This window comes from Budorcas taxicolor, chromosome 4, assembly GCF_023091745.1.
Source record: "Budorcas taxicolor isolate Tak-1 chromosome 4, Takin1.1, whole genome shotgun sequence".
Lineage (NCBI taxonomy): Eukaryota > Metazoa > Chordata > Mammalia > Artiodactyla > Bovidae > Budorcas > Budorcas taxicolor.
The window spans coordinates 5967401-6039489 of record NC_068913.1 but is presented as its reverse complement, the minus strand read 5'-3'; positions in this window follow the sequence as shown (position 1 = coordinate 6039489).

Here is a 72089-nt window from a genome sequence, read left to right as displayed (position 1 = left end):
CAAATTTATAAATAACATTTTCTTGAATGTTGTCATCGATTGCTCAGAACAGACCCATATGAGCTATGTTCTGCTCACTGTTGAAGATATATATGAATATTCATGTACTTAGGAATAAAACAGTCATCAGCGCTATTTAACAAAGATAGTCTAATAAATTTCCAACCTACTTTCTACTCTAAATTTTATCTTTTGATTGAATTGGAGAGGGGAAAGCCATAATTTTGGACCATGTAAACACAGCCTCCCACAGAAGAGACTTTCTGAGGTATGCTTGAATGATATGCCTTTAAGTTTCATCTACAATTGCTCAAAATGCTGTCTAGTAAAATTATCTTTGGTGTGGTTCCTAAAAAATATATTATTAATGACAGCATCTTAGAAATTTTCATGTAAATTTACATATGAGACATTCCAACATTAAGTGGCAGAAAATCTTGTGCTTCTGGTAAACTGACATGTAACTTTGTCACTGAAATGGGAACTGTGACAAGCGGCAGGTTTTCCTTTTTCCTTTGGTTGAAAGAAAAGTGAAAGTTCATTTACAGTAAATCCTAGAACTTTTAGAAAAGTAGTATTTTCTTCTTTTTCCTGCCACCAAGCTCTGCATCTTTCCTTTAAGACCTGTGTAACTTTTCTTTTTTTTTTTTTTAATTTTTATTTTTACTTTATTTTACTTTACAATACTGTATTGGTTTTGCCATACATTGACATGAATCCACCACGGGTGTACATGCGATCCCAAACATGAACCCCCTCCCCACAACATCCCTCTGCGTCATCCCCATGCACCAGCCCCAAGCATGTTGTATCCTGCATCGGACATAGACTGGTGATTCGATTCTTACATGATAGTATACATGTTTCTATGCCATTCTCCTAAATCATCCCACCCTCTCCCTCTCCTTCTGAGTCCAAAAGTCCGCTATACACATCTGTGTCTTTTTTGCTGTCTTGCATACAGGGTCATCATCGCCATGTTTCTAAATTCCATATATATGTGTTAGTATACTGTACTGGTGTTTTTCTTTCTGGCTTACTTCACTCTGTATAATCAGCTCCAGTTTCATCCATCTCATCAGAACTGATTCAAATGTATTCTTTTTAACGGCTGAGTAATACTCCATTGTGTATATGTACCGCAGCTTTCTTATCCATTCATCTGCTGATGGACATGTAGGTTGTTTCCATGTCCTGGCTACTGTGTAACTTTTCAAAATAATTCTTAAAATATGTATTTATGAAGATTTTCATCAAAAAGTTAGATGTCCTACTTCTGAAAGTGTTATAGTTTAGTGATATGAATTTCTCATCAGAGATACTTTATTCAACTTCACAACCAATTAAATTATAAGGGTTTTAATGCAGATAAGGTATTTCAACCAGAAATGTAGTGAAAAATGGCTCTCTCTGGAGGCTAGAAGCAAGCACAGAGAAATCCAGAAGGAGGCAGGGACATCTCTGCTTTGGGAACTGACTCTGTCCAGGGATCGAGGATGAGGAAGAATAATATAGTGAGGAATGGAGCTCATCAGGCATAGATTTATAGCTAAGCCTGAAGGGAGGGCAGAGGAAAGTGTAGTGAGGACAGGAGCCTGGGCTTGCCCGGCCCCCTGGAAATGCACAGCCAGCTCGCAGTGCTCAGACAAGTGCATTTCATTTAATTTTTTTTTCATTGGGTTATAGCTGCTTTATAATGTGTTAGATTTTGCTGTACAATGAAGTGAATCAGCCATATGTACCCAGATATCCCCTCCCACTGAGACCTCCCTCGCACCGCTACATCTCCATCCCATCCATCCAGGGAATTTTAAACTGATGCTTAATCCAGGCCTGAAGATGGAAACTAACTACTTGCTAAGTTTTTTGTTTGTTTGTTTGTTTTTGGCTTAAATGACAAATATTTACTTCTCACAGCTCTGGAGGCTGAGGATACAAGATCAAGTCTTGAAGGTACTAGACTCTCTCTCATTTATTTTTGATCTCTTTTTAAATGAAACCTTGCCCAAACATGCCTGCCTGACCACCATAGTAGCATCTCTACTCTCCAACTCCTGATTCTCCCTTTTAATCCTTGTTTGCATGCTGTTGCATAATATGCTACATTATATTCTACTTAATTCCACTTTCAACAATGAAAGTTGCAAGAGGGCAAGGGCTTATTCTTTGCTATTGTCTCTCCAGAGGCAAGGAAAGAGTCTGATATGAAATAATCACCCAATAACTACTTGTGTGGATTAATAAGGAAAGGGACCTAGATTGGTTTACCATCTCAAATGGTATTAATAATGCTCAATTCAGAGAGGCGAGGGATTATAAAAATACAGTAGATGGCTTGGCAGGATGCATTTCCTAAGAGAGCCAAATACTAATCCCATATGTAAATGCAGCAACTTGACATCTCAGCATCTTTCCTTGTCTTGTGGTTAGAGGAATGCCAAAGTGAGGGACAAATGTCTATATTTTGCTTTTTCTACTAGTTAATACTCAAGGACTCTTAAGTGTTGTGTTAAAACAGATCAACAACTTGACTGGAAAACTCTCTCTGGAGATACCTGGAGGTCTTGTGCTCACGGTGAGCCATGACAAGGACTGTAGGATTCATGATGACGTGTTGTCTGAAGTCCAGCCTTTCCTTCAGTTCAGTTCAGTTCTGTCACTCATCATGTCTGACTCTTTGCGACCCCAGGAATCGCAGCATGCCAGGCCTCCCTGTCCATCACCAACTCCCAGAGTTCACTCAGACTCACGTCCATCGAGTCATGGATGCCATCCAGCCGTCTCATCCTCTGTCGTCCCCTTCTCCTCCTGCCCCTAATCCCTCCCAGCATCAGAGTCTTTTCCAATGAGTCAAATCTTCACATGAGGTGGCCAAAATACTGGAGTTTCAGCTTTAGCATCATTCCTTCCAAAGAACACCCAGGACTGATCTAATTTAGAATAAACTTGTTGGATCTTCTTGCAGTCCAAGGGACTCTCAAGAGTCTTCTCCAACATTACTTTTCAAAAGCATCAATTCTTTGGCAGCCTCCAAATCTGATTTGGTTTTCCCTGCATGACTGACAAGCCAGCCTTGCTGGACTGTTTGAACAGAGACACACAAAACCCCACTGAGACTTGTGTCCTGAGCTCCCCAGAAGCCATGATTTCTGACTTAAACCTTGCTGACTTCATCCAGCCAGGGCCAGTGTGTAGCTTAAGGGCCTTGGGGTGTCTATGGCAATCCTGAAGTCTGCTCCTACTCCCTCTCCCTTGAAATGAAGGCTATAATGATGCTGCTATAAGGAGGACAGTGAGCCTTTGTAAGCATCTGAATCTGTGATGCCTTCAGGTCCCTGTGATGCGGATAGCTTTGATTGTAGGTGGGAGGAAGTCTGAGGCCTGCTGTGAAGAATTGGGAAAAACAGTAAGATGAGGCTCAGTGGAGTTTTATGAGTCACACAAATGCTCATATATCTTCATCTAATCATTCTGCTAAAACTCTTTCCCAAAGAAATGGTATAAAGTAAGGAAACAAAAAGAAATAAGCAGGAAGATGCTAACACTAGAATTTTGTCTTTTAGCTATGGCTGAAGCCAGGAGAGCTGAGAACTGGCCTAGTTGGTAAGTTACTCCAGTTTCTCAAAGTGAGGTCCCAGATCTCCTTACTCAGGTCTTGGAAATGTCATGGCAGAAGCTTGACCTTCATTTGAAAAATTGCCTGGAGAACTGTTGGGCATTAACAGAGGATTTTTTGGGAGAAGGACTGTAGGTGCCAGCCTCCCCAACAAGCAGGGGGAGGTGTGACTTGGCAAACACCTACAGGTGTCCAAAAAGAAAAGTCTCCAGGGAGAGAAGAGAAGAAAGAGAGAAGTAGAAGCAGCCTGTGCCAACTGACAAGAGCTGAATATGGGAGGTAATCACCCTCCTACTGGCAGTGTTTTCAGATCCACAGGGAACTAGAGTTACCAGACAAAATATAGCATCTCCAGGTAGGTCTGAATTTCTCACATAATATTTGACATGCATTTAGCTAAAAATGATCTGTTTATCTGAAATGCATATTTAACTGGATGTTTTATGTTTTTAGTAGTAGAGAATTTTTGCTGCAGTCAGTTTAAGGGGGCTTCCTGAAAGATGCCAAGAGGGGTCAGTAGCCCAGAGACTGGAGAACAAAGGACAGCTCAAGCCCTAAGGATGGGACCGTGGACTAACCAACGAAGCAGAAGCACTCCAGGCTAAGAATGCTGAAACCAAAGGGAGCATTAGAGGATCCTAGAAAATGTTGACAATGGCCTGTGTGCTAAAGGGCCTTAAAACATCACCGATGGCAAGAGTACACCCAGGGCAAATGCAAGATTCACCTGCAGAGTCAGGTCCTTTTTCTCCCTCCTTGATTCTATCATGAAAGGTTCAGAACTCTCTGGCTTGGGGGAAAGGAGAGTGAGAGCAAAATGTCGCACGGGAGAGAAAAAGCCAACTGTGTCCCATCTCCTTCCCCAGGTTCCAGGTTGAACTTGAGCCTAGGAGGGCAGGTGGGGAGTGATGGCACCAGGGCAGTTTTGTCCAAGCAAAGGGAGGACCTCCTTATAGATGCTGCAGAACAAACCACATCCTACAATGAACACACATATAAAGCTATTCCCACAACAGGGAACACAAGATGAACAGGGTGCAGTTGGTGGGCAAGATGGTGCAGACTTTTCAGAGAATATCATTAGGCTGTTAGAAGTTCCTGGTTTTTTTTTTTTTTTTACTTGATAAAAAGAACCTATCTCAATAGATGCAGAGAAGGCCTTTGACAAAATTCAACATCCATTTATGATAAAATCTCTCCAGAAAGCAGCAATAGAAGGAACATACCTCAACATAATAAAAGCTATATATGACAAACACACAGCAAACATTATCCTCAATGGTGAAAAATTGAAAGCATTTCCCCTAAAGTCAGGAACAAAACAAGAGTGACCACTTTCACCGCTACTATTCAACATTGTTCTGGAAGTTTTGGCCACAGCAATCAGAGCAGAAATAAAAGGAATATAAAATATAGAATAAAAGAATAAAATAGAATAGCAGAATAAAAGGAATCCAAATTGGAAAAGAAGAAGCAAAACTCTCACTGTTTGCAGATGACATGATCCTCTACATAGGAAACCCTAAAGACTCCAGAAAATTACTAGAGCTAATCAATGAATATAGTAAAGTTGCAGGATATGAAATCAACACACAAAAATCCCTTGCATTCCTATAAACTAATAATGAGAAAGTAAAAAAGAAATTAAGGAAACAATTCCATTCACCATAGCAACGAAAAGAATAAAATACTTAGGAATATATCTACCTAAAGAAACTAAAGACCTATATATAGAAAACTATAAAACACTGATGAAAGAAATCAGAGGACACTAATAGATGGAGAAATATACCATGTTCATGGATTGGAAGAATCAATATAGTGAAAATGAGTATACTACCCAAAGCAATCTACAGATTCAATGCAATCCCTATCAAGCTACCAGCAGTATTTTTCACAGAACTAGAACAAATAATTTCAAGATTTGTATGGAAATACAAAAAACCTCGAATAACCAAAGCAATCTTGAGAAAGAAGAATGGAACTGGAGGAATCAACTTGCTTGACTTCAGACTCTACTACAAAGCCACAGTCATCAAGACAGTATGGTACTGGCACAAAGACAGAAATATAGATCAATGGAACAAAATAGAAAGCCCAGAGATAAATCCAACACCTATGGACACCTTATCTTCGACAAAGGAGGCAAAAATATACAGTGGAGAAAAGACGATCTCTTTAACAAGTGGTGCTGGGAAAATTGGTCAACCACTTGTAAAAGAATGAAGTTAGATCACTTTCTAACACCACACACAAAAATAAACTCAAAATGGATTAAAGATCTAAATGTAAGACCAGAAACTATAAAACTCCTAGAGGAGAACATAGGCAAAACACTCTCCGACATAAATCACAGCAGGATCCTCTGTGATCCACCTTCCAGAATTCTGGAAATAAAAGCAAAAATAAACAAATGGGATCTAATTAAAATTAAAAGCTTCTGTGCAACAAAAGAAACTATAAGCAAGGTGAGAAAAGCCTTCTGAATGGGAGAAAATAATAGCAAATGAAGCAACTGACACACAACTAATCTCAAAAATATTCAAGCAACTTATGCAGCTCAATTCCAGAAAAATAAACGACCCAATCAAAAAATGGGCCAAAGAACTAAATAGACATTTCTCCAAAGAAGACATACGGATGGCTAACAAACACATGAAAAGATGCTCAACATCACTCATTATCAGAGAAATGCAAATCAAGACCACAATGAGGTACCATTTCACACCAGTCAGAATGGCTGCGATCCAAAAGTCTACAAGCAAATGCTGGAGAGGGTGTGGAGAAAAGGGAACCCTCTTGCACTGTTGGTGGGAATGCAAACTAGTACAGCCACTCTGGAGAACAGTGTGGAGATTCGTTTAAAAATTGCAAATAGAACTGCCTTATGACCCAGCAATCCCACTGCTGGGCATACACACCAAGGAAACCAGAATAGAAAGAGACATATGTACCCCAATGTTCATCGCAGCACTGTTTATAATAGCCAGGACATGGAAACAACCTACATGTCCATCAGCAGATGAATGGATAAGAAAGCTGTGGTACATATACACAATGGAATATTACTCAGCCATTAAAAAGAATACATGTGAATCAGTTCTAATGTGATGGATGAAACTGGAGCTGATTATACAGAGTGAAGTAAGCCAGAAAGAAAAACACCAATACAGTATACTAACACATATATATGGAATTTAGAAACATGGTAATGATGACCCTGTATGTGAGACAGCAAAAGAGACACAGATGTGTAGAGCGGACTTTTGGACTCTGAGGGAGAGGGTGGGATGATTTGGGAGAATGGCACTGAAACATGTATACTATCATGTAAAAAACGAATCGCCAGTCTATGTTTGATGCAGGATACAGGATGCTTGGGGCTGGTGCACAGGGATGATCCAGAGAGATGATATGGGGTGGGAGGTAGGAGGTGGGTTCATGTTTGGGAACTCATGTACACCCGTGGTGGATTCATGTCAATGTATGGCAAAACCAATACAGTATTATAAAGTGAAAAAAAAAAAAAACACAAAACCTATAAAGCCCCAGCTCTTAAGAACCCAGGCACCATGCTTGTGCTGAGGATAAAGGCATGAACATAAGCAGAGGTGGTTAAGAATCAAACCCAAATAATAGCCACAAAGCTGATGGAGCAAATTAGAATCCTGTGGGCTACAAGGTTAATGCAATTTTTGGCAGCACTGCACTGATGATCTACTCTGGGGTGATTGCCCAAGAACAAACCACTAGTCTTGAAACACTAGGATGAAAAAGTCCTATGGGGGAAAAAAGTGTATTTTCTTATTCAGTTCAGTTCAGTCGCTCAGTCGTGTCCGACTCTTTGCGACCTCATGAATTGCAGCATGCCAGGCTTCCCTGTCCATCACTAATTCCCAGAGTTCACTCAAACTTACGTTCACCAAGATGGTGACGCTATCCAGCCATCTCATCCTCTGTCATCCCCTTCTCCTCCTGCCTTCAAACCCTCCCAGCATCAGGGTCTTTTCCAGTGAGTCAACTCTTCGCATCAGGTGGCCAAAGTATTGGAGTTTCAGCTTTAGCATCAGTCCTTCCAATGACCACTTAGGACTGATGTTTAGAATGGACTGGTTGGATCTCCTTGCAGTCCAAGGGACTCTCAAGTGTCTTCTCCAACACCACAGTTCACAAGCAGCAATTCTTAGGTGCTCAGCTTCCTTCACAGTCCAATTCTCACATCCATACATGACTATTGGAAAAACCATAGCCTTGACTAGACAGACCTTTATTGGCAAAGTAATATCTCTGCTTTTCAATATGCTTTCTAGGTTGGTCATAACTTTCCTTCCAAGGAGTAAGCGTCTTTTAATTTCATGGCTGCAATCACCATCTGAGTGATTTTGGAGTCCCCAAAAATAAAGTCTGACACTGTTTCCACTGTTTCCCCATCTATTTCCCATGAAGTGATGGGACCGGATGCCATGATCTTTGTTTTCTGAATGTTGAGCTTTAAGCCAACTTTTTCACTCTCCTGTTTCACTTTCATCAAGAGGCTTTTTAGTTCCTCTTCACTCTCTGTCATAAGGGTGGTGTCATCTGCATATTTGAGGTTATTGATATTTCTCTCAGCAATCTTGATTCCAGCTTGTGCTTCTTTCAGCCCATCGTTTCTCATGATGTACTCTGCATAGAAGTTAAATATGCAGGGTGACAATGTACAGCCTTGACATACTCCTTTTCCTATTTGGAACCAGTCGGTTGTTCCATGTCCAGTTCTAACTGTTGCTTCCTAACCTGCATATAGGTTTCTCAAGAGGCAGTTCATGTGGTCTGGTATTCCCATCTCTTTAAGAATTTCCAACAGTTTATTGTGATCCACATGGTCAAAAGCTTTGGCATAGTGAATAAAGCAGAAACAGATGTTTTTCTGAAGCTCTCTTGTTTTTTTCATGATCCAGCAGATGTTATCTCTTTTATTTTCCATTTATTTTATCTATTTTCCCATGATATAATTGGTAAAATACCTGTGAATATGTGTGTACATATGCATATGTGCATGTGTGTGTGGGCAAGTATTAAACATCATCATGCTTCACATTAGGGGGAGAACAAAGTGAAGTTCAGTTAAGAATGCTCATCCATAAGAACTCTGTCTGGGAGCAGAGCTGGAAGGACCAGATGATTTTATGCTTAAGAGTGTCATGCTCAGTTACTAAGTATATGCCTCTTTGTGACCCCATGGACTGAGCTAGCCAGACTCTTCTGTCCATGGGATTTCCCAGGCAAGAAGAGTAGAGTGGGGTTCCACTTTCTTCTCCAGGGAATCTTCCTGACCCAGGAATCGTACCCACATCTTCTGTGTCTCCTGCGTTGGCAGGAATATTCTTTATCACTGAACAACTTGAGAAGCCCTTGTGATTGTCAAACTGTTTAAATCTAGTAACTTGAGATTCTTCTGTGTCCCTTCAAAATAAAATCAATACCTTTCCCCATGATGCAGTTTTCCAGATTCAGGTTTTGTGGTACTGTTCTAGACCAGCTCATACATTAAACATTGAAAGGGTGCAGTAAACATTGAATGGTTCCTTCCTGAGTTTCCACTATTCAATTGTATTTTTTTAATAGATAAATAAGCCTTGGAGGAAATAAAATAAGTATACAAAATGGACCCCTGTGATGCCACAGGAATCAGAGTTTGAAGAACTAGAGTAAAAAATAAGTTTGGGGTGGGGAGAAACCAGGTTATCACCAGCCCTGAGGCCCATCATTGTGGCGCTGTCACTGGATGGGTGGCACAGGAAGTCTTCGACTGGAGGATGCTCGTGCAAGGAGTCCGTTGGCTAGAAATCCGAAGCTCAGACTTATCAGTAGCTCTCAGATGACCTTCTACATTCCTCCACATAGTTTTCTATGATTTATTCTTTTCTCAACCTACTCCATTAATTTCAATGAGTTTTGTAGTTTCAGGTCTTTCTTAGGGGGAGATGAAACATGGGCAAGAAAGCCTTTCTTTTTTTTTTTTTCCTTCATCCTTTTGCTCTCCCTTGCTCCCTCCTTCTTCCCTTCCTTTCTTTGTTTTCTTCCTTCCCCTGTTGAACCCTACACGAATTAATGTTTGAATATGGGATTTTTTTTTCAATTCCAAAAGAGAAAATTGTGTTGACAATATCACTTTCAACTGGAGTGAGTCAACTGAACAAAGTCCTATGTCTTCATATAAACACGGATGGAGGCAGATGAATGATTATCTAAATATCTGTTATTGCTGAAAAAGTCACAGCACAAATACAATACAAACCCAGGTAATATTTATTTGAAATTTATATTTAATGGTAAGTAATGGAAAGGAATACAATAGTTATGTGTCAATATTTTGAAATATAAATTCTGGAAATAAACAAACCATTTCCAAGTGAATTTGGAAACTCAGAAAGTACATGCACTTATGATTGTTTAAGGCAAAGCAAGTACATGTTGTAAACTAACCTGGATATTGACAGAGTTGAAAATGCAAAAGCCCTGGAAACATTATTGATTGAATAATGAAGGAGTTGGTCATAACTGATGAGACATTTATTTTACTTACTGCTAATGGTCATAGTAATAAAGGTTAAAAGTTGCACAGTGATTGATTTTATGCCTCTTTCAAATAACACAGTTGCTTGTGGAGTTATCAATACCACCAAAAATGAAAAGCATGTGATTTTATTACATGCTTAATTACTTAATAAAATATCAAATATTTTACATAACTTAATAAAATAAAGTGATTTTGTTACAAATGTCACAAAGTCAATATGCCTCAATAAATAATAATAAAATAAAATAAAAAATAATAAATACAATAATACTATGAATGTGTTTAATCTTTTGCTTTTTTAAATCAGTAGTCAACAATGTGAAACAGCCTATATAGATGTTTAGCAACACACACATCGTACAACTGGAGAAGAGGATTCTAAACATACTAGCTCATGACAAAAGTAACAGAAGTAATCCAGAAGTGAGCTAACAGGTTACAAAGAGATGGTACCACAGACAGAGTTGTTCAGATGAATTTATTTCTTCTCCATTTTGAAGCTGGTGTAAGCTTGGGGGATTGTTCAGATATAAGCATCCTTCTGCAAATCCATTAATATCGATTCATAAGAAGTACTTAATAATATTCTAACTGTCAATCATGTTGAGGCAGAATATTTCTTTTTGAAAAAATCTTAAACAGTTTTATTCAGATACAATTGACACACGTTACAATTTGTTCATTTAAAGTATATAATACAGTGGATTTTAGTATACTCACATGTATGTGCAACCAATATCTCAATTAGAGAATATTTTTATCATTTCTCAGAAAGAAATGCTCTCCCATCCGTTCTTGTTACCCTCCCCCAACACTAAATATTGACTGAGCTACTTTATGACTCTATTAATTCCCTGTATTGGACATTTTATATGAACAATATTGTATAATATGTGGATTTCTGTGGCCTCTATCACTTATCATAATATCTTCAAGGACCATTCAAGTTGTAGCAAGTATCTTACTTCATTCCTTTTGATAGCTGCTGTAAGTCTTTGTTTTCAATTGAAGTAGAGTTTATTTACAATATTATATTAGTTTCAAGTGTACAGCAAGGTGATTCAGTATGTTTGCAGATTATACACCATTATAGGTGACTGCAAGGTAGGGTGTATAATTCCTGGTGCTATACAGTACATCCTTGCTGCTCATTGGTTTTACATGTAGTAATTTGATCCATTAGTCTCACACCCCCAGTTTATCCCTCCCCTTTTCCCTCTCCCATTTGGTACTGACCACAAGTTTATTTTATATGTTTGTGAGTATGTTTCTGCTTTGCATGCACATTCATTTGCATTATTTTTCAGATTCTACATGAAAGTGATACAGTATTATCTGGCCTGTGTCAAAAGCACAGTATTCTCTAGGTCCATCCAAATTGCTGCAAATGGTAATATTTCATTCTTTTCTATGGCTGTGTAATTTATCTATCATCTATCTATCAATCACATCTTATTAATCCAATCATTTGTTGATTGGCACTCTTTCTGTTTCCCTATCTTGACTATTGTAGTAGTGCTGCTATGAATATTGGGGTGCATTCATCTTTTCAAAGTAGCAGTTTTCTTTTTCCCAGATGTTTACCCAGGATTTAAATTGCTGTGTCATATGGTGAACCCGCCTGCCAATGCAGGAGACCTAAGAGACATAGGTTTGATCGCTGGGTCAGGAAGATCCCCTGGAGGAGGGTACTACAACCCACTCTGGTATTCTTGCCTGGAGAGTCCCCATGGACAGAGAAGCCTAGTGGGCTGCAGTCCACAGGGTTGCAGAGTCAGACACATCTGAAGTGACTTATGCACGTATGCACAGAGTGGTTCTATTTTTAGTTTATTTTAGGAACCTCTACACATTTTTACATAGTTAAAAGCACTAATTTGCATTCCCACCAACAATATACAAAGATTTCCTTTTCTTTACATCCTCACCAACATTTGTTATTTGTAGACGTCTTGATGACAGTCATTTTGACAGGTAAGAAATATTATCTCATTGTGGTAATGATTTGCATTTCTCTGATAACTAGCAATTTTGAGTGCCTGTTAGCCATCTATGTCTTCTTTGGAATAACATCTATTCAGGTCTTCTACCTATTTTTGTTTGTTTGTTTATTTGCTTGCTTGCTTATTATTGTTGAGATGTAGAACTGTTTATTATTTTGGATATTAACCCTTTGTTGGTAACATTCTTTGCAAATGTTTTATCCCATTCCACATGTGTATTTTTATTTTGCCAATAGCTTCCTTTGCTGTGCTAAAGCTTTTAAGTGTAATCAGGTCCTATTTGTTTCTTTCTGCTTTTCTTTTATCTTAGGAAACCGATGTAGAGTATATTACTATGATTTTTGTCAGAGTGGTCCACTTGTGTTCTAGAAGGCGGAACATGTCTTGATGGGTACTGTTTCAGCTTTTCAAAAATGAACACCATGTCTGTAAACAACACCCTTAGGTTGAAGATTTCTGCTTTCTTCACAGAAATATTCTCCCTCAATATAAGTGGCAGTTAAACTTCAAGGTTACCATGGGGTTAGCCTTTGAAAATTGACATTTTCCATCATGTCTTGCTATAATGTTTGCTCATTGGGACAACCTAAATTTCAGCATAAGGCAACACTCGAAGAATAAAATAACTCTGGTAATTGAAAAATCAAAGGTAGGAGGGTAAACAGATTGATTGTGATGAAGTTGAATATCTTTATTGTCAAGTAAATAACTTTCTAAATTAATGTATTTTGAATTTTGTGATGCAGTTGAAGTATTTGACAAAAATATTATAGAAAGCATTATTCCAAGCAAGTGAAGCAAAACTGAATATAGAAAATTTACCTCCCATTATATTGCAGGTAATATGAACCTGGAGCATTGATTTTAGAAAGTTCTTTAGTTGACATACTGAAGTCAAACTATATTCTGTACCATTTTCTCAGTTTTGGTTAGGGTTTTTTCTTTTCTACCAGAAAATGTAATTATATCCTTTATATTTTATAGAAATAAGTACTCAAAATATGAGATTTCCACACTTCTTAATATTAAAGTATCTTACCAAGATTGAAACTTTCTTCTTACATCTAAGTTGTCTTTTCTGTTCATCAATAAGAATCATTTTCTCTTCCAGTTGAGGAACTGATTTCGAGATATGCATTTTTTTAATTCAATTGAATTATTATAACAAGTTTTAGTGGTTTATTATATATTTAGATTTATTTTTTATATTTAAACAATACCATTTTTTAATTGTCACTGCATTTATTCTCAGTTACAATTTTTGGCAAACTGTTTTAATTTTCCCTGTTAGTTCTCCCTAAAGTAGTTGTGGTTTAAAAATTTAACACAATTTTAACAATACAAATACTAATAATTTTTGTGTGGAATTATACAAATAAGCAACAACAACAATAGAAAGCTAAAAACCTTTGGAAAATAAATGCTACAGGAGATGCTAATCTTATAAGGTATTTAAGCTTAGTAAAATATTCTTTAATTAAAACAGTATAATGTTGGCACACTAATTTACAGATGCATGGGACAGAATAGATAATACAGAAATAGATCAAATTCATATAGAAGTTTAATACATGACAAAACTGGTATCTCAAAAATTTAGAACAAATATGGATTTTTAAATAAATGGTATTGGGACAACTGGAGATCCCCTTGAAAACAGTTAAGATTAGACTCAAAAATATAAGAAAATACTCTAAATTGGTGTTTTTCAATCATGACAAATTTGCCACTGTTCCTGTTTGAGGACTTCTGGCAAAGTCTGGAGACATTTTTGACTGTGATAACTGGGAGATGGTACAAATAAAATTCTATAATGCACAGGAAAGGCCCTACAGCAAAGAAAATTCTCTTATAAAAAATGTTAATAGTGTCAAATTTGAGAACTTTTTTGTGTCATTAAAAATGGCACAATAACATTGCAATAGGAAACTAAAGTCAAAACTAGCCTCTGTAGCCCAACACCAAATTAAAACTTGGAGACAGAGTTTTGGGAGAAGTAGAAAAGAGAAGCTTTATATCTTTTATTAAGGGGGTTACTATGGGTTCATGTGTGTCCTGGGGGGTTGTGAGTTTTAGAGACAAGGGAATATGTGCTTTGTGGTTCAGTCATATCTGACTCTTTGTGACCTCCTGGACTGTAGCCCACCAGGCTCCTCTGTCCAGGGGAATTATCCAGGCAAGAATACTGGAACGGGTTGCCTTGCCCTCCTCCAGAGGATCTTCCCAACCTGGAAATCAAACCCAGGTCTCCTACAATTAAATGTGGATTCTTTTCTAAGTCACCAGGGACAAAGTGGTGGGGTTGCTGATAAGGATCAGGATACACATGGGGCCTACAATCTTTCAATCTAGAGATCACCCAGCTTCAGGTGATGAGGGACCTTCTCTGGAAAGAAGAGTGCCTCATCCCATAGTTCAGTTCAGGTCAGTTCAGTCACTCTGTCATGTGCGACTCTTTGTGAACCAGGAACTTCAGCACACCAGGCCTCCCTGTCCATCACCAACTCCTGGAGATTTCTCAAACCCATGTCCATCGGGTCAGTGATGCCATCCAACCATCTCATCCTCTGTCATCCCCTTCTCCTCCTGCCTTCGCTCTTTCCCAGCATCAGGGTCTTTTCCAATGAGTCAGTTCTTCACTTCAGGTGAACAAAGTATTGGAGTTTCAGCTTCAGCGTCAGGCCTTCCAATGAATATTCAGGATATATTTATTTTCAGATTGATTGGCTTGATCTCCTTGCAGTCCAAGGGACTCTCAAGACTCTTCTCCAACCAACACCACATTTCAAAAGCATAAATTCTTCGTCATTTGGCTTTCTTTATGGTCCAGCTCTCACATCCATACATGACTACTGGAAAAATCATAGCTTTTACTAGAGTTACCTTTGTGGGCAAAGTAATGTCTCTGCTTTTTAATATGCTGTCTAGGTTGGTCATAACTTTTCTTCCAAGGAGCAAGCATCTTTCAATTTCATGATTGCAGTCACCATCTGCAGTGATTTTGGAGCCAAAGAAAATAAAATCTGTAACTGTTTCCATCGTTTCCCCATCTATTTGCCATAAAGAGATAGGACTGGATGCCATGATCTTAGTATTTTGAATGTTGCGCTTTAAGCCAACTTTTTCAGTCTCCTCTTTCACTTTCATCAAGAGGCTCTTGACTTCCTCTTCACTTTATGACATAAGGGTAGAGTCATCTGCATATCTGAGGTTATTGGTATTTCTCCTGCAACCTTGATTCCAGCTTGTGCTTTGTCCAGCACACCATTTCACATGATGTAATCTGCATTACTTTGCCAACAAAGGTCTGTCTAGTTGAGGTTATGGTTTTTCCAATATTTACGTATGGATGTGAGAGTTGGATTATTAAGAAAGCGGAGCGCTGAAGAATTGATGCTTTTGAACTGTTGTGTTGGAGAAGACTCTTGAGTCCCTTGGACCGCAAGGAGATCCAGTTGGTCCATCCTAAAGGAAATCAGTCCTGGGTGTTCATTGGAAGGAATGATGCTAAAGCTGAAACTCCAATACTTTGGCCACCTGATACGAATAGCTGATTCATTTGAAAAGACACTGATGCTGGGAAAGATTGAGGGCAGGAGGACAAGGGGAAAACAGAGGATGAGATGGTTGGATGGCATCACCGACTCAATGGACATGAGTTTAAGTGGACTCTGGGAGTTGGTGATGGACAGCGAGGCCTGGCATGCTGCAGTTCATGGGGTTGCAAAGAGTCCGACATGACTGAGCAGCTAAACTGAACGGAAACAGGGCCTGCCTCAGGGCTGCACCATTGTTTCTTGGCTGCTCCTCCTTTGTCTCTGCATCACCTTTCTTTCCTTATCAGCAAATATTTGAACCTGCCCTTTGGAACTCAGGGAAGGGGACACAAGAAAGCTTTTGTGCCCAGGAGCCCCACTGGGTCTTGCTTGGTTTCAGTAAGTACACTGGCTTTTGTATAATATGAAAGGAAAATAAAAATAAATAAATAAATGCTGATCTTTGCAATTAGAAACTGAGGAAAGATAAACTGGAAACCACTGATACCATTTACGTGTAGGGAAAAGGGTAAAAAAAAGAGTACATGTCTCTGAATATACCTTTTTATAGTTTCAACATTATTAAGCATTTTAATTCTATGGCTTTGTAAATCAAAACAGCAATGAAAGCCATAAAAATAACAACAGAAATAAAGTAATAATAATTTTAAAAATCCAAAAGGAGTATAACAAGTCACCAGTATGAGCCTGGTGGGTTGTAGTCCATGCGGTCGCGAAGAGTCGGACACAACTGAGCTACTTCCCTTTCAATTTTCACTTTCATGCATTGGAGAAAGAAGTGGCAACCCACTCCAGTGTTCTTGTCTGGAGAATCCCAGGGATGGGGGAGCCTGGTGGGCTGCCATCTGTGGGGTAGCACAGAGGCGGATACGACTGAAGCGACTTAGCAGTAGCAGCAGCATACTAAAGCATATTTCATTTGAATAACAATCACATCCACAGGATGAAAGAGAAATTTAACCCTCATAATCTTTGAAACAGGCAGATACCTGCAGGCTAAAGGAGGAAAATGTATCTCCTTTATTTGAACTCCTCTCCATAGTTTGTTTTCTGTGTTTGTTTTTCAAAGTGGTATGAATTAGTAAGCTTTAAACTGCATTTATGTAACTTTTTTGCTTTTTTGCTGTTGTATTTTAGTGGCTATGTCATTCCCTACTCTTTAAGACCCCATAGACAGTAGCCTGCCAGCCTTCTCTGTCCGTGGGATTTCCCAGGCAAAAATTCTGGAATGGGTTGCCATTTCCTTCTCCAGGGTATGTTCCAGACCCAGGGAGCCAACACACCTCTCCAGATTGGCAGCTAGATTCTTTACCACTGAGCTACAAGGAAAGCCCTTTATGTAATATATAATTGAGCAAATGGCTAAATTATTCAGATTTTTGACTGTCAGAAATATACAGGAAGGGAAAAACCAGGGTAAGTGATATGAAATTCAATTAGAAGCTACAAAGAACTCATGGTTTTGGTAGCTGTATGAGCACATAAATATTTAAAAGTGTATTTGTTTATGTATGTAAAGGTGCATATTTTTTCACTTGCTCTGTGTGCTAAAAAGCATTAGAAACAGGCCTAGAAATCAGAACTGCCACAGTGAGCAGGACGGCAGCCTGTGTGTTCTGAGTTCTGGGGTTAGGCATCATTTTTTGAGACACAGTGCTGGACATCAAATAACTTATTTTTGACAGCTTATATAATCTCAATTTGACTGTCATTATGGCCCCTTAAAACACCAAGAATATGTGTTATCTTTTAGGGAGTGTAATGGCAACCCACTCCAGTACTCTTGCCTGGAAAATCCCATGGGCAGAGGAGCCTGGTAGGCTATATCTGTGGGGCCGCAAAGAGTCAGTCACAACTGAGCGACTGCACTTTCTTGGTGATGCTAGGAGAATATTGCTCTTTATGGTTGAGCAGGTATTCCTGCCAATGGGGGAGGTCTGATTAATGCATAAAGCAGATATTCAATGCAGTATGGGGAGAGAGGGGGCCAAAAGGCATAGAAGAATTTTTAATGTTTAAATTTTTCTTGTCTTGCCATAAAATACGAATTTTATTTCACAAGATTCCCTCCCTTGGGTTTTATCTCTGTTGGCTATTACAGCATGATGCCAACAGGCATCCAGGGATGAAAGGATGCTTGTGAGATCTCTCTTATTGCTCAGCAATAGTTATGGAGCTTGTGTGGGTGCATGCACGTGTTTTCAGGCATGTCTGGCTCTTTGTGGCCCCATGGACTGTGGCCTGCCAGGCTTCTCTGTCTGTGAGATTTTCCAGGCAAGAATAGTGGAGAGAGTTATCATTTCCTTCTTCAGGTATGGAGCTTAGAGTTCCAGCTCTGGGTAAAATAAAGTGTGCATGCATCAGAGTTTCTCCTCTACTGAATACAACTAAAAATCCGGGAAGAATATATGAGAAACTTGGAAGCCTACAAAAGTAAATGCCAGCAGGTAGATTGGTGAAGAACATCAGACTTTGAAGTCACCAAACTAGGGCTGAGCACTTTTTTTCTCTCTGTGAACTCCCCAACTGAACTCCACAAAGCTGGAAACTCAAAAATGAGGACTCCAGAAAAACTGAAGCTCTGGCTCATGTGTGGGAAAACAGGATGCTTAGCATTCAAACAGAGAGGAGAAAATCAATAAAATCAAAGTGGTTCTTTGTAACCATCAATTAAATTGATCTTTTAGCAAGGCAAACTGATTAAAATGAAGAAAAGACACAAGTAAGTAATATCTGGAATTAAAGCAGGGAATATTATTATAGGCCCTATGGATACTGAGAGAAAATAGGGAATCCTGTGAACACCTCCATAGATGTAAGTACAACAACTTATAAAATTGGTCAATTCCTCAACAAACACAAAATATCAAAATTCATCCAAGTCACCCCAGATCACTCAGTTAACCTGAATAAACCTATAAATATGAAAGTAGTTTAATTTGTATTTTTTTTTCCTAAGAAAGAAATCACTAGGACTAGATTTTTTCCTGGCAGATTTTATCAAACAATTAAAGAAGAAATGACATTGATGCTACACAATCTCTTCTAGAAAGTGAAAGAACACAGTCATCCTACTTTGTGAGGCCAATATCACCCTGATACCAATTTTAAACAAAGAAATTAGGAAAAAAAGAAAAAGAAAATTCAACCCCATATCCCTTAATCATGCAATAATCCTCAAAAAAATTTTAGCAAACTGCACCCAACATTATGTGTGTGTGTATCAAGTCACTTCAGTTGTGTCCAACTCTGTGTGACCCTGTGGACTGTAGCCCACCAGTCCACATCCCTCTGTCCATGGGATTCTCCAGGCAAGAACACTGGAGTGGATTGCCCTGCCCTCCTCCAGGGGACCTTCCTGATCAGGCTCTCGAACCTGCATCTATTATGTCTCCTGCATTGGCAGGCAGGTTCTTTACCACCAGCACCATTTGGCATCATACATATTTGATAATATACCCTCACCAAATGATGGCTATGCTGGGAATAGCAGTCTGTATCACTATGCAGAAAATAGTCACTGAAATCTACCATTTAAATAATCTAAAAGAGAAAGAGTACATGATGATACCAATTGATAAAAAAAGTATTTGACAAAATACAATGATCATTCACAATGAAAATATTTATCAAAGTAAGAATAGAAGGAGACCTATGAAATTTTATAAAAGGAAATCTATAAAGACTCTATTAACATCATATGTAGTAAGGAGGGGCCATTTGTGTTTCCCTAATATGAGGAGCAAGGCAAGAATATTCACTTTCGTCATTCTTGCTAAAAATATTGGCAGAATCCTCAACCAGAGCAATAAGAAAACAAACAATGCTATAGATTAGAAAACAAACAATGCTATACATTAGACCCAGAGGGATGGTACAGGGAGGGAGGTGGGAGGTGGTTTCAGGATGGGGAACATATGTACACCTGTGGCAGATTCATGTTGATATATGGCAGAACCAATACAATATTGTAAAGTAATTAGCCTCCAATTAAAATAAATAAATTTATATTAAAAAATAAAAATATATGAATTTGTCTTAATTGTAAAGGAGAATATTATTTACATAGAAAATCCAATCAGATCAGGATAGAAAACAAAACAAAATCATGAAGCAACAAACAACAAGAACAATGAACAATGTACTTTTATATATCAGCCATGAGCAAACAGAAAAAATAGTGAAAGAAAGAGCATCACTTTTAAAACTTAAAAAAACAGAATTTTGAGGTATAAAATTAAAAACAGATATATAATGAAATATTAATGTGAACTATTAATGGAGGGACTCAAAGAAAAACAAAGAAAACTGGAATTATTCATCGTGAATTTTGGTTGAAATTCTCAATACAACTTCAGATGTCAGTTCTCTCCAAATTGACCTACAGATTTAATGCAATATCAATGAAAAATCTCAACAGAATACTTTTGTTGTTTTATGTACACAAGTTGATTCTAAAATTTATATAAAAGGAAAGGAATTTAAAAGGGCTAACATACTTTTGAAAAAGAATGATAAATTTGAGACAGTCATGAGCTACTTGATTTTAAGCTTTTTAAAACCATAGAATTCAAAGTAGTATGATATTGAAAAAGGGTATTCATATGGGCCAATGGGAAAAAAATAGAATCTAGGAATTGACCTCTGCATGTCTGACTAACTGGTTTTTAATAAAGTTGCCAAAGCAGTTCAGTGGATAAACTGTAGCATACAATACATTGTTTTGAAATCTCCTTATCTAAAACTATAAATTTTTAGAATAAAACATAGGGTATGAGTTGTTTTTTCATTACTTTGCATTGGAGTATAGTTTCTTTACAAAACTGAGTCAGTTTCCTAACTAATGGGGATACCTTCCCATATAGGTCACTGCGGAGCAATGAATGTAGTTTCCTGTGCTATAAAATAGGTTCTCATTAGTTACCTATCAGTAAGTGTATATATGTAAATCCCAATCTCCAAATTTATCCACCTTCCTCCCCTCCTTGGTATCCGTAAGTTTGCTCTCTATGTCTTTGTCTCTATTTCTGCTTTGCATATAAGATCATCTATACCACTTTTCGGTTCCACATATATGCATTAATGTATATTGGTTTTTGTTTCCAACTTACTTCATTTTGTATGACAGTCTCTAAGTCCATCCATGTCTCTGCAGATGGCACAATTTCATTCCTTTTTCATTCCAATATTTTTCCCATTCTGAGAGAATGGGAATATGGTCTTTTCATCTTGTTTGAACTGTGATGTTGGACAAGACTCTTGAGAGTCCCTTAGACTGCAAGGAGATCCAACCAGTCCATCCTAAAGATCAGTCCTGAATGTTCAATGGAAAGGCTGATGCTGAAGCTGAAACTCCAATATTTTGGCCACCTGATGTGAAGAACCGACTCATTGGAAAAGACTCTGATGCTGGGAAAGATTGAAGCAGAAGGAAGAGGGGATGACAGAGGAAGAGATGGTTGAATGGCATCACCGATATGATGGGCATGAGTTTGAGTAGGCTTCAGGAGTTGGTAATGGACAGGGAGGCCAGGCGTGCTGCAGGCCATGGGGTCGTAAAGAGTCAGACACAACTGAGCGACTGATCTAACTGGCTGACTGAAAGTTTCTCAACTAATCTATGACAAAAGAGGCAAGAATATACAATGGAGAAAAAAACCAGTCCCTTCAATAAGTAGTGCTGGAAAAGCTGGACAACTACATGTAAAAGAATGAAATCAAATGCACACCATGCACAAAAATAAACTCAAAATAGACTAAGGACCTAAATCTAGGGTATGAGTTCTCATGCATTGCAGCAAAACCTGGTCTATGAAAGAACACACATAGTTGGACTCCATCAAAATTTTTAAAATGTTTTCCCCCAAATGTACTGTTAAGAGAATGAAAATGCAAGCTATAAATTAGGTGAAAATATTTGCAAATAACATATCTGGTGAGAGACTTGTATCCAGAATGCATATTTAGAATCCTTTAATGTCCTGAGAAGCTACCCTATGCCCAAGGCCAGGGGCGGTGGCCGGGAGGAGCAATCCCACGTCCAAGTAGTGGTGGCTGCGCAGGTGCAGGAGAGAATAGAGGAGCTATTCCATGTTCAAGGTCAGGAGGGGTGGCAGTGAGGAGATACCCCTCGTCTAAGGAAAGGAGCAGCAGCTGCGCTTTGCTGGAGCAGCCATGAAGAGATACCCCACGGCCAAGGTAAGAGAAACCCAAGTAAGACGGTAGGTGTTGCAAGAGGACATCAGAGGGCAGACACACTGAAACGCTCTATAAAGTCAACAAAAACAAGACCAGGAGCTGACTGTGGCTCAGATCATGAATTCCTTATTGCCAAACTCAGACATAAATTGAAGAAGGTAGGGAAAACTACTAGACCATTCAGGTATTACCTAAATCAAATCCCTTATGATTATACAGTGGAAGTGAGAAATAGATTTAAGGGACTAGATCTGATAGAAAGAGTGCCTGATGAATTATGGATGGAGGTTCATGACATTGTACAGGAGACAGGGATCAAGACCATCCCCATGGAAAGAAATGCAAAAAGGCAAAATGGCTGTCTGAGGAGGCCTTACAAATAGCTGTGAAAAGAAGAGAAGTGAAAAGCAAAGGAGAAAAGGAAAGATATAAGCATCTGAATGCAGAGCTCCAAAGAATAGCAAGAAGAGATAAGAAAGCCTTCCTCAGCGATCAATGCAAAGAAATAGAGGAAAACAACAGAATGGGAAAGACTAGAGATCTCTTCAAGAAAGTAAGAGATACCAAGGGAACACTTCATGTAAAGATGGGTTCGATACAGGACAGAAATGGTATGAACTTAACAGAATCAGAAGATATTAAGAGGAGGTGGCAAGAATACACAGAAGAACTGTACATAAAAGATCTTCATGACCAAGATAATCACAATGGTGTGATCACTCACCTAGAGCCAGACATCCTGGAATGTGAAGTGAATGAACAAACTAGTGGAGATGATGGAATAACAGTTGAGCTGTTTCAAATCCTGAAAGATGATGCTGTGAAAGCACTGCACTCAATTTGTCAGCAAATTTGGAAAATTCAGCTGTGTCCACAGGACTGGAAAAGGTCGATTTTCATTCCAATCCCTAAGAAAGGCAATGCCAAAGAATGCTTAAACTATCACAAAACTGCACTCATCTCACATGCTAGTAAAGTAAGGCTCAAAATCTCCAAGCCAGGCTTCAGCAATACGTGAACCGTGAACTTCCAGATGTTCAAGCTGGTTTTAGAAAATGCAGAGGAACCAGAGATCAAATTGCCAATATTGGCTGGATCATGGAAAAAGCAAGAGAGTTCCATAAAAACATCTATGTCTGCTTTCTTGACTATGCCAAAGGCTTTGACTGTGTGGATCACAATAAACTGTGGAAAATTCTGAAAGAGATGGGAATACCAGACCACCTGAACTGCCTCTTGAGAAATCTGTATGCAGGTCATGAAGCAACAGTTAGAACTGGACATGGAATAACAGGCTGGTTCCAAATAGGAAAAGGAGTATGTCAAGGCTGTATATTGTCACCCTGCTTATTTAACTTCTATGCAGGGTACATCATGAGAAACACTGGGCTGGAAGAAGCACCAGCTGAAATCAAGATTGCCGGGAGAAATATCAGTAACCTCAGATATGCAGATGACACCACCCTTATGCCAGAAAGTGAAGAGGAACTAAAAAGCCTCTTGATGAAAGTGAAAGCGGAGGGTGAAAAAGTTGGCTTAACGCTCAACATTCAATAAAGGAAAATCATGGCATCCGGTTCCATCACTTCATGGGAAATAGATGGAGAAGCAGTGGAAACAGTGTCAGACTTCATTTTTTGGACTCCAAAATCACCGCAGATGGTAATTGCAGCCATGAAATTAAAGACGCTTACTCCTTGGAAGAAAATTTATGACCAAACTAGACAGCATATTTAAAAGCAGACACATTACTTTGCCAACAAAGGTCCGTCTAGTCAGGGTTGTGATTTTTCCATTAGTCATGTATGGATGTGAGAGTTGGACTCTAAAGAAAGCTGAGGGCCGAAGAATTGATTCTTGTGAACTGTGGTGTTAGAGAAGATTCTTGAGAGTCTCTTGGACTGCAACGAGATCCAACCAGTCCATTCTGAAGGAGATCAACCCTCAGTGTTCTTTGGAAGGAATGATGCTAAAGCTGAAACTCCAGGACTTTGGCCACCTCATGCAAAGAGTTGACTCACTGGAAAAGACTCTGATGCTGGGAGGGATTGGGGGCAGGAGGAGAAGGGGTCGACAGAGGATGAGATGGCTGGATGGCATCACCGACTCGATGAAAGTGAGTCTGAGTGAACTCCGGGAGTTGGTGATTGACAGGGAGGCCTGGTGTGTTGCAATTCATGGGGTAGCAAAGAGTTGGACACGACTGTGACTGAACTGAACTGAACTCAATGTCCCTACAGTCCTTCTCTTCTTAATATTTACCTTCTGCAAGCTAGAACTAAATGAGAGTTAAACTGGATAAATTACAGTATACATTGCTATATGATCTGATAACACAAATACAACCAAAAATATTGAGGAGAAGGAGAAGAATATAAAGATTTAAAAACTTAGGTCTTTTCAATAATCATAATAGACAGTGGTACTATTATTATTGTCATTATTCTGAAATTTTTGTAACAATTATCGGATGCTCAAGTCTATGTTTTTAAGAACCAGGATTTCTGCTTTGGAATAAGTGAGATACAATTGCAATAAAAATGTATGTATATTTTTTTGCCCTCTGCTTATGGGCTTCCCAGGTGGTGCTAGTGGTAAAGAACCTGCCTGCCAATGCAGGAGACAAAAGGATCACATTTTCCATCCCTGGGTTGGGAAAATTCCCTGGAGGAGGGCATAGCAACCCACTCTAGTATTCTTGCCTGGATAATCTCCATGGATATAGGAACCTGGTGGGCTACAGTTCATAGGGTTGTAGAGTTGGACATGACTAAGGCGACTTAATACACACCCTCTGCGTATGCCAAGCAGAAAAAGGCAGCATCTGGATGGGGAACCCATGCATGCCTTTTATTCTTTTGGATTCCAGGTCACCATGTGGACTTCACTTTTCCTTTGAAAACCTTCAGGGCTCCAGTTGGGACTGTAAAATGTATCATCTTGAATAAAATGAATCAAAACTAATGAGGACCTGAGACCAAAAGAACTGAGACAGGAGATAGAAGGGCCCCCAGTGGAACATTTTCTCCTCTGTGGATATAAACTTCAAAATAGCAGGAGGGAGAAGTTGGGCCCTGTCCAGAAGAGATAAAGATCATGCCTTCCTCATTCTTGGCATCAAGGAGACTTTCCCAACTACAAAGGAGCTTACAAAGAGAGGAGGGCATCACTCCACAGAGTGATGCAACTGTGGGCCTCGGCCCCATCCGTCTTGGCTAAGAGATGAGCGCACACAGGGGACAGCGCTAAAACAAACCAAACACAGATGCAGCACCAGGAAAGCAAGATGACAGGTCAGAGAAGACGCAGAAGAAATGCCCATAAACTTGATTCAAGCGAGGGCAGAACTCTCCCTGTCTGCCTGTTGGTCTGTGCACATGTACTGTACTCGGTTTCCTCTTGTTTCAATCACCTCTGTCTCTATGTGACAGTTCATTTCTACAGAGCTGATAGTCCAGGGCCTTGTCACTGGCTCCTGTCCAGGGTGGTCTAGTGGCTGGGATCCAGGGCCCTCACCATCACAGCCTGACTTCAGTCTCTGGGCAGGAGCCAAACCCTGCTTCAGTTTGTTGCAGTCTTAGGCCACACAAAATCAGAATCACCTAATGATCAATTCAGAATCAATTTCTCACAGTCTTGAAAGGGGAAATAAGAGAAAACAATGCGTATTCTTCTTAACAATTGATGTGTACCCTCATCACTCTAAAATTCTCTCAATTGTTCATTTTTATGAATCACATTTAAATCTGCAGAAACTTTACTTGAAGTTTTTCTTTTTAATCATGCTAAATATAATGAATAAATAGACCACTAGATGACTAACAGTATTTCTATTTTTAGTATCTAATGACAATTGTTGTGGAAATGGGAAGGAAAGCTTGACTAATAATGATGAAAACTGTGTTTGGCAAAGCAGACTTCTAGGACCCTAGTGGGAAAAAGTCTTCAACTAGATGTGAATGAATAGATGGATGAATATTCAGAATGACAGAGTAGATGTGAGAGGATAAATGAGTCTAGGATACAGCCATGGCAATGCTTAAAATCATCTAAAAATCTGCTTCAAAGAAAAATCAGCTGTGTTTGTGATGACAAGGACATTTCCAGGTTTATGTCAACCTACTGTATTTCAATGTTGATATGCCGTTTATCCAATGAGCTGAAGTAAGGTAAAAGCTACTGTTTTACAGAAGATAAATGATGGGCCAGGGGCGGGGGGTGGGGCACTCATGAGAAAGACATCTGCTTCCTAATCTTAATTCTTCTTGACATCTAAACTTTTACTTGATAGGGTCTTGCTCCATAATATATGCATCACAGGAAAGGTTTTATATTCATTTATACTGATTTGCTATGAAAAGTTCATTTTTTTTTTTTTTTTGTTCTAGTTTAACGTTCAATGTACCCTAGTCGCTCTCAAAAATGCCTTGTTTTGAACAAGACATTATACCTTTACCCAATTATAAACTCCTCCGTTCTAAACTTTGCAGGGATTTTTCTTTCAGGATCCTTCAACACTGTTGTGTCTAGACTTCAGGATTACAATCCACCTTACTTTTTGACAGCATCATTCGTAATTACCAACAGACAGCAACAGCTCCTGAATCAGTGAGTCAATCTTATTGACTCACTGTAATTAAGAGAGTGACCTTTTAAGCAGGGGTGGGAGGTGGGGGTGGGGGTGACAGGGTCGGGGGAGATGTTGTGGCTGAAGACCTATTTTGTCATTCATCAGCTGTATAACCTTGGACAAATTAGTAATATCCATATATCTCATTTTCATGCTCTGTAAAGGGTATAATAACACTACCTGCCTCATGGGCTCGCTCTAAAGAGTAAATGAGTTAATATATGCAAACTACTTTAAAATATGGGTGCTTACTAAACAGAGTAGTAAACGATATTACCTTAAATGATATCCTCTTACCCCATTTTGTCTTATGAAAACAAACTTTCAAAGTCTTTTTTTTTCACACTATCATGGAAAAGTAATTACTAACTAGTTGCAGGCTTTACATTGAAATCTATATATCACCCACTACTCATTTTTCTCTCTCGTATATGTAGCACTTTATTTTCTCTAACTCAGAGTCAAGTTTACCTTTTGTTTGCTTAGTTTTTCTATGCATTACTATTTATATCTAATATATTTCTGGGTTTTTCTAGGCTTTCCAGTACTAATTTAATATCTTCTGGGTGTTTCTCTTAGAGGTCAAAATCATATGTGTCTTAAAAGAACAAGACAAAATGTTACATGCTTGCTTAGTCATTTTAGCCATGCCTGATTCTTTGTGACCCCATGGACTATAGCCCACCAGAGATCTCATATCCCAGAGATAGTCCACAGGATTTCAGGCAAAAATACTGGAGTAAGATGCCATTTTGTGGAAAATAAACACCTTCATATTGCAAAGTTTATTAAAATGTTTGATGCACATCATATAATATTTGAATTTCAGAAAAGTATTCTGTGTTTATAAAGTAACAAAATAACAAATACATGGAATATACATGTACAGATTCAAAGAACATACAAAGAAGACATTTTTAAAAGTTGAAAATACATATACACAATGGAGTATCACTCAGCCATTAAAAAGAATACATTTGAATCAATTCTAATGAGGTGGATGAAACTGGAGCCTATTATACAGACTGAAGTAAGCCAGAAAGACCAAACTAACTCATATATATGGAATTTAGAAAGATGGTAATGATAACCCTGTATGCAAGACAGCAAAAGAGACACAGATGTGTATAACAGTCTTTTGGACTGTGTGGGAGAGGGCGAGGGTGGGATGATTTGGGAGAATGGCATTGAAACATGTATAATATCACATATGAAACAAATAGCCAGTCCAGGTTTGATACAGGATACAGGATGCTTGGGGCTGGTCCACTGGGATGACCGAGAGGGATGGTACAGGGAGGGAGGATGGAGGGGGGGATTCAGGATGGGGAACACGTGTACACCAGTGGCAGATTCATGCTGATGTATCGCAAAACCAATACAATATTGTAAAGTAATTAACTTCCAATTAAAATAAATAAATTTAAAAAATAAAATAGCAGCAAAAAAAGAAAGTACCAGAAATGTACTGATCTTATAAGTAACAAATTTCCCAGCAGGAGAATATTCAAATATATTATGGTCAAGGGTCATATTTTAGGGAAGCCACCAGGGAAGCGTGTCTTGCAGAAGGGACTGACTATCCACACCAGTATTCTGGCCTGGAGAATTTCATGGACTGAGGAGCCTGGTTGGTACAGTCCATGAGGTCTCAAAGAATCAAACATGACTGAGTGATTAACACTTTCACTTTTCTTTCTATGAGGGTTCTAAATCTTTAATGCAAATTAATGCATTTTGGAAATTTTACTTACTAAGGAAAATTGTAGCTAAGCATTTTTCAGAATTTAAAAAAAAAAACATTTTCAACTGGAATACTTATATACTTTTAAAATAAATTCTTAAAATTCGGCTTTTGATTTTTAGTTTCCATAGGTGGAGTTTGAGCTGCATGTGTTCCTTTTAATCCTAGCAGCCAGCTTGCATCCTGTCCTACTGCTCTTGTTCTCGCAAGGAGGAATCTGTAATCAGAGTCACATTGAAGGGCACAGTTCTGCTTTGATTAGTATGTAATCATTGTTTTTTCTATATATACATAACTTGAAAGGAACTGCTAATTATTGATGAGATGACTAAATAGTTATTTTGGATTGGAGTGGTTCAAAGACCAAGGGTAAGGCAGGGGGGATTTATCTTCATCCTTTCTTGAGTCACATGGGGTAACCTGTTTGTCTGAAAGACACTAATGATCAGGGCCACTTGTCTCTGTGTAGGAAGCTCCACCATGACAGTCTGAATTAAGCTTGTCTGCTCCTGGGATAAATTTCCAAGTTGCTTCCTCTCCTCTGTTGGAGTAATTGGGCCCACGGTAAGGGAAAAAGGGAAAGTGAAATTAAAGCCTGGCTCTCCGTAGGAACAGGACTCCTCTGTTGCAGGCATTGTCAAGACTGATGTGTATCTCCTTGATTCTTCCACCCTCTGTAGGTTCCATGCCTGATGAGAAGTGAAAAATACAATAGAAAATGGTAAACTCAAAAGGCAGAGTCTCTTAAAAGAAACCTTTTCATCACTAGTCACAATTTTTGAGAGATATCAGGAGGAGATTTTCATAAAAAGACAAGGGAAATAGGATGGACTATAGATTTATTCTGGACCATTGGTGGCTGCCTTATTGGGCCAGTGAAGCAGAAAGAAAGAGGTTATGAAAAGAAACAGGCAAATGTGTTTACCAGACCGACCCAAGTGAGAGAAGGGACTCTGGAGAAAGAGCAGTAGCAGAGCACAGCTGCCGGTGAGGTATGGGCTGGAAGCACCTGCCAGCATGCATAGTCAGTTGTGTTAGTCACATCAAAACCTAAATAGAATCAATCACCAGTTTTGAAAGCAGTTTACCAATTACAACCGCCAGTTAGTAATCCATGTATGTCCAGTTACGGTCTCCTTTCTGAGGCTAAGTCCCATGTAACACACCTGAATTATAAATTTCCATAAGCACCTCAATTTCCCCATGAATAAAGTATCCTTTGCACCACCCTAGCCACTCCATCCCCAAACTTTCTTCATTTTTCATCATTGGTAAATCAATCCAATCTCTTCAACCCAGGCAGGAATCTTGGGCACTATTTTGTAATCCTTATTTATGAAGGTTTCTCTTCTGTTACTGAAACTGTGTTCACTTGCTGAATTTATGATTAATGAGACCCTCTCCTGTGTTCCCCCCATTTCTTGAAGTAAAAGATATTGCTTTAGTTCCTTACACCTTCCCTGAGTCTCAGAATATCTGGTGCAAGGGCCAGTGATTAGAAGAATGTAAATATGTAGAAATGAAGTATAGCACTTGGGCAAACGAAACTGTGGCAAAACCAATATAATATTGTAAAATAATTAACCTCAAATTAAAATTTAAAAATTTATATTAAAAAAAACCCCATAAAGGTCTGCCATGTAACTAAATCACAGAACTTTAGTTTCCTTCCTGAAAGACATGGATAACAGCATCTGACACACAATCTTAAGATGTGTCTTAGGGAAACCAGACTCCATCAGATGAAAACTTCTGAATGCAAGCACGTAGACCCCAGTTGGATTGGAGCCAGAAGATTGATGATGGTTGAAACTTCACCTTGGTGTTAGCGAATCTAATTGAGCAATAGCTCATCACTTACCCTGAAGCCCTCTCCCTGACACTGCTTTTAAAACCCCTCCCCTGAAAGCCATCGGTGAATTCATGCCTTTTGAGCATGAGATGCCCAATCACCCTTCTTTGTGCTTAAACCCAGTGTCAGTAGATTGGATTTGCTGCACATCAGGAGAGTAGGACAGCTCTCCTGATGAACAACATAACCAGTAAGTAATTTGGTCCTCTCAAGGTTTTTCCTGTCTGCCTCCTCACTCTCCAGCCCCACCTCTGCTGTGTCAATTCAGGTTTGCAATAATGTCCAACTGGACTGTGGCAATTCATCTCCACTTGCAAAGGATATTTTTCTAATTGTGAAGGTGATTGCATGATTCTGGTTCTTTGCATTCTACTTGTCCAGAAGGAAACAACCAACATTGTAAAGAACATCTATTCTCTTTCTGACCATACCTTATCCTATTTCTCCCACCTTACCTCCTGATAGAAATAACTATGGTGCATTTTCTGCAGCTTCTGTGTTGGAAAATAGGGTACCATGCTATTTCAGCCTCTGAACTTTGATGGAATATTTTTTCCTTTACCTTTACTGTGTGTTTCTCACCCTCAGTGTTCGTTAATCCTTCCCTAATTTTGGAGCTGATAGTGATCTCTCTCTTCATACCCCATCCCCAGCCCTCCTGTAATTGTAACCACATTTTAAGAAAGCATTGCCTGCTTATCTAGTTTTCTATTTGTCTCTACACTTTTGAACGGAGGAACTGTGTCTTATTCATCTAAGTCCTAGTTCCTGGCACAGAACTTAATATGTAATAAAACTTCAATAAATAGCCAGGCAATTAAGTTGATTAATCATTACTATCATGTAAGCAGTAAAGATTATATGTTGCTTGCTCAGTTTTTGAGAGAATAAAATCTCTAACCACAGTGAAAATCACCTCCCTCACATGCTCCCTGGGTGTGAGAGAAGAGTGGGAAGGCACAGGAAGCTTGGGGAACCTCCTTAACCTGTGAAAACCCAGCAAGGGCCCCTGGGGAGCAGAGACTGAAGAGTTTTGCATTTGCATCTCTGGGGAGAAGGGGAGGAGAAACTGTGATGCTAGTTCTAATTAACGGATTAATATCAAGATGCTCAACATGTCTCACTCCATAGAATGGTGGGCATGTTGCTTTCAGAAACATTCCATGAAGGAGTATCATTTGGGAATTAGATGCTATTTCTTAGATGACCCATAATCAGAAGCCCTGGCCAGGGGAAACTTTCAACATATGGGAAGGAGACGCTCAGATCAGGAAGTGGCATTGTCAAAACATTTCCAGGGCAAGAAAGAGAAGATTCCACTACAGTTTGGATTGGAAGAATTCCCCTGCCAGAGTTGCTTATTACTTAACATAAGTCTACCAGAAATAAACACTTTAAAAGATTCTAAATATATATTTTAAAAAACATATATTTGTTAGAAACCAAATGATAAAACTCCATTTCTTAAGCATAAGTGCCTTATACATTTTTACAATAGACCAAACTATCTGTAAAAATGCAGAAATTGGATGCTTGATCTCAGTTCTCAATTAAATATTACATCATTGAACATCAGAATTAAACACATATTATCTATTCATGTACCTTCATTGGCACCATCAAACACAAGAAAGAACACTGGCATGGCTATGTTTTCTCTCTCTGACACTTACTAAACCTTTAATCACAGAACAGTTGTTTAACTTCTCAGATGTTTTTTCATCAGGATAGATTGAGAATCAAACCAGTGAGTGGATCTGTACATTGTATAATCCAGTTCCTAGATTATAGAAGAAAGGCAATAAATGGGATTTCTTACTTTTGTTATTTTCATTTCACCCCATTTATTTAAATACATCTTGAGTGACTTTCTAAGAGCCACAGTCTGGGGTGGGTTATGGGTTTAAAGACAAACCAGCTCTTCACTGTCCTTCCAGGGCTCACAACCAGATGGTGAGAAGGGCATGGGTGTGAGGATGGAGACTCTCCAGCGTAGAATGTAGAAGAGCGGTATGTGTGACCACCCACACTGACCTCCTTTTTTAAAGTAAGATGTTTTTAACCTATGGAAAATTACAGAAGGGCACCATGACAGAAGAGCAGGTTGAAATAAGGCCTTAGTCATAATGCTCAGTTCAGTCGCCCAGTCCTGTCTGACTTTTTGCATGAATAGCAGCACACCAGGCCTCCCTGTCTATCACCAACTCCCGGAGTTCAAACTCGTGTCCATTGAGTTGGTGATGCCATCCAGCCATCTCATCCTCTGTCGTCCCCTTCTCTTCCAGCCCCCAATCCCTCCCAGCATCAGAGTCTTTTCCAATGAGTCAACTCTTCGCATCAGGTGGCAAAAGTATTGGAGTTTCAGCTTCAGCATCAGTCCTTCCAAAGAACACCCAGCACTGATGTACTTGCAGACTATAAGCATTCAGAACAAGACAGTCCTGAAACCCAAAACAGACAAGGGAGGATATGCAGGTCCTGGGGACTCACAGAGGAGAGTGGACAGATGAACTCAGGACATTTGATGGAGGATCCATTTTGATAAAAGATCTTTTCTCAACATATTTTATTTATTCATACCTTTAAACATGCATATAACTTGTTTAGTGATTAATTTAAAATTATTCATTCACATGATATCTTATGCAATTTGTAGAAATAAAACAAAAAGGCATTTCAAAAAGTAGTGAAATGAACAATATTTCAATATACTTTAAAGTCTATTATGCACACTAATGGTACAAAATCCTTTATTTCTCTTATTAGCATTAAAATTATTTCTATTGCATCCTAACATAGCATGACTGCACATACCTCAGTATATGTTAATATCTTTCTTTAACACTTTGTGAAGCAGCAAATTGAAGGTTTGTTTCTGAGTTTGCTTTATTTCATTGATTAAAATTAGTGGTTGTCATATCTGAAGAAGACACTTCACAATGATATGCAGTTATAAATGAAAGGTGTGCAAATTGCTACCAAATTTGTACACTAAGGTGCATATTATTATTTGCTTTTGCATTTTAACTTTTCTAAAATTGTTGCATATCTTTCTCTTTATTATTTCTTTTTTTAATTTTTTAAAAATACGGTACTTCTAAAGACATTTTAAAACTCAGTCAACAATTATGCAACTTTTACTGAAATTCAGTTCAGTTCAGTTCAGTCGTTCACTTGTGTCCGACTCTTCGCGACCCCATGGACTGCAGCATGTCAGGCCTCCCTGTCCATCGCCAACTCCCAGAGTTTATTCATACTCATGTCCTTTGAGTCAGTGATGACATCTAACCATCTCATCCTCTATCATCCCCTTGACTCAGTCTTCGCATCAGGTGGCCAAAGTATTGGAGTTTCAGCTTCAGCATCAGTCCTTCCAATGAATCTTCAGGACTGATTTCCTTTAGGATGGACTGATTGGATCTCCTTGCAGTCCAAGGGATTCTCAAGGGTCTTCCCCAGCACCACAGTTCAAAAGCATCAATTCTTTGGAGCTCAGCTTTCCTTATAGTCCAATTCTCACATCCGTACATGACTACTGGAAAAACCATAGCTTTGACTAGACAGACCTTTGTTGGCAAAGTAATGTCTCTGCTTTTTAATATACTGTTTAGTTTGGTCATAGCTTTTCTTCCAAGGAGTAAGCGTCTTTGAATTTCATGGCTGCAATTACCATCTTCAGAGATTTTGGAGCTCCCCAAAATAAAGTCTGTCACTGTTTCCACTGTTCCCCCACTTATTTGCCATGAAGTGATGGACCGGATGCCATGATCTTAGTTTTCTGAATGTTGGGTTTTAAGCCAACTTTTTCACTCTCCTCTTTCACTTTCATTAAGAGGCTCCTCAGTTCTTCTTCACTTTCTGCCCTAAGGGTAGTTTCATCTGCATATCTGAAGTTATTAATATTTCTCCCAGCAATCTTGATTCCAGCTTTTGCTTCCTCCCGCCCAGCATTTCTCATGATATACCATGCATATAAGTTAAATAAGCAGGGTGACAATATACAGCCTTGACATACTCCTTTCCTTATTTGGAACCAGTCTGTTGTTCCATGACCAGTTCTAACTTGCTTCCTGACCTGCATACAGATTTCTCAAGAGTCAGATGGTCTGGTATTCCCATCTCTTTCAGAACTTTCCACAATTTGTTGTGATCCACACAGTCAAAGTCTTTGGCATAGTTAATAAAGCAGAAGAAGATATTTTTCTGGAATTCTTTTGTTTTTTCGATGATAATCAGCAGATGTTGGCAATTTGATCTCTGGTTCCTCTGCCTTTTCTAAATCTAGCTTGAACTTCTGGAAGGTCATGGTTCATGTACTGTTAAAGGTTGGCTTGGAGAATTTTGAGCATTGCTTTACTAGTGTGTGAGATGAGTGCAATTTTGCAGTAGTTTGAGCATTCTTTGGCATTGCCTTTCTTTGGGATAGCTTCCCTGGTGGCTCAGAGGATAAAGCGTCTGCCTGCAATGCGAGAGGCCCAGGTTCGATCCCTGGGTTGGGAAGATCCCCTGGAGAAGGAAATGGCAACCCACTCCAGTATTCTTGCCTGAAGAATCCCAGGACAGAGGAGCCTGGTGGGCTATAGTCCATGGGGTCACAAAGAGTCACACACAACTGAGCGACTTGAATGAAACCTGACCTTTTCCAGTCCTATGGCCACTGCTGAGTTTTCCAAATATGCTGGCATATTGAGTGAAACTCAGCTAGTATATTATGATGATGCTGCTGCTGCTTCAGGGCAAAATGATCAAAATGTTATACTTTTTTTTTTTAAATTAACCAAAAACTTGTTTATTCCCTCAGTCGTGTCCTACTCTTTTGTGACCGCATGGACTGCCAAGCTCTTCTGTCCATGGGATTTCCCAGGCAAGAATACTGGAGCGGGTTGCCATTTCCATCTCCAGGGGGTCTTCCTGACCCAGGGATTGAAACTGTTTCTCCTACATTACAGGTGGATTCTTTACTGCTGGGCTATCAGGGAAGCCTCAACCAAAAATTTACATCTCAATAAAATATTTTCAGTTATGAATATTTTAAACAAGTTAGAAAATTCTGTTTCCAAGTTATTTCTAATGAAAATATTAGAATTTTTGTGATTTCCACATGTCTTTTTTGGCAACAAAACCACATGCAATGAGAACATTGCCAAATAACTATTTTCAAAATGCAGTTTGTTTCTCACATTTTCATACTTGAAAGTACATGTTAAAGCAATTTTTTTAATTGAAAAGCATCCACTGGCTATCATGTGACTGACTGGATACATGTCATAGCTAAAAAAGTGAGCTAATTCAGGAAAACAAACAAACAGGATTCTATTAAAGAGAGATTATTAGCACATCTTTTTGGTCAATGACTCTCCCAAAGACTCTGTCTTGAAGAAAGCTTTGAGCCTTTGCAGGGCTAAAGCATAAACATCTGAATGATGTTTCCCCATCACATTTCAATGCAAAACTAGCACGGCACTATCTTTGGACGAGTTGATTGTATTAAACTAATATTTTGCAGTCTATTGTGCACTCCTGGTGGCTACAACCCTCCCCACATAAATCCTTTTTCCTGATGTGACATAGTCTAGCTTGCTGCCCACTTAAATTTGTGCTGCTCTCTTAGTGTAAAGATTGAGACTAATATTCAGATCCCCATAGGAGTTTGTTAATTGCATTTTGGTGACAGATTTCTAGTCTGTGAGACTGCCAAGAAACAACCTGCTTCACCGGAAACCTCTGAGTCTCATAACTCTTCTTCCTTCTGTGCCAAGCATAGCAGTATTGGAATCTACACTAATAATGGTGGAGACAAAAAAAAATTATGGAGACCTGGTATCTTGAATCCCCAAGGGGAAGACCAACCACTGATCAGGAAAATCCTCATTGGACTGTCATATGAGTCATGGCCATATTTTGTTTTGCCATTTGTTTTAGACCCCCTCCAAATGATGTCCACATTCTAACCCTCAAAACTTGTGGATATGTTAGGTTACAAGATAATGAAGAACAAAGCTTTCAAATGGAGTAATATTGCAAATTAGGTGACCTTGAGATAAAGAGATTATCCCAAATTATCCAACTGGAGCCAGTATAATCAGAAAAGTTGAGGAGCAGAGAGAGTATGTCACAGTGATTCACTGTAAGAGAATTCAATTAGCCTTTGTGGATCTTGAAAAGGGAAAGAGGCCACAAGCCAAAAAATGTAGGTAATCTCTAGAAGCCAGAGAAAACAAGAAAATTTATTTCCTCTAGAGCCTTGAGAAGGAAGACAGCTCTGCTGACACTTTGATTTTAGCCCATTAAGACCCATTTTTTTCTATTTTCCAGAATTTTAAACTAACAGATTTGTTAAGTCTGTGGTGACTCATTAGGGCAGCAATAGGATTCTAATATAACCACTCAAATCGTATCTGTCCTCAACTACTGTGTATACCTTTGAAACTGGAGGTTCATATGATACCATAACTGAATTAGAAAATGATACTTTGTGGTGTGTTTGAAACATTGTCTTAGCAAATGGCCACTGGGCATTAAGGCTAACAGTCATCGCAATTTGAAACCACAAAACTCATGGTGTGCAGTAAAGATGGATTTGACTCAATGTTTCTTAAAATGACATGATAGGCTATGATATCATATGAAGTGAGATAATAAAAATACACCTGATCAACTTACAGCTTTTAGTGAAGTTGGCTAGAAAGATCCAGAATTTTAGTGTGGTTTGACTATTATTGGATTCCTAAAGCAAGGAATATAATAAATGAATGTTTAGACTGAAATGGGTGGCTTGCCAAGTCAAGGTCAATGGAAAAAGAAAGTTCAGAGGTCAAAGAGTATAGGCTGGGAATGCTGTTTCTAGAATCCTATTAGTAAGATGACATTCAAGAAGGATATGAATGACAGAAAACGTTGGTTGAAAATCTGATCTCAAACTTTTTGCCAGTGCTGGAGTGGTGTGTTGTTTCTTCAGATTTATTTTTACATGGCCTTGAGGTGGATGTCAGTAAGCTGAGAGAGGTAGAGAGAGAGAAAAAAAAAAGAGAGAGAGAGACTGAGATGAGCAGACGAGCCCTCAGGAATTTATATTTACCTTGTGAAAAAAGACATGAAGACAAAAAGCAATGAGGAGGGCCAAAATGAACATTGCAGATTTGAAAACAGAAAGGTAAATCCCACCTATATAAAAGCAGGAAGACATCTGAATAGACTTTGCTCCAGAGAAGATATACAGATGGTCAAACGGCATGTGAAGAAATGTTCAACACCATTAGTGTCAGGAGAATGCAAGCCAAATCATGGTGAGATACTAGGTCACAGCCACTAAGTTGTCCATACAAAAGAAAAACAAACACACAAAAACCAGAAAACAACATGAGTTTTTGAGAGTATGGAGAAACTGGAACCCATGTATATTGTTAGTTCAGTTCAGTTCAGTCTTTCAGTCATGTCCGACTCTTTGCTACCCCATGAATTGCAGCACGCCAGGCCTCCCTGTCCATCACCAACTCCCAGGGTTCACTCAAACTTATGTCCATCGAGTCAGTGATGCAATCCAGCCATCTCATCCTCTGTCGTCCCCTTCTCCTCCAGCCCCCAATCCCTCCCAGCATCAGAGCCTTTTCCAATGAGTCAACCCTTCGTGTGAGGTAGCCAAAGTACTGGAGTTTCAGCTTTAGCATCATTCCTTCCAAAGAAATCTCAGGGTTGATCTCCTTCAGAATGGACTGGTTGGATCTCCTTGCAGTCCAAGGGACTCTCAAGAGTCTTCTCCAACACCACAGTTCAAAAGCATCAATTCTTCGGTGTTCAGCTTTCTTCACAGTCCAACTCTCACATCGATACATGACTACTGGAAAAACCATAGCCTTGACTAGATGGACCTTTGTTGGCAAAGTAATGTCTCTGCTTTTCAATATGTTATCTTTAACTTTTCAATATGCTATCTATAACTTTTCTTCCAAGGAATAAGCGTCTTTTAATTTCATGGCTGCAATCACCATCTGCAATGATTTTGGAGCCCAAAAAAAGAAAGTCTGACACTGTTTCCACTGTTTCCCCATCTATTTCCCATGAAGTGATGGGACCAATTGCCATGATCTTCGTTTTCTGAATGTTGAGCTTTAAGCCAACTTTTTCTCTCTCCACTTTCACTTTCATCAAGAGGCTTTTTAGATCCTCTTCACTTTCTGCCATAAGGGTGGTGTCATCTGCATATCTAAGGTTATTGATATTTCTCCCGGCAATCTTGATTCCAGCTTGTGCTTCTTCCAGCCCAGCGTTTCCATGATGTACTCTGCATATAAGTTAAATAAGCAGGGTGAGCAGGGTGACAATATATAGCCTTGTTGTACTCTGTTTCCTATTTGGAATCAGTCTGCTGTTTCATGTCCAGTTCTAACTATTGCTTCCTGACCTGCATACAAATTTCTCAAGAGGCAGGTAAGATGGTCTGGTATTCCCATCTCTTTCAGTATTTTCCACAGTTTATTGTTATCCAAACAGTCAAAGGAGTTGGCATAGTCAATAAAGCAGAAATATTGTTGGTGGGAAGGTAAAATAGTTCAACCACTATGTGAAAACAGAAATTCTGCATTTAGGTATATAACCAAAATAATTGAAAAGTGGTGATAAAAAAAATACTGGCTCAATAACATTGATAACAGCAGCATTAATAAGAGCAAAAAGGTAGAAACAACTCAGATGTCCATCAAAGGATTGGTTCAGTTCAGTTCAGTTCTGTTGTTCAGCTGTGTCTGACTCTTTGCGACCCCATGAATTGCAGCACGCCAGGCCTCCCCGTCCATCACCAACTCCCAGAGTTCACTCAGACTCGCGTCCATCGAGTCAGTGATGCCATCCAGCCGTCTCATCCTCGGTCGTCCCCTTCTCCTCCTGCCCCCAATTCCTCCCAGCATCAAAGTCTTTTCCAATGAGTCAACTCTTTGCATGAGGTGGCCAAAGTACTGGAGTTTCAGCTTTGGCATCATTCCTTCCAAAGAAATCCCAGGGCTTATCTCCTTTGGAATGGACTGGTTGGATCTCCTTGCAGTCCAAGGGACTCTCAAGAGTCTTCTCCAACACCACAGTTCAAAAGCATCAAGTCTTTGGCACTCAGCTTTCTTCACAGTCCAACTCTCACATCGATACATGACTACTGGAAAAACCATAGCGTTGACTAGACGGACCTTTGTTGGCAAAGTAATGTCTCTGCTTTTCAATATTCTATCTAAGTTGGTCACAACTTTTCTTCCAAGGAGTAAGAGTCTTTTAATTTCATGGCTGCAATCACCATCTGCAGCGAATGGATATACAAATTATGCTATGTTCACTGCATGGAATATTTTTAAGCCATAAAAGATAGTGATACTACAGCATAAATGAAACTTGGAAACAGTGCTAAATGAAAAGAGCTTAATAGAAAAGGTCACATACTGTATGATTTCGTTTATATGAAATGTATAGAGTAGATAAATCCGCTGACACATAGGGTAGATTGATGATTTCCAGGGTTGCGAGAGGAAAGAATGAGGAGTAACTTCTTAGCGGATACAGGATTTTATTCTGAGGCAATGAAAATGGTTTGGAATTAGATATAGGTGGTGGTTGCACAACATTGTGAATATACTCAGTGCCACTAAAATATGAATATGTGAAATCACCTTAATAAAATAGTTAAGTTTATATGCATGATATGTACAAGCTTAATGTGTATATTATTAAAGTATAAAATATATCCAGTTCTTGGGGAAATAAACAAAATAATCAAAACACTAGTTAAAATAATTTTAATAAGTGAAAGTGTCTATTAACCAACTGCAAAAATAAGAAATGAGAAATACATTAAAAAAAGAAATACATTCAAAATAAAGATATTCTTTAAAATTCTATGCAAAGAAGTTAGAAGAACTAGATGACATAATAGATATCCCTAAACAGCATATAGGAAAATGTGAAAACATAGATGTCATCAGAGCTAAAAACATATAATTTATCAAATTTGAACCCAGTAGAGAGTGAAAACTTAAGTATCAAAGAACGAGAAAACCAAAAAGTTGAGATAAACATGAACCAAAATATTTAGTTTTGAAAAAAATTCAAGAATTCACCAGAAAGTCTTAAAAGGCAGATTTTTTTTCTGCTTCCTCAGCCTCTATTTCCTTTCCCTTTATTTTCATATTAAATTATTTCATTGAAATCTTAGTTTATTCTTATAAGAGACACCAACTGTATTTGTAGTAAAGGTTGTTTGAAAGAGACAGACTTCTTGGCATTTATGTTTTTAGGATTTATTCATGGTTGCAACAGATCTAGAATAAAAAAAAAGAACTAAAATGCAGAGCAATGTAATCAATGCAGTTGCTAAAAATACACATTGATGTATTCAGAGTCCATGGGATCACAGCTGTCATACTTACTTAAGTGCAAATATCCTTTTATGGGGAAGTCAATTAAAGTAATTCTGAATAGTTGACTTTATGTTGATGGGAAGAGGATGAAATATGAAGGAATTTGAAGCTTGCAATGAACAATTTGGTGGGAATAACATCATGATATCAGAACTTTTCCTTACAGTTTTATAAACAAACCAACTCTATTCATTCTACCTTGGAATTCAATATTCCCCACAACTGGGGATTCAGTCTCTGATATCCCTGACACTGCCCAACCTTACAACACAAATCTCTATTAATGTGAAGACAGTGAATTCAAAACAACCAAAAACAAACCATCTAAGAATACAAAGGAGATAGCTGGTCAGATCTCTCCATAAAATGTTTAACAACAGAGGATAGTGGTCAAGGCAGCCTAGAAGGTAAGACCAGCTATAGAATTTGCAAAATAAAATTGTGGGGTCCCTGGCACAAAAACACCTCAGACTTTTAAAAATAATTTTATTGAAATATGGTTAATTTACAATGTTGTGTTTAATTGGTGCTATGCAACAAAATGACCTAGTTATATAATATATATATTTAATATTATTTTATATTATGGTGTATTACAGGATATTGAATATATTTCCCTGTTCTATACAGCAAGCCCTTGTTGTTTAAGAAATCTTAAATAATATTAAATCAAAGGTAAGGAAAGGGAAGGGTTAGTTGATTAGTCGTGCGGGCTCTGTGTGACCCCACATGGGATTCTCCGGGCAAGAATACTGGGTTGCCATTTCCTCCTCCAGGGGATCTTCCTGAACCAAGTATCAAACCTGGGTCTCCCATATTGCAGGCACATTCCTTACCATCTGAGCCACCAGGGATTAAATCAAAGGTGAGCCCTCTGGAGGCCAGAGTCCTGTATGATGGCAGAGTCCTGTGTACTGGCCATGTTCCTGGGAATGGTCATGTTTTAAGCTAGCTTCCTATTTATTGATGATTCATCAGTTTTCTTATTCATCTAAAGTTAGTATGTGAATGAAGAAAATGGTCAAGATTCTGCCTTTGTGGAACTTATATTGTGTGTAAAATCAGATGGCGGATTCATGTTGATGTATGGCAAAACCAATACAATATTGTAAAGAAAAAAATAAATAAGAAAAATAAATAAATAAAGACTTAGGGAAAAAGTTAAAAAAAAAAAAAAACAGATGACAAAATAATATGTCCTATGTCAGGTGATATTAAGAGCTGTTTTTTGGGCTCCAAAATCACTGCAGATGGTGATTGCAGCCATGAAATTAAAAGATGCTTACTCCTTGAAAGAAAAGTTATGACCAACCTAGATAGTATATTCAAAAGCAGAGACGTTACTTTGCTGACTAAGGTCTATCTAGTCAAGGCTATGGTTTTTCCTGTGGTCATGTATGGATGTGAGAGTTGGACTGTGAAGAAAGCTGAGCACCAAAGAATTGATGCTTTTGAACTGTGGTGTTGGCGAACTCTTGAGAGTCCCTTGGACTGCAAGGAGATCCAACCAGTCCATTCCAAAGGAGATAAGCCCTGGGATTTCTTTGGAAGGAATGATGCCAAAGCTGAAACTCCAGTACTTTGGCCACCTCGTGCGAAGAGTTGACGCATTGGAAAAGGCTCTGATGCTGGGAGGGATTGGGGGCTGGAGGAGACGGGGACGACCGAGGATGAGATGGCTGGATGGCATCATTGACTCGATGGACGTGAGTCTGAGTGAACTCTGGGAGTTGGCGATGGACGGGGAGGCCTGGGGTGCTGTTGTTCATGGGGTCGCAGAGAGTCGGACACGACTGAGCGACTGAACTGAGCTGAACTGAAGCAAACGGAGGAGTGTGAGGGTATAGAGGATGATGAGGGTTTATTCAGGAAACTGTGTCCAAGGGAGTTTTCTCCGGTAGGTGAAATCTGGGCAGAGACATAAATAAAGAGAGAGATCAAGCCAGATAACTGTCTGTGGGAGGAAGAGTCCAGGTAGAGGAAAAAGCAGTTTCAGTGTTTCTGGGTTGTGTCCTTTTTTGGCCATTTCAGCAATGTAAGTAGTCATGTGACCACCTGGGAACACAGCAGGGCATGAGTGCAAAGTAGCAATAGCAGAGTCGTGCAACTTAAAGGCCATATGGGATTTTTGAATTTTATGCTTTTAGATTTTCTTTTTTTTAAAGAAAAACTGTATCTATATCTATATAAAGACTCCCTATATATAATTTTTAAATGTGCATGTATATATAAGCTATACATCATGATGATAACCATGTTCAAAGTGAAATGATTATTACAACCAAGCTAATTAGCATCAATTTCCTCAAGTAGTTATCCTTTCTTCATGTGGAGAAAGTGCCTGGGATCTACACTCTTAGTCAATTTCTAGTATAAGGCATGATATTATTTTCCATGTTCATGGTGCAGTATCTGTCTCTAGAACATATTCACCCGACATAACTGTAACTTTGTACAGTTGATCAACATCTCCCCGTTCTGCCCCCTACCCAAACATCCCAAATGTTCTAGTTATGAATTTAACTCTTTTGCTTTCCTATGTACGTGAGATCATGCAGTATTTTTATTTCTATCTGATTTATTTCACTGAGTATAATTTTCTCCAGGTTCATCCATAGGTGGCAAATATCAGGGTCTCATACTTTACTAAGGCTGATAAAATGTTATATATACATATATATATAATTTTCTTTATATATATATTACTGGAGTATATATTTGATTTATAATATTCTGCTAGTTCCAAGTGTGCAACACTGATTCAATATTTTTGCAGATTGTATTTCATTAACATTTTCCCATTCATCTGTCAAGGGACACATAGGCCATTTCTATATCTTGGTTATCATGAATAATGCTACAATAAAACTCAACAGGATTTGTTGATTGTTTGGATGTAGCATATAAAAATAAGTCAGGAATTCTGAATTATTTCAGACTGATTGGATGGTGTTGCCTTTTATACAAATGGACTGTATGGTCTTCCAAAGAGTAGGTGATAGGTACAGAAAGTCATGGATCTTTTTCTGAAGAAGTTGGTTTTGAGATGCCTCTTAAATCTACAAATGGAAATGTTCAGATAAATGTATAAATATGAATTTTATGTTGGGAAAAGTCTTTGTGACAGATGAGGATCTGTGGAGAATTGAGGGCATGGCAGCTCACTCCAGTATTCTTGCCTGGAGGATCTCATGGGCAGAGGAGCCTGGCGGGCTACAGTCCATGAGGTCGCAGAGTCAGACATGACTGAGTGGCTAAGCAAAGCACAGTGCATACTGAAGAGGTAATGAGGGACTGGATGCAACTGTAGAGACTAGATTGGGAAAAAGTGAGTCCTGGGATACACAGATTTCTCAGGCATCCATAGATGAAGGCAGTCAGCAAGGAAGTGGAGAAGAAATGGCCAATGAGATAGGAGGAAAATTTAAAGAAAATGGTGTCCCAGTTGTTAAGTGAAACAAATATTGCAGTAGGAAAAATTCAACAAATGTGTCAAATGCTGCTGCCTTGTTGAATGAGATGAAGACTAAGATATCTTCGTTTTGCAATGCTCATAGATAAAGTTGATAGTTGATTTAGATTTAGGTAGTGAGGGAAAAGCAGACCACATTTCACTGTGAAGTACAAAAAAAGGCCAGATGGAATGAGCCGCAAATAAAGTATACTAGATTTATACTGTGTAATCTCAAGGGAAAAAGTTGAGAATATTACCAAAGGAAGGTGTGCACTTCATTGAAAGAATTATTAAGATGACATAATTACTAGTGAGCAGACATGTGGGTCATGCTGGATGTTTTAAGTGCATTAACTCATACACCTACCCTGGAAGAAGTTAGGCCATCAGAGTACACAATATATTTCAATATAAGCATTTGCTTGCAAGAATTATATCTTCATGTGTTCCCCACATCCTTAATCAATTATGTAAATGCAAGTTGCATTTGGAATATTTCAGTAAAAAAAAAAGAATTTAGTAACTGAAATTATGGAAGACATAAATAAGATACAATGGGGAGACATACATGAAAAGAACTTTAAAAATTAACTGTAGGAATCTCCTGCATTTATTTCTACAAGAGAAATCCACTGGGACAGAGAAGAGAGGCTAGAACCATGGCAGTAGTTTACACCTTCCTGATGTGTGCGATGTGGGTTGAGCAGTGTTATAGTCTTAATCCAATAGTTTATGGAAAGGTTAAATGGAGATTATCTAGGTGCTGACGTTTATTCTGTCTTTGCAACTAATCTTGTAGAAAAATGAAAATGTGAACAGAGTGACTATTGGAACCAGAAAAGTTGCTGGTTTTACAGCTATGGACAGGAGTATTTCAATGTAGAATACTTTCCATTGCATCCCTGATGGCTCCTTTAGTTAAATATTTCACACAGCAGCTAGATACAATCTATTAGCAACTGGTAACATGGAATTACTAGCAAATTATCCCTAGTCTATTACAGGTCAGGGCAGCTACTAGAATTTAATCCAAGCAGGTAACGGGAAACAAATAACTTGGAGCAAAATCTTTAATGATTTCAGATAATCACTTCTGGTTTCCAGATTACTGGTTCCTATAGAAAGAATAAACCACCTATTGAACTTGAACTCTGATCCTTCCATTCAACTTTTAGGAAACAACGCAAAGTTCTCCACAGTAAGCTCATGGCTCTTGGGGTAAATGTAGAATAATTGAATGAGGCAAAACAAATTGTATTTGATTTTAAGAGATTTTAAAATTTGAAATAAAAATAATGCTGCTTATGTTTTGTAAATTTCTGATGTCACAGAAAAATTTTCCATGTGATATATTTGTGTAGTCATCAAAGTGAGACCAACCTGTGATGCTGAGTCTACTGGGATTTGGCTTGAAATTGCAGCAGAAGTTGACTTGTGACCTACTGTGTTGATTTTAGTCTCTACACATTTCTTCTCTGCCCACTCTATCTTCCATGGCCCATCTCCTTCCCATCCCTTTGGGTTGTGCTATCCTGAGCTCTGTGTTGCTGTAGACACCTTGTTCTGTACCACTGATTCTTCAGGGCCACCCTCCATCCAGCCTGGTAAGGAAGAAGAATTTAATGTTACAGTCACACAGTCTCTGAACCCATCCCCCACCCTTTCTGCACACCCAACCTTGACACAGCCCTCTCTTTTGATACTGTAACTGTCCTTGAGGTTGAAAAAATAGTTGGCCCATCACTAAATCTTCCAACTTTCTACAGAATAACTTCAGGTGTGGACGCATATTATTTATTTCAATCACCAATGCATCCTTATCACCTAGAACAGTACCTGGCCCATGCATATAAATACTTGTTAACAAGTGGATGGGCAAATAAATGAATGAACATGGTTTCTTAAAGGGTAGAACAAGATGCTGTGCCAGGATATGTGCATGCATCACTGATGATCATTTTAATCAAATAGCTTACAAGGACAACCGTTTCTCATATACCAAATATCATGGCAATTATACTTCCACTGGAGTGTGCTGATACATGTTAAAACAGAAATTATAAGTGCTGATCCAGTGGACAGAACTAGGACCAAGAAATGAAAAATGTAGGGAGACAATTTGCAATTTGACATAAGGAAGAACATTCTAACCACGAATGGTCTTTTTTGACATAGAGAGAAATGGCTGAGAATCAAATATATAAATTTTATAATAAATTGATACCAGATCTTCATGAAGCAGAGGCTTTTCCCACAACCAATTTTGCTTCTGGTCAGTTGTCCCTTCAGCTGAGGAGGCCCTAAAATGTTGTGAAGAGTGGAGCTGGCCAATGATTTGCAAATACACTGGGCTGGGTCTACAATCCATACAGTAAATGTCAGGCTATTTCAGATCTGCCTTAAAATTATTTCTTCCTCCAACATGCCCACTTTGACTCACATCTTGGGCCTATCTCTAGTCTTAATAGGACTTGTTTGATTAAAACTTAAAAAAAAAAAAAAAAAAAAAACAAAACTTATGAGGTTTCAGGAAGGTTTTGAGCAGGACCAGTTCCTAACAGGACCAGTTCTTAACTTGACCAGAATGAATTTTTGGTAGAGCAGCCTAGGCTTTTAGAAGGCAACTTTGAAAGAATTTGGAAGCTGAGAGTGGTCAAGGGAAAACTCTATTAAAGATGGAAAGAGAGCAATTTCTCCTTTATGAATTCCCCTGAGTCCTATTCAGCAAAAGAGCGTTAGGGCCACCCATAGTAAGACATGTCATAAGTTGGAAGAGATCTTCAGTTCATATAATCCATACTTTGTAGTTTATAATAAATACTCTGCATTTATTTGTATTTATTTATAATACATACTTTTTATTTGTAAATGTATTTCATAAATGAGCATTCTCCATTATCAGTGGCTAAAATATATATCTTAGGTTTACCTGACATTCATGTGAATCCCAAATCCCCTGACATGTTGGTTTAATTATTGCACTCTGCTATTGTCTATAAAGCCATTGAATAAGTTTCCAGTTATGTACTAGATATTCGAGTTAATTAGTCTGCCTTGGATAAATTTCATCAAAATATTCAAAGTAGCAAAATTAATTTTTCCAGCCTTATTTGAGTATGATTGACATATAACCTCATGATAGTTTGATATACATACAGATTGTGAAATGATTACCACAAGTTTAGTTAACATCTGTCACCCATATGTTTTCTTTTTCCTTTTGATGAGAACTTTTAATATTACCCTCTTAGCAATTTTCAAATGCATGGTACAGTGTTATTAATTATAGTCACTTTGCCGTACGTTATATCTCCAGAAATTATTACCTCACAAATACAAATTATAAGTTTGTATTTCTCTATATTCTTTCATCAGTGGCCACTTAGGTTGTTTCCATTTCTTGGCTATTGTATATGATGCTGCAATGAATATGAGGGTTTTAAAATAGCAATTTTTTTCCTTTGTGTATAAGCTCAGAAGTAGGATTACTGGATCATGTGATAGTTCTAGCTTTAATTTTTTGAAACCTCCATACTGTTTTCCTTAGTGGCTGCAACAGTTGACATTCTCATCAGCAGTTCATGAGAACTCCCTTTTGTTCACATCCTCATCAATATCTGTTAACTCTTGTTTTCATGTTGCTGCTGCTGCTGCTGCTAAGTCGCCTCAGTCGTGTCCGACTCTGTGCGACCCCATAGACGGCAGCCCACCAGACTCCCTGTCCCTGGGATTCTCCAGGCAAGAACACTGGAGTGGGTTGCCATTTCCTTTTCCAGTGCATGAAAGTGAAAAGTAAAAGTGAAGTCGCTCAGTGGTGTCTGACTCCTAGCGACCCCATGGACTGCAGCCTACCAGGCTCCTCTGTCCATGGGATTTTCCAGGCAAGAGTAGCCCTTCCAATAGGTAAAGTAGTAATGCTATCAGAATTTCACAGATAAATATTTCATGTTCAATCTCTCCTTTTTAAAATCAACTATTGCTATAACTCTCAAATATCGAATATATTGAAGAAAAATACACACTCCGTATAAAAGTAGGAAAATTCAAATACTAATGACCATATGATTTCCCTCATAGTTCAGTCGGTAAAGAATATGCCTTTTATGCAGAAGACTTGGGTTCAATTCCTGGGTCAGGAAGATCCCCTGGAGGAGGAAATGGCAACCCACTCCAGTACTCTTGCTTGGAGAAACCCATGGACAGAGGAACCTGGCAGGCTACAGTCCATGGGGTAGCAAGAGTCAACCGCGACTTAGTAACTAGACCACCACAATGACCATATATGGAAAGTCCTACCCCTGGAGTGATGTGGAACAAATGATCTCTATAATACTTTTATAATCATCATGGTTCATAACTATTTTCTGAGGGCCTTTTCCTTTGCATTGATTAAACATTCTAAGTGAGCAGAACATTTTGCTTGATGATTTGGATTTTGTATCACTTGATTCCCACATCAAGCTTATAAAGCAGTTGTTATCCTTATATGCTGAATGAGATGTCCAAGGCTCCGAGAGAAGAGCACCACCCAGAGACTGATGTATCTGATGCTATTTATTGTTCTCAGGGCAGCAGCCTTGGTGCCTCCCTTCAGCCACCATTCACGGCCACCTTCCCAGGTTCACCTTCCTCCCAGCTTCTACATGTGGTCACCAACCCAAAACCTCTCTGAATCTCATCCTCCAGGGTTTATATAGAAGCTCCATTGGAGATTCAATGGCCAATGACCTGAACCAAAGAGGAGGGTCGGGACTCAAACTCTAGATCCTCTCCCTTCCCTAAAGTTTGAGGGACGGGGCTGAAAGTTCCAACCTTTAGCCATGTGGTGGTCTTTCTGGAAACCCCCCATCCTGACACTATCTAGAGACTCCACCCATCAGTCATCTTTTTAACATAAAAGAGTCACTCAGGAGATTCCAAGGACTTGGAGTCTGTTGTGTTAGGAGCCAGGACACTCCTTTAAATTCCCTCTCCTTTGTTCTCTCTCATGCTCCCTACTCTTCCCATTACTCTCCTTTCTCTGGCACTCCCACTTTCTTACTGATCTTCTACAAATGTCAGTTGACTCTCCAGCAGAACCAGGGCAACCGGAGGCTCCTCACTCCTCCCCTGCTCTTGGAAGATGTGACCTGTTTGCCTTTCCCAGGATAGAAGCTGCCTTATGGACACAGCCTTGAAATCATAGTGTTGTTAACACCAGTCAGATGGTATTCATGACTGGACCCAGTGAAGGCCTCCATATACACTTTCAAGATTCTGGCTGGCAGGTATGGAGATCTATCTTTCTTGTGGTGCCCAAGACAAGAATCATAAAGTGAGTCCCCTGCTTTTAAAACCTGCCACCTTCCCATGTGGAGAATCTATCTCCTTCTTTGTTCTTTTCCTGCTCTGCGTGTGTGGGGACCAGTTTTAGATCTCACTTGGGAAGCTCTCACGGAGGTGCCAAAACAACATCTCTGCCTCTTCTTTTCGTCTCACTCTCTGTCCCATTCTCCTTCTCACTGTTTCTGAATTACCTTTCTGTTATGTTTCTGTAGCCACCATCTCCCAGCCCAGCAGATGCCTTCAGGAGGGCTGGAATCAGAGCCAGATCCTGCCTCCCTGCAAGGCATCGTCAGTGTCCAGTTTCCTGCTTCAAGCTCAGCTCTGCATGTTAAGTATGGCTTGAACTTTTCCCCTTTAAAAAAAAAATGTTGTTCCTTCCAAATGCTCATAAGCACTTCTAACCACTTTCAATATGTTTTGATTTGCCAGCTGTTTCTTCCTGACACTCATCTAAGGCTCCAGCCATCTGCTTGCCAAGTTGAAAAAGGGAACATAAAAATATGCTTTTCCTCTAGCAATGCACATGCTCTGACCTCTGTTTCTGAAACTTGACCTCAAATCTGGTCACTATGGGATGCACAGTGTGTCTTTATGTGGCCTCTGCAAAATGGCAAAATATAACAGCAGTTGTTTCCCATGTGAAAAAACAAATGCAAAGAAATCACTCTATATAGCAATGATGAGGAAGCAAGAAAGAACTGAACAATTACTAGGTACATGGAAAGTACTGAGATTAAGAAGCTTGCCTCTCAGTTCCCCAAACTGGTATTAATTCTCTATCTTTGGGGTTCTAATTTTGGGTGCGGGGGAAGATCAGAGGGGAAGATTTCTAAATTCCTTTTAGGACATAGATGGCTATAAAGGAAAGTCCATACATCTTGAAGGCCTAGACTTAAATTTTTCTGTGATTTAATCTTTCTCTCTTTTTTAAAAAAATACATCAACTTTGGTTTTACTATTTTCTAAATTGAAATATAGTTGATTTACAATATTGTGCTAGTTTTATGTGTATGACAATATGGCTCAGTTATATACACGCATGTATATAATTACATTCATCTATTTTTTTCTAACTCTTTCCCATTATATTTTGTTATGTTATTAAATAAAGTTCCCCAACTTAATCTTTCATAGAATTTTTTCATCTGCAAAAGAGAGACAGCAGTATTTTTGTCAAAGTCAACATGGGAATTCAGGGAGAAAATCCTTACATAATACTAGGCTGATGATATGAGAGACTGTTAAGTCTGTGCACTCCAGAAAGTCCAATTTCTCAACTCAGAAAGTAGGTTCAGAGAAGATTTTTTAAGGTTATAAAGTATGCAAGAGTATTTAATACAGCTATTCAGGGCCTACCTTTGATTTCCCTGGAATGCAAGGTCTCTTTGGGAATCACTGACACTCAGAGATGTACCTGTCTAATGGGCTGAACCTGCAGGACTTCAGCTCAGATGAGTGGTTCTACTGCAAAATGTGTCCTGGAGATGACAGCAAAACACCTTCATTCCTTCTCTTCTGCCTTGGCCTTAGGGCTGCTGGCAGTCTCACTGTGGGTCCTGGGCTGTGGGAGGCCCCTCACTGTGCCCTTCCCCTCACCCTCTTCTAGATTCCACTCTGGGGACCTGAGACTGGTTTTTCCTGAATAATAGGCTGCTCCTCTCTTCCAGGGTTCCTGCAGTGGGCAGATGTAATGGATGCAGTGTTCTTTTTCTTATTTTATAGTGGCATACGGTTGATTAGCAATGTCGTGTTTCAGTTTTTGAGTGTGCATCAAAGTGATTTGGCTGTACATACACATATGTCTATTCTCTCTCCAATTCTTTGTCCATGTAGGTTATTACCAGATATTGAGTAGAGTCCCCTGGGCTATACCTTAGGTCCTTTCTGTTTATCTATTTTGTATATAGTAGTGTGTATATGTTAATTCCATACTCCTAATTTATCCCCTCTCCACCTTTCCCCTTTGGTAACCATACGTTTGTTTCTGATATATGTGAATCTATTTCTATTTAGCAAATATGCTCATTTGTATCAATTTTTAAAAGTTCCTCTTATAAGCAATGATGTGACAACTATCATATGATATTTGTCTTTCTCTGTCTGACTTCCTTCACTTAGAATGATAATCTCCAGGTCCATTCATGTTGCTGAAAATGACATTCTTTTCATTCTTTATAATGACTGTGTAATATTGCATTGGGTATATGTACCACATCTTTTTTATCCATTCATCTGTCAACAGACATTTAGGTTGTTTCCAAGTCTTTGTTAATTGTAAATACTACTGCAATAAACATTCTAGTGCATATCGTTTTAACCATGATTTAGCCCAGGAGGTCTGGGTTTGCTGGGAGCTTGGCTCCAAGGGTTAGTGTGCCTAAACACATGAATGAGATTCCCATAGCCCATTTAAATAGTTCTGGGAATTTTTTAGCAATATCTGGAACAGAGGTTTAAGGGGAAATTTCCATGTAATGGTAGTCAAAGGTAAAGGATGACATTTGGAATTTAGCATAAATGTTCTCATTTACAGATCTACGCAGATGAATCTCGAGTTATACTGATTACCTCCGTAAATATTTGTGTTTGGTTTAAACATGATCTGCTTTGGATGAGACTAAGACTCTAATCTGACTCTCAGGTTATTCTTATTGCATGGAGGGAAGACCAAGCATCCTTAATAAATAGTGAAGGCTTCTTTCATTTCTCTGCTATATTACAGATACTTCAAAGTTTTTTCAGACACTGAGGTATTCCCTAAAGAGTGAACATAATTATGGGCTCTCTAGGGGTCAAAAGGAGCAGCTTGGACAAATCCCAGAATGGCCAATAATGGACCAAAAGTTCTCAAGAGACTAGTGAGCCATCCATATTTGTGGTCATTAGGGCTGTTGAGAGAAGATTGGATATTTGTATGTCTCATACACTCTGAACTCAAACTAATTCCTATCTCATACCAATGGCTGCTTGAGCATGCTCACTCTAGCTCTGTCATCTGAGCCTTTTTGCCCTTCCTTCCAAACTCTACACACCAATCATTTCATCCAAAAAATTCATGACATGAACTCTGCAACTCTAACCTCGCCCCCATAGGTTTAGATGGAAGAATACAATTTAACATTGAAATGACTCCCCAGTGTGAAAAGGGAGTATACTTTCCTTTAGTGCAGGCTTTGCTGGCATTTTCTGTGTCACTCTGTCAGATATGGAAGGAAGATCTGACATAAATTCTTTTTCAGGGGACATAGGGTGGTCAGATCCCTCCACACTTGATGCAAAGAAAGGGGAAAACAATAGGATGGGAAAGACTAGAGATCTCTTCAAGAAAATTAGAGATACCAAGGGAACATTTCATGCAAAGATGGGCACAATAAAGGACAGAAATGGTAAGGACCTAACAGAAGTAGAAGATATTAAGAAGAGGGGGCAAGAATACTCAGAAGAACTATACAAAAAAGATCTTCATGACCCAGATAACCACCATGGTGTGATCACTGACCTAAACCCAGATATCCTGGAATGTGAAGTCAAATGGGCCTTAGGAAGCATCACTATGAACAAAGGCAGCAGAGGTGATGGAATTCCAGTTAAGCTATTTCAAATCCTAAAAGATGATGCTGTGAAAGTGCTGCATTCAATATGCCAGGAAATTTGGAAAACTCAACAGTGGCCACAGGACTGGAAAAGTTCAGTTTTCTTTCCAATTCCTAAGAAAGGCAATGTCAAAGAATACTCAAACTACCACACAATTGTACTCATCTCACACACTAGTAAAGTAATGCTCAAAATTCTCCAAGCCAGGCTTCAATGGTACATGAACTATGAACTTCCAGATGTTCAAGCTGGTTTTAGAAAAGGCAGAGGAACCAGAGATAAAATCGCCAGCATCCATTGGATCATTGAAAAAGCAAGAGTTCCAGAAAAACATCTATTTCTGCTTTATTGACTAAGCCAAAACCTTTGTGTGGATCACAACGAACTGTGGAGAATTCTGAAAGAGATGGGAATACCAAACCACTTTACCTGCCTCTTGAGAAATCTGTATGCAGGTCAGGAAGCAACAGTTAGAACTGGACATGGAACAACAGACTGGATCAGAATAGGAAAAGGGGTACATCAAGGCTGCATATTGTCACCCTGCTTATTTAACTTATATGCAGAGTACATCATGAGAAATTCTGGACTGGATGAAGCAAAAGCTGGAATCAAGATTGCCAGGAGAAATATCAATAACCTCAGATATGCAGATGACACAAACCTTTCAAAGAAGAACTAGAGAGTCTCTTAATGAAAATGAAAGAAGAGAGTGGAAAAAGTTGGCTTAAACCTCAACATTCAGAAAACTAAGATCATGACATCTGGTCCCATCACTTCCTGGCAAATAGATGGGGAAACAGTGGAAACAGTGACAGACTTCATTTTGTTAGACTCCAAAATCATTGCAGATGGTGACTGTAGCCATTAAATTAAAAGACATTTGCTCCTTGGAAGAAAGTTTATGACCAAACTAGACAGCATGTTAAAAAGCAGAGCCATTACATTGCCAACAAATTTCTGTCTAGTCAAAGCTATGGTTTTTCCAGTAGTCATGTGTGGATGTAAGAGTTGGACTATAATGAAAGCTGAGCACTGAAGAGTTGATGCTTTTGAACTGTGGTGTTGGAGAAGACTCTTGAGAGTCTCTTGGGCTGCAAGGAGATCCAACCAGTCCATCCGAAAAGAAATCAGTCCTGAAGATTCATTGGAAGGACTGATGCTGAAGTTGAAACTCTAATCCTTTGGCCACCTGATATGAAGAACTAACTCATTTGAAAAGACCCTGATGCTGGGAAAGATTGAAGGCAGGAAGAGAGGACAAGATGTTTGGATGGCATCACCGACTCAATGGACGTTCGTTTGAGTAGGCTCTGGAAGTTCGTGATGGATGGGGAAGATTGGCGTGCTGCAGTCCATGGGGTCGCAAAGAGTTGGACATGACTGAGTGACTGAACTGAGCTGCACTGATTTTTGGACTGGTTTGCATATTACCTGAAACATCCCTTCCTCCAACTGTGATGCCAGAATATTGGTATTAAGATACATGGTCCAGGGGCATATGGTCATATGAGCTCATGTCCATAGGAAGACTCGTGTGCTCATTACAATGGACCTATATCTCTGTTCATGGGCTTTGTGTGACAAAGAAGTCTGGGACATAGGGAAATTCAGTAAATGCTTGTTTCCTTTCTGCATCATTTTATCCACTTTGAATGACAGAAAGGAAGGTCAGTTCATGCATGAAAAAATACAAATGCAAGAGAAATTTCTTCCCAGATCTTTTCTATGCATATTATGGACTGATTTATTTATTTCCTTACAATAGAATTACTTTTATTCTAGCTTAAATGTGAACTACAAGAGTTGAAATAATTGCTTTGTCATCAGTAATTCATTCTTATTTCTGGGTACTTAAAGTTTGAGCTAAAGTAGAACCGTTACACACACTGAAACCATGCTTTATAAGAAGATTGATTTTACATATTCTTAAATTCACCAGGCGAAATCATGCACTACTTAATTCTTGCAGCACTTGAATGCTATTTAAGAGGAAAAGAGGAAAATAAATCAGAGAGCATTACCCTTGATTTCAAAGACATCTGGAAGGCTCTGAATATGCTGCTTCCTTAAAGCCAGCAAATGACAGAAGCTGCTGCAGGTGTGAAGTTGGTGAAAAGGCAAGCCCAAGCCTCAGATTCTGCAAACCTGAAGTTTCCCATACTACTTTTCCAGAAAAAATCCTGCCTCCTGGCTAAGGAAGCATTCCCAAGTGAATCCATATTCTCCAAAGGTTAGTCTAGGACTGATAATGAGGCCTCTTTTCAGCTAACTAGATTGTTTGTCTATTTAAATCACTTTTGATAATCATTCCACATCAGTCTTCACTAATTTTTTTCTTATCAAACCACATCTCCAAACTCTCTGCATAAACTTTATACTGATGGTAAATTCTGTAATGACATATTTTTGCTTGTGTCATTAATAATCTAATAGCAAAAGATGGGATCAAAAACTAATACCTGTATTATTACAGGTATCAGTTTATTGTAGGTGATTAATAAGAGGATTTAAACTCAAACATCCAAAATATGACATTTGAAATAGCATTTTTTCCTTCAGGAAAAATTAGCTGCCATAATGTAACATGCTTATTATTAGAATAATAAGTGAATTATCTAGGTGAGCTTAGATCTCATTAATTTCCTGACATAGGTATATACTGTGATATGCATTAGAAATTAGCACTGATACATCTAGGAAGCTTAAAGAGTCAGGGGCCTGACAGTGAAATGAACCATGTGAAGGCTTTCTAGGGTAGGTATTTCCATTTTAGAGTTTTTTATTTGAACCCTCCATATTTTAACTCCAAGTCCGCTGTGAGGTAGGGGAGGGGATGGGGCTGTGGTCTGCCTGCTAGTGTGGGGGAGCGTTTTACTACTGACATTACATGTTACATACAATGACAAGGACATGGTGACCATCGAAACATGATTGACTTTTGGTTGATTATATTATTATTGTTGGATTCTCCATGATCGAGGCACCACTTCTTGCCTGAGTCAGGATGGGCTGTTCCCATGAGCGTTACTCCGACCCCAGGGAAGATGCCACCACTGCTCAAATTCCTACCTCTAAAGTTACTCCAGGATTTGGGGAAATGGCAGTGGTCAAAACACTTTCCCTTTTACTTAAAACAATAATCTGGGCGTTCTCTGATGGCTTGGTGTTGAAGATCCCAGGCGCTCACTGCTGTGGTCCAGGTTCAATTTCTGCTCAGGGATCTGAGATCCCAAAAGCTGTGCAGCAAGGCGAAAAAAAAAAAAAATCCCAAAACAAACAAACAAACAAAAATAATATTTTCATTTTCCAGCCTCAATCAACTATTCTGATTCCTGGACAGGGAAGAAATCTGTCTTAAATTTTAGGCAATTTATGATAGATTTAACAGAAGAATATCTCATTTATCTGTTGAATGAATTTTCTGTCTCCTTGCTTATGAGTTTAAACACAAAAACAGTGTGTTTCTCTAAACATTAAAAACAGTGGCTATGAGTAGAGTGGCATTATTCACATAACATGAATGCTTTCATTTTAAAATTTTGTGAAGATATATTGACACTCATCTGGGCAATAAGGAAACCACCAGCCAAAAATGAGTTTAAATTAGATAATGCATTTTTTAAAGCTCTACATAAACTTTAAAATGCTCAATAAAGTGCTATGGTTAAAAAGTAAGCCTCTAAGCCTCTAATTTTATCCACAACTCTAGCAACCCTAGATATTGTGAAGGGAATTGGTTCTGTTTATGAGTTGGGAAATTCTTTGGGGTTTAGACATGAACAGAGGGAGAAGCTGCTGAGCCCATGTGATTATTCTCTTCTCTTTTATTCTCTCCTGCTCACTGTTTTCCCTTTTTCTTTTAGTTTTCCTTTTAATATATTAATCTGTGCACTTATTTTTCTGGCAGATGTGCTATAAGAGCACCTACTATGCTGCTGGTACTGTGGCTCAAGGGACATGCCAGATTGGGTCTGATAGCTTTTGGTGACATCTAGACAAACATTGGTAGATGTCACCAGTGGTAGACATTTTGGCTTAAAAGCTTGATTTCACTGTTTTCCTCATTATTCAAAATCTCTACACTCATAAAGAGTTCCTCGTGCTATCACTCTGCTATCCACACCCTCTAGTCTTCTGAACTCTGTGCTTCAATACCCATGACCAAAATTTCCATCCTTAGCACATGTCAGTATAATGTTCTCCACCTATATTCATTCTTACTTAAGATGTGAAGATTAATTTACAGTGATATTTACATAATAATTGCTGAAAGTAACTTTCAACTTTAGGAAAGTTAAGTACATTTTCTCCTTTTATTTATTTACATAAGAATAAAATTATATTATAAAGTTATTCTTTTATATTATTATTGTAGCATGACTAACTTACCATGTTATATTAATTTAAGGTGTACAGCATAGTAATTAAATATTTTAATAAAATATAAATGGCAATCCACTCCAGTACTCTTGCCTGGAAAATCCCATGGATGGAGGAGCCTGATACATATCACATAGGCTGTAGTCCATGGGGTCACGAAGAGTCAGACACTTACTGAGCGACCTCACTTTCACTTTTCACTTTCACGCATTGGAGAAGGAAATGGCAACCCACTCCAGTGTTCTTGCCTGAAGAATCCCAGGGAGGGTGGAGCCTGGTGGGCTGCCATCTATGGGGTCACACAGAGTCGGACACGACTGAAGCAACTTAGCAGCAGCAGCAGCATACCCCATATATATTTATTATAAAATATTGGGTGTATGCCCTGTGCTCTACATCACACCCTTGTCACTTATCTATTTTGCACATAGTAGCTTGTGTCTCTTAACCCTCTTCACTTATCTTTCCCCTCTCCTAAATCTTCTCTCCAATGGTAACCACTAATTTGTTCTCTGTATCGGTGAGTCTGTTTCTGTTTTATTGTGTTCATTTGTTTTGTTTTGATTCCAGTATAACCAATATCATATATACTTGTATAATTTGTTTCCACTAAACATAATACCCTCCAGGTCCACCTATGTTGCTGAAAATGACAAAATTTCATAACTTTAATGGTTGAGTAATATTCCATTGAGCATTTATCCTGTTTTTCCATCCATCTGTTGATGGACTCTATTAGTATTTTTACCAATGAAATAATGAGGTGAAGCAGAGTAACTGGTAAAGAATTCACCTGCAATGCAGGAGACCCAGCTTTGATTCCTGGGTCAAGAAGATCCTCTGGAGAAGAAAATTACTGCTCACTCCAGTATTCTTGCCTGGAGAATCTCATGAACGGAGGGGCCTGGTGAGATACAGTCCATGGAGTCATAAAGAGTTAAACATGATTGAGTGATTTAAGCACATGCACACACAACATATATTTAACCAAAGAAGAAAACTGTGAAAGACAGATTTTTACACTTCAAGCAAAACTGCACCAGGTAAAATAAAATCAGCATCAAAGGCAATGCAATGCAGAAATTTCAGTAAAGCAAATCATGGAAAAGGAGTGTGGCTGAAAGTGTATATTTCAGATATGATGTGCCAGAGTATAGAGTGGCTTGGAAGAGCTACTAAAATGGATAAGGGGATGAGATGAAAATTCTTAGAATTAACGATTTGTATTGACAACTGATTAAGATGACAGAAGACAAAAATGAGGGAGGGAAGTAAAAAGCATTTTTTGTCAAATAATTATACAAAAATTTATTATACAGTATTTTGAATATTTATCAAAAATTAAGTAAATAGATAAATTGTAAGATGTTTCTTTACTTTTCAGTTCCTTTCACTTAGTAAAATATACAGATTGTACGCCTTACCATGAAAGCAAAATAGACAAAATTCAATAAAAATCATAAAACATGATTCGAATGGAAAGACAGAAGTTGAGTTTATGATAACAGAGATATATTTTATAGATAACTTTTTCAAAATAGCCTCATCATTGAATGCAGACCCATGTCCTCAGTTCTGGGACCTACATCCTTCTCCAGTGGACTGGAGACCTGCTGAATGGTGCAATAAGTCCAAATAACCTCAACATTCTTTACTCCTGTGTCAATATTTCTCTACATAAGGAAGTACATTTAGTAGAAAGTTGAGATCATAGATGCAGAACTATTGGCACTGAAAGATTGATTGGCAAGAATGCAAAGAATTAAGTTGTGATAGACTCAAACAAGTAATTTTCATGTTATTTTGGAAAATCTGATTTTTTTTTTCAGATATAATGATGCTGGTTTCCCAGTGAACATGAAGCTTTGGCTTTTCTTAGTGGTGAAAGATGCACAAAGGCTGAGGTCTTCATGGAATAGCTTTGATAGGAGAGTTTCTCTTTTATTATTCTTTTCCCATATCTCTGACAAAAATGACTGTTACCAATGGCAACAATGGCACTAGCTTGACTATCCCTGTGATGGGACCTTTTGAAATGCTGAAACCTTTGCTGGTGTCATATCTCAGACTGTCAAATGTGTCAGCTGCCACTGTGACTGCTCATGGCTCGTTAAAGAATATGCCTCCCAAAATATGCTGCTTTTTGACCTGAGAGTCACACTTTAATGAGACTGCCTTCAGTAATTAAAACTATTTACAATGCAGTACTTACAGTCTTGGACACTTAGATGGGTAGAGAATGTAACCACTCAGTCGGCAGCCATTATTGTTAAATTCAAAAATAAGCATATAAAGAGCCTCATAAGCACATAAAGCACATAAAGAGGTGAGGACATTCACCTCTATGGTACTATGAAAGTGGCGGGCAGTCACACCCTCTCTTTTCCACAGCTGATTCACCCTAAGGATGAAATTCTGTATCTTAATATCTGTGCCTTGTTTGAAAATCAGAATGCTAGCCTTATGCATGAGGCTCATAGAGAAAGCTTCCATGAGGCTAAGATATGAAGTTACCCACATGGCCAAGAATCACTTAGAGACACCTACATGATTCTATTGACAAGGGATAGCTAAAGAGCACCAGCTATCACGAGCTTAGCAAGAAATCAGAAAATATTTGTCTTGTTGATTTTGGATGACACTCATCTTTGCCTTAGAATCTCCTGCTGAATCACATCTGCTCTAAGAATAAGCTTCTCTTCCTGCCAAGCTTAGGCAGACCCTCCTGACCCACATGGTATTAGTCTCATGTGCTCATCCACCTTCATAATGATAGGTAAACCAGGGCCAAAGAGATTGACGTGTTTGAGCCCACAGCATCCCCACTTCATTCAGAGCTGAGTAACTTTCAGTACTAATGCCTCACCTTCAACAGAATTCCCAGCGTAGAGAGCATAGGAGCACAGGGAAGAGGATTACAATTACCAATTACAGAGGTGATTCGAGGAAGGAAAACACTGGAACCGTAGTTCAGGAGCCTGAGATGAACACACCTGAGGAGAAGCTGAGAGTCAAGGCATCCTCCAAGACAATTCCGCCTGAAGACCATGGTGAAAGGTGTGTAAAATAATAGAAACATGGTCTCTAATCTCAAAAGGGCAACTACTGAGCAGAGAGCGCAGACTAAATAAGAGACACTTGTGAATAAAATAAAGCGTGGCTGACTCTATTCTTCCCTACCAGAAGGATAAGAACGAGAATTTTTTTTTTTTTTTTTTTAAGATGATTTACATGAGTCAGGGGTTGAACTGGCTTAGGAGGAGGAAGGGAAGTGAGATTCCTCAGTAAAATAAAGAATGACAATGAGGTTGCCCTCATTGCAGGAGAATCATTGTCATGATGGGAAAGAAAGCCCTCAGTTCGTTTTCTGCACCTATGACTCTTTTCTGTTTTATAAATAAGCTCATTCGTACCATTTTTTAAGATTCCATATGTAAGCGATATTGTATGATACTTGTTTTTTCTCTCTGACAATTTCTAAGGAGGAGGGGGGGATAAATTGGGAGACTGGGATTGACATATACATACTACTACATATGAAAAAAGATAATAAGGGCCTACTGTAATAGCACAGTACTCTATTCAGTACTCTGGAATGGCCTATATTGGAAAGGAATCTGAAAAAGTGGAGAGATGTGTATGTGTATAACTGACACTCTTGCTGTACACCTGAAACTAACATAACATTGTAAATCAACTATACACACTAAACATGAATTTAAAAGAGAAAAAATAATAGGAAGGGAAGAAATTTTACAAAGTGAGTCTGAACTTTCTCCTATATCCTGATTCTAAGAACTAAGGCCTCACAAAGTATTAAATAGTTATTTTTTTTCATAAATTCTTATATGGTATTTTGGATATTGGTGTTAAATATATATGTTTACAATAATTATTTCCTTGATACAATCAAATTAAGTGTAGAAAATCAAATGCTTGGCAATTTCCATACTAATAGTCTAAGGACCATCTTTGAAAGGGCAATTCATATGAACCCTGAATATTCATTGGAAGGACTGATTTTGTTTGAAGCTGAAGCTCCAATATTTTGACCACCTGATGCGAAGAGCCAACTCATTAGAAAAGACTCTCATGCTGGGAAAGATTGAAGGCAGGAGGAGAAGGGGATGACAGAGGACGAGATGGTTAGATGGCATCACCAAGTCAATGGACATAAGTTGAGCAAGCTCTGGGAGTTAGTGAAGTACAGAGAAACCTGGTGTGCTGTGGTCCAACCGTTGCAAAGAGCTGGGCATGAGTGAGTGACTGAAGAGCAACAATACAAAATAGTTTTGACCTCTGGGGCTTCCCTGGCGTATCAGGGTGAGGAATCTGCCTGTGATGCAGAAGACCCAGGTTTGATCCCTGCATCAGGAGGATCTCCTGGAGAAGAGAATAACTTCCCACTTCAGTATTCTTGCACAGAGAATTACATGGACAAAGAAGCCTAGAGGGCCACAGTCCATGAAGTCACAAATAGTCAGATATGACTGAGTGACTAACACCATTTTTTCTACCAGAAACTTTTGGTAAGGTAACAATCTCTTTTGTAAATATGTGATTAGATGTATAAGTGTTGCAAAGTTATAAAATGCATTGTACATAGAATTCCAGTATCTCAAGAGGCTTTATTTTAACATTAGCTTTTAAGAGGAAAAATAAAATGGAAATAGTCTTATTTCTCTATCTATAAAAGGTTAAATCCATTTACTAAAATGCATGTTCTTCCTGTTAGAAGATAGCAAGAAGAACAAAAGAAGTGACATCCCACTCTATTTTTAGTGATTGGTAGGCAATGTTTTCAATGTGACTTTAATCCTCTTCATGTGCTAGTGATGACTTCAGATAACGCTTAAAGACCACAACATTTTCAGGCTGTTGCTTAGCTTATAGTATATTCAATAGTCCACTGAGAGTGATCTATTGAAATTAATTTTCAGCTCTTTGACCAGCCATGTTATTCATGAATAAACTGATTTTTGATAGTGCTTGCTATGAATTTTAAAGGGTGAAGAAATATGATTTCATTCATATGCAGAATATAACAAATTAAATGAATAAATAAAACAAACAAAAAACAAATATATAGATATAGAGAACAGAGTAGACATTTCCAAAGGTGGGGGTGTGGGGGTCTTTAGGTGAAGGCAAAATGAGTATGGAGTCCTTTGTCTAGTGATGGATAGAAATCAAACTTGAGGGTTGGACATGCTGTCCCATACAAAGAAATAAAAGTATTTTGTACACATGAAACTTACATAATGTTATAAACCAATGTTACCTTGACAAATATGTAGCATGGAGAAGACATACAAGGTGTTGATTCAGCCTGGCTAGTTGATACCATCTTTGAGATGCCAGAGGTAGTAGCAAAAGCCTTGCGCTCTTAGCTTCCAGGATCACTGGTGTTTGGCACGTCACTTGCAGCACATGGCAGAGGTCTTGTTTCCTTGATGGTTGTCAGCCAGGGACTACTTTCCACTTCCTGAGGTTGCAGGCAGGTCCCTGTTGTTACTATACTTCCAGGACAGGAGAGGGTCTTTCTGACATTTCACGTTCTTTTAGAGGGCTCATCTGATTGAGTGAAGCCCAACAATAATAATCACCCTTCTGATGAACTCAAAGCCAGCTTATCAGAATCCTGACTATGGGAATGATGGTCCATTGTATTCGCATGCCTACCCCACAAGAGGTGGGGGGTTATATATGGTATGTACACGAGAGAGTGACTTCCCTTGTGGCTCAGATGTTAAAAGCATCTGCCTACAATGCGGGAGACCTGGGTTCAATTCCTGGGTTGGAAAGATACCCTTAAAAAGGAAATGGCAACCCACTCCAGTTTTATTACCTGGAAAATCCCATGGACAGAGGAGCCTGGCAGGCTACAGTCCATGGGGTCGCAAAGAGTTGGACACAACTGAGTGACTTCACTTCACACCAGAAAGTAGGAATTATGGAGGTCAGCTTAGAATACTGCCCACCACAGCCTGAGTATTCTTTTTCTTTTCTCTTTAAAAAATTTTTTTTAACCTGAAGTATAGTTGACATACAATATCATATTATTTTAGGTGTGCTACATCATGATTTGACACTAAGCATTGAAACTATGTAAGTCTAGTAACCATCTATCAGTATACAAAGTTATTACAATATTATCGACAGTATTCCATATGCAATATATTACATCCTTTAGACTAGTTTATAACTGGAAGTTTGTACCTCATAATCTCTTCCCCTAATTCACCTGACTCTTACTCCCACCCCCGCTGGAAATCACCAGTTTGTTCTCTGCATCTATGAGTTGGCTTCTATTTGATTCTGTTTGTTCATTTGAATTGTCTTTCAGATTGAACATATAAGTGAAATCATGGGTTATTTGTTCCATTTTGTCTAACATTTCACTTAGGATAACACTCTCTAGGTCATTTCTTATTCTCTCAAATATTGAAAAATATTTAAATATTTCTTATGGATGAGTAATATTTTTACAGGTATATATATGTATGTGTGTATGTAAAATCTTTATTCATTTATCTCTCAATAACCACTTAGGTTGTTTCTATATCTTGCCAATAATGAATAATTGTGCAAATCACATAGGGGTGCACATATTTTTTCAAATTAATATTTTGTTCCCTTTTTTAAATTTAAATTTATTTATTTTAATTAGAGGCTAATTACTTTAAAATATTGTATTGGTTTTGCCATTTAATAAATACTCAGAAGTAGAATTGCTGGGTCCTGTGGTAGAACTACCTTTAATTTTTTTGAGGAAACTTCATACTGTTTTCCAAATAGCTGCACCAATTTACAATTCTAACAACAGAACACAAGGGTGCACATTTCTTCACATCCTCACCATCACATTATTTCTTAAGATAATAATCATTAATTTAAAATTAAACTTAAAAAATAAAAAAAATAAAGTTAAACTTTTAATTTTTTTATTGGAGTTTAGCTGATTAACAATACTGTAATAGTTTCAGGTGGACAGCAAAGGGACTCAGCCATACATCTACATGTATCCCCTATTCTCAAACTCTCCTCCCATCCAAGCTGCCACATAACATTGAGTTCCCCATGCAATACAATAGGTCCTTGTTGGTTATCCATTTTATAATGTAGCCATGTGAACCTGTTCATCTTGAAATCCCTAAATATCCCTTCCCCTCATCCTTTCCTGGCAACTATAAACTCATTCTCTGTCTGTGAGTCTGCTCTTGTTTTGTGGATAAGTTTGTTTGTATCATGTCTTTATATATTTTTCATAGAAGGGATGTCATACACTATTTCTGCCTCTGTGTCTAACTTAATTCACGAATAACCATTCTGACAGTTGTGGAGTAGTTTTGATTTGCATTTCCCCAAAGGGCCATCTAGTCAAGGCTATGGTTTTTCCAGTGATCATGTATGGATGTGAGAGTTGGACTGTGAAGAAAGCTGAGCACTGAAGAATTGATGCGTTTGAACTGTGGTGTTGGAGAAGACTCTTGAGAGTCCCTTGGTCTGCAAGGAGATCCACCAGTCCATTCTAAAGGAGATTAGCCCTGAGTGTTCTTTGAAAGGAATGATGCTGTAGCTGAAACTCCAGTACTTTGGCCACCTCATGTGAAGAGTTGACTCATTGGAAAAGACTCTGATGCTGGGAGGGATTGGGGGCAGGAAGAAAAGGGGACTACAGAGGATGAGATGGCTGGATAGCATCACTGACTCGATGGACGTGAGTTTGAATAAACTCTGGGAGTTGGTGATGGACAGGGAGGCCTGCCGCGCTGTGATTCATGGGGTCGCAAAGAGTTGGACACGACTGAGCGACTGAAATGAACTGAACTGATGGTTAGTGATGCTAAGCATTTTCCTAAGTTTCTGTTGGCCATCTGTGTGTCTTCTTTGGAAAACATCTATTAAAGTCCTTTGCCTATTTTTTAAACTCGGATTATGTTTTTCTTGTTGAATTGCATGAGTTCTTTATATATTTTGAAATCAACCTCTTATCAAATATATCATTTGCATTCATTAGGTTGTCTTTTTGTTTTGGAAATGACTTCCTTTGTTCTACAAAAGCTGTTTAGTTTGGTGTAGTCCCATTTCATTTTTACTTATGTTTCCCTTGCCTGAGAAAAATGATCCAAAAATGTATTGTTAAGACCAGTGTCAAAGGGCATGTATCCTAAATTTTCTCCTGGGAGTTTAATGGTTTCTGGTTTTACATTTAAGTTCACTTTGAGTTTATTTTTGCGTATTATACACTTTAGTTTTTTTTTCAGATAGCTATCCAGTTTCTTCAACAATATTAAAGAAAAGGTCTTTCACCAATATATTTTCTTGGCTTCTTTGTCATAGGTTAACTGACCATATAAGTATGAACTTAAAAAAATAATTTATTTATTTTAATTGGAGGCTAATTACTTACAATATTGTGGTGGTTTTTTTTGCCATGCATTGACATGAATCAGTCATGGGGGAAAATATATCCCCCATCCTGAACCCCCCTCCCATCTCCTTCCCCATCCCATCCCTCAGTGTCTTCCCAGTGCACTGGCTTTGAGTGCCCTGTTTCATTCATAGAACTTGGCAATCTATTCACATATGATAATATACATTGTTCAATGATATTTTCTCAAATCATCCCAACCTCATTTTCTCCCACAGAGTCCAAAAGTCTGTTTTTTATATCTGTGTTCCTTTTGCTATCTTGCATATAGGGACATTGTTAACATCTTTCTTTTTAAAAAAAAAACTTTTTATTTTTACTTTATTTTACTTTATAATACTGTATTAGTTTTGCCATACATTGACATGAATCCACCATGGGTGTACATGTGATCCCAAACATGAAACCCCTCCCACATCCCTCCCCACAACATCCCTCTGGGTCATCCCCATGCACCAGCCCCAAGCATACTGTATCCTGCATCGGACATAGACTGGCGATTCGATTATTACATGATAGTATACATGTTTCAATGCCATTCTCCCAAATCATCCCACCCTCTCCTTTTCCCTCTGAGTCCAAAAGTCCACTATACACATCTGTGTCTTTTTTGCTGTCTTGCATACAGGGTCATCATTGCCATCTTTCTAAATTCCATATATATGTGTTAGTATACTGTATTGGTGTTTTTTCTTTCTGGCTTACTTCACTCTGTATAATCGGCTCCAGTTTCATCCATCTCATCAGAACAGATTCAAATGTATTCTTTTTAATGGCTGAGTAATACTCCATTGTGTATATGTACCACAGCTTTCTTATCCATTCATCTGCTGATGGACATCTAGGTTGTTTCCATGTCCTGGCTATTATAAACAGTACTGCAATGAACATTGGGGTACATGTGTCTCTTTCAATTCTGGTTTCCTCAGTGTGTATGCCCAGCAGTGGGATTGCTGGGTCATAAGGCAGTTCTATTTGCAATTTTTTAAGGAATCTCCACACTGTTTTCCACAGTGGTTGTACTAGTTTGCATTCTCATCAACAGTGCAAGAGGGTTCCCTTTTCTCCACACCCTCTCCAGCATTTATTGCTTGCAGATTTTTGGATAGCAGACATTCTGATTGGTGTGAAGTGGTACCTCATTGTGGTTTTGATTTGCATTTCTCTAATAATGAGTGATGTTGAGCATCTTTTCATTTGTTTGTTAGCCATCCGTATGTCTTCTTTGGAGAAATGTCTATTTAGTTCTTTGGCCCATTTTTTGATTGGGTCGTTTATTTTTCTGGAATTGAGTTGCATAAGTTGCTTGTATATTTTTGAGATTAGTTGTTTGTCAGTTGTTTCATTTGCTATTATTTTCTCCCATTCAGAAGGCTGTCTTTTCACCTTGCTGATATTTTCCTTTGTTGTGCAGAAGCTTTTAATTTTAATTAGATCCCATTTGTTTATTTTTGCTTTTATTTCCAGAATTCTGGGAGGTGGATCATAGAGGATCCTGCTGTGATTTATGTTGGAGAGTGTTTCGCCTATGTTCTCCTCTAGGAGTTTTATAGTTTCTGGTCTTACATTTAGATCTTTAATCCATTTTGAGTTTATTTTTGTGTGTGGTGTTAGAAAGTGATCTAGTTTCATTCTTTTACAAGTGGCTGACCAGTTTTCCCAACACCACTTGTTAAAGAGATTGTCTTTTCTCCATTGTATATTCTTGCCTCCTTTGTCAAAGATAAGGTGTCCATATGTGTGTGGATTTATCTCTGGGCTTTCTATTTTGTTCCATTGATCTATATTTCTGTCTTTGTGCCAGTACCATACTGTCTTGATAAACTGCATATATATGCACTAATATACTGCATTGGTGTTTCTCTTTCTGACCTATTTCAGTCTGTATAATAGGCTCCAGTTTCATCGACCTCATTAGAAGTGATTCAAATGTACTCTTTTTCATAGCTGAGTAATATTCTGCTGTGTATGTGTACCACAGCTTTCTTATCCATTTTTCTGCTGATGGACATCTAGGTTGCTTCCAAGTCCTAGCTATTGTAAACCGTGCTGTGATGAACATTGGGGTACACGTGTCTCTTTCAGTTCTGTTTTCCTCAGTGTGTATGCCCAGCAGTGGGATTGCTGGGCCATAAGGCAGTTCTATTTCCAGTTTTTTAGGAAATCGCCACACTGTTCTCCATACTGGCTGTATTGTTTTTATTCCCACCAACAGTGTAGGAAGGTTCCCCTTTCTTCACACCCTCTTCAGCATTTATTGTTTGTAGACTTTCTGATAGAAGCCATTCTGACTGGTGTGAGATGGTACCTCATTGTGTTTTTGATTTGCCTTTCTCTGATAATGAGTGATGTTGAGCATATTTTCATGTGTTTTTCTTAGCCATCACTATGTTTTCTTTGGAGAAATGTCTGCTCAGTTCTTTGGCCCATTTATTGATTGGGTCATTTATTTTTCTGGTATTTGGCTGTATAACCTGCTTCTATATTTTTGAGATTAATTCTTTGTCAGTTGCTTCATTCGTTATTACTTTCTCCCATTCTGAAGGCTGTCTTTTCACCTTTCTTAAAGCCAAGGAGAAAAGGAAAGATATAAGCATCTGATGCAGAGTTCCAAAGAATAGCAAGAAGAGATAAGAAAACCTTTTTCAACAATCAATGCAAAGAAATAGAGGAAAACAACAGAATCGAAAGACTAGAGATCACTTCAAGAAAATTAAAGATACCAAGGGAACATTTCATGCAAAGATGGGCTTGATAAGGACAGAAATGGTATGGACCTAACAGAAGCAGAAGATATTAAGAAGAGGCGACAAGAATACACAGAAGAACTGTACAAAAAGGATCTTCTCACCCAGAGCCAGACATCCTGAAATGTGAAGTCAAGTGGGCCTTAGAAAGTATCACTACGAATAAAGCTAGTGGAGGTGATGGAATTCCATTTGAGCTATTTCAAATCCTGAAGGATGATGCTGTGAAAGTGCTGCACTCAATATGCCAGCAAATTTGGAAAAACTCAGGAGTGGCCAGAGGACTGGAAAAGGTCAGTTTTAATTCCAATCCCAAAGAAAGCCAATGCCAAAGAAGGCTCAAACTACCACACAGTTGGACTCTTCTCACATGCTAGTAAAGTAATGCTCAAAATTCTCCAAGCCAGGCTTCAGCAATACGTGAACCGTGAACTTCCTGATGTTTAAGCTGGTTTTAGAAAAGGCAGAGGAACCAGAGATCAAATTGCCAACATCCGCTGGATCATGGGAAAAGCAAGAGAGTTCCAGAAAAACATCTATTCCTGCTTTCTTGACTATGCCAAAGGTTTTGACTGTGTGGATCACAATAAACTGGAAAATTCTGAAAGAGATGGGAACCAGACCACCTGACCTGCCTCTTGAGAAACCTGTATGCAGGTCAAGAAGCACCAGTTAGAACTGGACATGGAACAAGAGACTGGTTCCAAATAAGAAAAGGAGTACGTCAAGGCTGTATATTGTCACCCTGCTTATTTAACTTATATGCAGAGTACATCATGAGAAACGCTGGAATGGAAGAAACACAAGCTGGAGTCAAGATTGCCGGGAGCAATATCAATAACCTCAGATATGCAGATGACACCACCCTTAGAGCAGAAAGTGAAGAGGAACTAAAAGGCCTCTTGATGAAAGTGAAAGAGGAGAGTGAAAAGGTTGGCTTAAAGCTTAACATTCAGAAAACGAAGATCATGGCATCTGGTCCCATCACTCCATGGGAAATAGATGGAGGAAACAGTGGAAACAGTGTCAGACTTTATTTATATTTTTTGGCTCCAAAATCACTGCAGATGGTGACTGCAGCCATGAAATTAAAAGACGCTTACTCCTTGGAAAAAAAGTTATGACTAACCTAGATAAGCAGAAACATATGACTAACCTGAAAAGCAGAGACATTACTTTGCCGACTAAGGTCAGTCTAGTCAAGGCTATGGTTTTTTCAGTAGTCATGTATGAATGTGAGAGTTGGACTGTGAAGAAGGCTGAGTGCCAAAGAATTGATGCTTTTGAACTGTGGTGTTGGAGAAGACTCTTGAGAGTCCCTTGGACTGCAAGGAGATCCAACCAGTCCATTCTGAAGGAGATCAGCCCTGGGATTTCTTTGGAAGGAATGATGCTAAAGCTGAAACTCCAGTACTTTGGCCACCTCATGTGAAGAGTTGACTCATTGGAAAAGACTCTGATGCTGGAAGGGATTGGGGGCAGGAGGAGAAGGGGACGACCGAGTATGAGATGGCTGGATGGCATCACTGACTCGATGAATGCGAGTCTGAGTGAACGCCGGGAGTTGGTGATGGACAGGGAGGCTTGGTGTGCTGCAATTCATGAGGTCGCAAAGAGTCGGACATGACTGAGCGACTGAACTGAACTGAACTTAACTGATAGTTTCCCTCCTTGTGCAAAAGCTTTTAAGTTTAGTTAGGTCCCATTTGTTTATTTTTGCTTTTATTTCCACCATTCTGGGAGGTGACTCATAGAGGATCCTGGTGTGATTTATGTCAGAATGTGTTTTGCCTGTGTTTTCCTCTAGGGTTTTTATAGTTTCTGGTCTTACATTTATATTTTTAATCCATTTTGAATATATTTATGTATGGTGTTAGAAAGTGTTCTAGTTTCATTCTTAAAGTAATGCTCAAAATTCTCCAAGCCAGGCTTCAGCAATACGTGAACCGTGAACTTCCTGATGTTAAAGCTGGTTTTAGAAAAGGCAGAGGAACCAGAGATCAAATTGCCAACATCCGCTGGATCATGGGAAAAGCAAGAGAGTTCCAGAAAAAAACATCTATTTCTGCTTTATTCACTACACCAAAGCCTTTGACTGTGTGGATCACAATAAACTGTGGAAAATTCTGAAAGAGATGGGAATACCAGACCACCTGACCTGCCTCTTGAGAAATCTGTATGCAGGTCAGGAAGCAACAGTTAGAACTGGACATGGAACAACAGACTGGTTCCAAATAGGAAAAGAAGTACGTCAAGGCTGTATATTGTCACCCTGCTTATTTAACTTCTATGCAGAGTACATCATGAGAAATGCTGGACTGGAGGAAACACAAGCTGGAATCAAGATTGCCAGGAGAAATATCAATAACCTCCAATATGCAGATGACACCACCCTTATGGCAGAAAGTGAAGAGGAGCTAAAAAGCCTCTTGATGAAAGTGAAAGAGGAGAGTGAAAAAGTTGGCTCAAAGTTCAACATTCAGAAAATGAAAATCATGGCATCCGGTCCCATCACTTCATGGGAAATAGATGGGGAAACAGTGGAAACAGTGTCAGACTTTATTTTTTTAGGGCTCCAAAATCACTGCAGATGGTCACTGCAGCCATGAAATTAAAAGACACTTGCTCCTTCGAAGAAAAGTTAGGACCAACCTAGATAGCATATTCAAAAGCAGAAACATTACTTTGCTGACTAAGGTCCATCTAGTCAAGGCTATGGTTTTTCCTGTGGTCATGTATAGATGTGAGAGTTGGACTATAAAGAAAGCTGAGCACTGAAAAATTGATGCTTTTGAACTGTGGTGTTGGAGAAGACTCTTGAGAGTCCCTTGGACTGCAAAGACATCCAACCAGTCCAAACAAAAGGAGATCAATCCTGGGAGTTCATTGGAAGGACTGATGCTGAAGCTGAAACTCCAATACTTTGGCCACCTGATGTGAAGAGCTGACTCACTGGAAAATACCCTGATGGTGGGAAAGATTGAGAGCAGGAGGAGAAGGGGACGACAGAGGACACGATGGCTGGATGGCATCACAGACTCAATGGACATGGGTTTGGGTGGACTCCAGAAGTTGGTGATGGACAGGAAGGCCTGGCGTGCTGAGGTTTATGGGGTTGCATTGAGTGGGACATGACTGAGTGACTGAACTAAACAGTCACCATCTACAGTGATTTTGAAGCCCAAGAAAATAAAGTCTCTCACTATTTGCATTGCTTCCCCATCTATTTGCCATGAAATGATGGGACCAGATGCCATGATCTTTGTTTTTTGAACGTTGAGTTTTAAACCAGAGCTTTTACTCTTCTTTCATCTTTATCAAGAGGCTCTTTAGTTCCTCTTCACTTTCTGCCATGAGGGTGATTTCATCTGCATACCTAGACTATTGATATTTCTACTGGCAATCTTGATTCCAGCCTGTGCATCATACAGCCCATTATTTTACATAATATATTCTGCATATAAGTTAAATAAGCAGGTGACTATATACAGCCTTGGTGTACTCCTTCCCAATTTTGAACCAGTCCCGTGTTCCATGTCCAGTTCTAACTGTTGCTTCTTGACCTGCATAGAGGTTTCTCCCAGGCAGGTAAGGTG